Source organism: Aegilops tauschii, chromosome 5 (assembly GCF_002575655.3).
Source record: "Aegilops tauschii subsp. strangulata cultivar AL8/78 chromosome 5, Aet v6.0, whole genome shotgun sequence".
In the NCBI taxonomy this organism is placed as follows: Eukaryota; Viridiplantae; Streptophyta; class Magnoliopsida; order Poales; family Poaceae; genus Aegilops; species Aegilops tauschii.
Genome location: NC_053039.3, coordinates 264,207,594 through 264,279,465, shown reverse-complemented (window position 1 = coordinate 264,279,465; position 71,872 = coordinate 264,207,594). Strand labels below are relative to the sequence as shown.

The following is a 71,872-nucleotide window of genomic DNA, read 5'->3' as shown; positions in this document are numbered from 1 at the left end:
ATAAGTTTTGAGCTTGCGTCTCGTCACATTCCAAATTACTACTACCACACTATATTTAATTGCAAACCTGTTCACACCGATCACAACCTAAACGGTTTCCCACTTACTACCTCCATCCTGGTTTATTGGTCCCCATTATATATTGTGTCAAATTTTGGCTATATATTGAACTAACAAAACGTTCATGCATGTTACCAAAAATTATATCATTGGAAACTATGTTGAAATACGAATCCAACGATATAATTTTTGTTGACATGCATTAACATTTTGTTAGCTAAATATTTGGTCAAAAATTGGCACGAACTACAAAGGTGACCTATAAACTAGGACGGAGGTAGTAGGAGTGTATTAGTACTCGGTTATAAATACTACTATGCCAAGATGACTGCACATTCCTCCTCAACTCCTCATCCACAAAAACAAACAAGTCATTCAGCATCCTTCCCTTGCGTCTGCCATGGCCAGCGTGAGTTCTGGGTCGAGAGATTACCACCAGGGAGAGGCGAGCATGGAAGCGGAAGCACGAGAGATGTCCCGCCTCGCCGCGAAAGCAGCCGACATGTCCCACCGCGCAAAAGTAGCAGCACAGAGGTCCTGCCATGCCGCCGAAGCAGCAAGGAGGTCCCGTCGCGCCGTTGATGCAGCAGACTAGTCCGGCCACGCCGCGGAAGCAGCAGAGATGTCCCGCCGCACCGCAGATGCAGCAGAGATGTCCCACCGCACCGCGGTGGCCTGGGAAAATGTCTCGCGGGTAGGCGACGACTCTTACAGGCGCATGCATGCGATCGTCCATAGCCAGATGGATCAGATCTCCGGTTGGGCGAGGTTGCAGGACGACATGAAAGCCTCGTTTGAATAGGCTACCGGCGTCATCTAGCAACTAAGGGAGGGCAATGAAAGGCTCCGGGCCGAGCGTGACCTACTGAGGGCAAAGTTCATTCGAAGTGCAGAGCAGCAGGAGGAGACCAGTGCCTTGTTGAAGAGGACCGGCGTCATCGTCAAGAAACTTATGGACGAGAATGACATGCTCCGCATCAAGCGCCAAAGGCTGGTGGAGGAATCTATGGATGCTCTCAAGCAGCGTCTTGAGGACACGACAAAGCTCATCGCCGCTCGCCGCGGAGACTAGTTCCCGCGGCCTGTAGCAATGCATCAAGAAAGTAGAGATCAGCGAGCCAGATCGTTGTCTTCCTTCTTCTTTTGCCCTTGTGTATTTCGGGCTTAGCCGCATGTGGCTTTTTAAATTATCTTCCTAATTATGTAAGACAATTATTATCCACTGTCGTCCTTATATATTCATCAGTCTTGCTATAAGTCGCAGTAGATGCTATATAGGTCCGTCAGATCTTATATCAAGATCCGTGCAAAATTTTCTTTTTAGATTTTCTTTTTTCTCTCTTAAATCTCAGTCGAGTGAGACATAGCCACGCCATTAAACAGAGGCTCGGGCACCATTAATGGAGACCTTGGGAGAGAGGTGGACGACAGATGGAGGTCAAAGGGCTCTCCTCCCGATAAGCACGTGCAGGGGTCTGATCGCACGCCTCCCATACTCAAATAGCTACCCTGCACGGCACCTCCTAGCTAATAAAAAAGGGGACACATGGCGGCACGTGTAAATAGAACGCCCACGATTTCAATAACACTTGTGTTTCCGATTGTAACGTGGCAGCCCTTGTTCCAAAATGACTTTGTTGACTGTTAATGTGTGCGCCTTCGCAAATCGGACAGCAAAATTACCACAACATGTTGGTGCCATGTCATGACGCCAAGCCAAGTTTCATGGTTTTCATGCGTGTTTTGGATTTACAAGAATTAAAAAACCAAGTTTCTCAATGTTTCCAGCCGAGCACGACGCCCATATGTTTGAATGTCATTCCCATTTCTAGCATGGGACCTAGAAATTTACCCGAGGACACACATGTGATTTTTCAACCAACTTTGGTGCACTGGAGCATGTGCTTGTATTCCAAATTTGAATTATGCACACAAAGGTGACACGTTCCCTCTCAGAACCACAAGCCTTCTTTAGAGAAGCTCTGGTTTGCAAGAAGCTTATACCAAAACTTGTTCCTATTCGGCCAATTTTTTTACCACAACATGGTGGTACCATGACATGACACCATGCCAAGTCTCATGATTTTCAGGCGTGTTTTGGATTTACAAGAATTTTAAAACCAAGTTTCTCAATGTTCTCGGATGATCCACGATGCCCAGATGTTTGAATTTCATTCCCATTTCTTGCATGGGACCTAGAAATTCACCCGAGGACACACATGTGATTTTTCAATCAACTTTGGTGCACAGGAGCATGTGCTTGTAGTTCAATTTGAATTGTGCACACTAAATGATCAGAAACTCAATTAATGTATAAAAAGGCCAAACAAACCCGGAATAATTCCACAATTTAACAGGGCACTCATGTAGTTCTATGTTGCCTCTGTAAAGAAACTCAAGGGGGGCAGCGTATATCGTTTCGCACTCAAAGGTGACATGTTCCCTCTCAGAACCACGAGCCTTCTTGAGAGAAGCTCCGGTTTGCAAGAAGCTTATACCAAAACTTGTTCCAAATCGGCCCAATTTTTTTACCACAGCATGTTAGTGCCATGACATGACACCATGCCAAGTTTCATGATTTCCAGGCGAGTTTTGGATTTACATGAATTTAAAAACCACGTTTCTCGATGTTCTCGGCCGAGTCACGACGCCCAGATGTTTGAATTTCATTCACATTTCTTGCATGGGACCTAGAAATTCACCCAAGGACACACATGCGATTTTTCAACCAACTTTGGTGCACCGGAGCATGTGCTTGCAGTTCAAATTTGGATTATGCACATTAAATATCCAAAAGCTCAATTAATGTATAAAAAAGGCCAAACGAACCCGGAATAATTCCAAAATTTAACAGGGCACTCATATAGTTCTATGTTGCCTCTATAAAGAAAATCAGAGGGGAGGCAGCGTATATCGTTTCACACACAAAGGTGACACGTTCCCTCTCGGAACCACCACGCTTGTTGAGAGAATCTCCGGTTTTGCAAGAAGCTTATACCAAAAACTTGTCCCAATTCAGCCAAAAATTATACATATGAAAACAGGGTTTAGATTATCCTGAACATCTCGCTACCTTGACCAATGTACTCTGATTTGAATTCAACATAAAATGGATACAGATATTTGAATTGGAGATCGTATGGTACATGTAGTTCATAGTGACATATGACTACTGCTATATGCATGTTTTTTGCTATCAAGATAATATTTAAATGATTGTATAACTTGACAACAATCATATTCAAATAAGGAAAATTGATTCAAATTTAGTCCATATGGTAGACGACAATATATATGTTCATAGGGTGGAGTAAAATGTTCATGTATGATGGAAGATCAAAATGTAGGACTACATCCATTATAAACTGCAAGGTCACCTATATTCGAATTCAACATAACGTGGATTCAAAAATTGAAATTCGAGATCCTGGCATTTGTAATCATATAAAAAGGGACATGACTCTTTCTTTTGGTGGGAATTGATTTTTTTTGTTGTTGTTGAGGGAAGTGCGAATCGATTTGGTACTATACAGGGTAATCTTATTCTCCCGATTTTTTTACATTTTTCTTGTAGTTTTTTCAATGACATTTATAGCAATATAGTAAAAGGGGACATGACTCTCTTGTGTCTTGTATGATTTATTTTTTTACACGTTAAGTTTGTTCTGCCGAACAAGGAATCCGCGCCTTCTTATCCCGAAATTTTCAAGGTCGAGTATCTTTTGTCTCATATGCTTTGAAACTCCCGCCTCTTCAACCCGCGACGTGCCTTGTTATCCCGAAATTTCGACGCGCGCGAAAACTCCCTCCTCATATGAAATCGGTCCCGCAGCCCAGACACGCAAAATCCCCCTTCTACCCCTCAGCTGGAAATGCCGACTCGACGTCACGGTGTCAAAACCGGTGGGGGTATGCTGGTAACTTACCCTACATTTCGGACAAGCGCATCCCTAAGCCATGGCTCCCCCTACCTTCCCCTTCGTCCCCCCATTCGTACACCGAGGCCGCCAAAACCTGCGAAACCCCATGCTCCTCCGTCGGCCTTCCGACCGCCGCCCAGCCGGAGACTCTTCCCCGACGACATCGTCTACCGCAACAGCTCGCCGTCCCTCATCCACCACACCGGATGAGGATCCGTCATCGATCTCATCGTCCCGCTGGAACAGCCGCCCCATTGTCCACGTCCAGGGAGCTTCCCCGACGTTCGCCTCGTCTATCGCGCCACCTCCATCCCCACAACGCTATCTTGACCTGCCCCACCAGAACCGCAGCACCCTCACCAATTCCACCGATGAAGCCGAGGCCAACTCGGCGCCACCAAGGAGGTTCCGCACTCACCGCTGCATTTTGTCTTTTACTCAATCTCACGGGGCTGCCGGTGCTCGATACCGAGCAGCCATGGCGGGTCTCCATCGATGGCGCCGTCGCCGGCCACTGAAGGAAATATGCCCTAGAGGCAATAATAAAGTTGTTATTTATATTTCCTTATATCATGATAAATGTTTATTATTCATGCTAGAATTGTATTAACCGGAAACTTAGTACATGTGTGAATACATAGACAAACAGAGTGTCACAAGTATGCCTCTACTTGACTAGCTCGTTGAATCAAAGATGGTTAAGTTTCCTAGCCATAGACATGAGTTTTCATTTGATTAACGGGATCACATCATTAGAGAATAATGTGATTGACTTGACCCATTCCGTTAGCTCAGCATTTGATCGTTTAGTATATTGCTATTGCTTTCTTCATGACTTATACATGTTCCTATGACTATGAGATTATGCAACTCCCGAATACCGGAGGAACACTTTGTGTGCTACCAAACGTTAGAACGTAACTGGGTGATTATAAAGGTGATCTATAGGTGTCTCCGATGGTACTTGTTGAGTTGGCATAGATCAAGATTAGGATTTGTCACTCCGATTGTCGGAGAGGTATCTCTGGGCCCTCTCGGTAATGCACATCACTATAAGCCTTGCAAGCAAAGTGACTAATGAGTTAGTTGCGGGATGATGTATTACGGAACGAGTAAAGAGACTTGCCGGTAACGAGATTGAACTAGGTATTGAGATACTGACGATCGAATGTCGGGCAAGTAACATACCGATGACAAAGGGAACAACGTATGTTGTTATGCAATTTGACCGATAAAGATCTTCGTAGAATATGTGGGAGCCAATATGAGCATCCAGGTTCTGCTATTGGTTATTGACCGGAGACGTGTCTCGGTCATGTCTACATAGTTCTCGAACCCGTAGGGTCCGCATGCTTAACGTTAGGTGACGATCGGTATTATGAGTTTAAGTGTTTTGATGTACCGAAGGTAGTTCGGAGTCCCGGATATGATCACGGACATGACGAGGAGTCTCGAAATGGTCGAGACGTAAAGATCGATATATGACGACTATGTTTGGACATTGGAAGGGTTTCGAGTGAGTTCGGGCATATACCAGAGTACCGGGGGGTTACCGAAACCCCCCGGGGAGTTTAATGGGCCTTATGGGCCTTAGTGGAGAGAGAGAGAGAGGGGCTGCCATGGCAGGCCGCGCGCCCCCTCCCCCTCTGGTCCGAATTTGACTAGGAAGGGGCCCGGCGCCCCTTTTTCCTTCTCCCTCTCTCCTCCTTCCTTCCCTCCTACTCCTACTACATGGAAGGGGGGAATCCTACTCCCAGTGGGAGTAGGACTCCCCAAGTGGCGCGCCATAGGAGGGCCGGCCCTCCCCCTCCTCCACTCCTTTATATACGGGGGAGGGGGCACCCCATAGACACACAAGTTGATCCTTGATCTCTTAGCCGTGTGCGGTGCCCCCCTCCACCATAATCCACCTCGGTCATATCGTCGTAGTGCTTAGGCGAAGCCCTGCGCCGGTAGCTTCATCATCGCCGCCCTCACGCGGTCGTGCTGACGAAGCTCTTCCCTGACACTCTACTAGATCGTGAGTTCGTGGGACGTCACCGAGCCGAACGTGTGCAGATCGCGGAGGTGTCGTACGTTCGTTCTAGGATCGGTCGATCGTGAAGACGTACGACTACATCAACCGCGTTGTCATAACGCTTCCACTTACAGTCTACGAGGGTACGTAGACAACACTCTCCCCTCTTGTTGCTATGAATCACCATGATCTTGCGTGTGCGTAGGATTTTTTTGAAATTACTACGTTCCCCAACAGCCACTTCATACACGGCGTCACTCCCCCATGTCGTTGCTTCCTCGGCAGCGACTTCCACCCTGGCACTAGCTGCAGCTGCTCCGGCTCTCACTCGCACTGCTGCTGCTGATCCGTCTCTCGCTCGTGCCGCGGCTCTGTTCTTGCTATCGGTCGCGCTGCTGCACTGCTCTTACTTTCGTTCGGGCTGTTGCTCTGCTCTGCTATTGCTGTCGGTCGCGCTGCTGCTCCGCTCTTACTCTCGTTCGTGCTGCTGCTCTGCTCTTGCTCTCGCTCGCGCTGCTGCTGCTACTTCACGACCTCCAGCAGCTACAGGAGTGGCTGCTTTAGCACTCGCTCGCGGTGCTGCTGCATGACTTGCTCTCTGCTAGTGCGTTCCCTGCTCGAGCGTCTGCAAATTTAGATCACTGCTTCTCTGCTACTAGTGCTCGAACGCCCTAAACATCTATTGTAATGCTCTGCTACTAGTTCAATCAGTTTCGACAGTAAAATTCAGTTTCGACTGTAAAGTTCAGTTTCTTCAGTTAAGTTCAGAGTGAACATTATTTACAGCATCTGTCGGAGCGACCGTGGAGCGGCTGATGCGTTTTACATCTAGGACTTTTTGGTGATGTATTTTACATCATCTATTACAGATGATATTAGAGTCCCACTTCAGATTAACGTTGTATGTCTTGTCCTGCTTCAGCCTCACTGCCATACACCTCACTGGAGCTGCTCCAACGACGGAACCGTCCATCACAGCCTAGCAGTACCCTCGGCGCCGTTTCCAAATGCCTCAGATCTTCTTCCCCGCCTCCGACAGTCATACCAGCATCACCATCCTCCACGTCCAACCCAATGATGCTGAGGTCGACAAGGCTATGCAAAAGAGGTTGTACACTCGTTGCATCACTTTGTTACTCTGCATTCATGTCAATCCCTCAGCGATCCTTTGCTATGGAACTACTATGGTACTACTATTCGTGCATTTGGTTAGAAGGAGTGGAGCAAAGCAAAACTGGAGGATTTTTTCCTTTGGTGTCTCTTCCAAAGAAAAAACCTAGGAATTTTAATATCCACTTGGACGTCCTTTTCAAATTAATATGCATGAAGAACAGGACTATTTGCATTACTGGCATAATAAGATTCTTATTTTTTTGTTTTCACGTGGTTTGACTTTAATTTGACCATGTTTCTCCATTCCTGTGTTCTTCCAATTCATGTGAACCAAACATCCAGGTTGACAGAAATCCTATGTTTCCAAATGCTCTGTTTTGCACGTGCATTCCTATCCTATTCATGTGTTTTTCCTGTCCCTGCATTTATAGAATCCTCCAATTCTGAGGAGCCCTTACAGATTTACTTCATTTTCAGATAGGCGTCAAAGAAAACTCGGTGTGTTATGTCCTGCTCCTGCCGTGCCGTCATCCACCCCACCTGAGGTGCACCATCGACAGAAGCGTTCACTGCAGCAGAGATTCCCCCTGTAGACTTTCTTTCGTCATTTCAGATATCTTCCCCGTAGCCGGTACCCACGCCAACTGCATTACCATCATCGACTGAGCAGATGAACCTCAGGACTACACAGTTCCGGAAGAGAGGTCGCAGTCTTTCGTGTTTGCTTATGTTATACATCGGTTATTATCACCTGCTACTTTATCATTCAAACTTGAGTTTTAAAATGCCCGTGGGTCTCATATCGAGGCAGCAACAAATAGTATCTGTCTACTATCTGGTTCATCTGGGGTCTTCTGTGTGGTTCATGTTGGGTGGGCAACAAATAGTAGATGATCCATTGTCTATGTTTTTAAACTGAACCTATAATCTACCTGCTATCATTAGTTTTGGATCTATCTACTCATTTGCTACCATCAATCTTGATTTCTGCATGCACCCCTTAGGCCTTACAAAATCTAACTAATTTTTTATTATGCATGTCAGTTATTATACACAATCGTACTGAACATGTAGAGAAAAAGAGAAGACCGTTGCGTGGGAATATAATGTCATGCAGACGCCGCTCCATGGTGGGTGAAGTGGGGCCCCTCCCGCCATTCCAGATTGTATTCCAGAGGAAGATAATTGTTCAGATGGGGATTCAGAGGGAGCCGACCACTCCTATTTACCACCTGAGGTGTTTGCTCTAACCTGGCATGCTGATGTTGGTCATATCATGCATATGGCGCCTCGCATTGCTTACATTATACATCTTATATGTCATCAGATTAGTTTAGATTTGCTTTGTGTGATTGCCACCTGTTTGGTTTCCATATCATACTCCCACCGTTCCTAAATATTTGTCTTTTTAGAGATTTCAACTAGTGACTACATACGGAGCAAAGAGTGAATCTACACTCTAAAATATGTCTATATACATCCGTATGTGGTAGTCCATTTGAAATCTCTAAAAAGACACATATTTAGGAACGGAGGGAGTATATGGGAATTATGCAATGCCATCTTCTTTAGCCAGGCATCATATACGTGAATCATGCAATGCCATCCTGTTTAGCTAGTCATCGTATATGTGAATTGTATCGTGCCATATTTTTTTCATAATGTATTCCATTTGTCAACAATGTTTATACATTCATCTACTCTTCCTGTGCATCAGCCATTTGAGTCGGTCATAGGAAAATCTGGAGTGAAAACAAGGTCTTCTGAGCAGTCAGTGCTAGCTGTCGATGCAGATTTCTTGCTGGTTACAGATAGCTCCTCAGAGGAGGATTCAGAGACAGATGACCAGTCGTATTCCTCGCCCCCGAGGTGCATGCTCTAACTTGGCAGGGTTATATTGCTCATATCATGCATATGGTGTCTTGCATTGCCATGCCTTCTGCTTAGGTTAGACATGCTTTGTGTGAATGCCTCATGTTTGCTTTCTATATCAGATATGTGAATTATGCAATGCCATGTTTTTCAGCCAGTTATCATATATGTGAATTATGCACCGCCATGTAGCCAGGCATCATATATGTGAATTATCTCATGCCATCTTTTTTTCATTACGTATTCCATTTGTCAACAATCTGTGTATATTGAACTACTCTTCATGTGTATCAGCCATTTGAGCCGGTTATGGAAAAATCAGGAGTGAAAACAAGGTCTTCACAGCAGGCAATGGTACCTGTTGAAGCATATATCTCGATGGTTACAGGGAGCTCCTCAGAGGAGGATTCAGAGACAGATGACCAGTCCTATATCCCACCTGAGGTTATGCTCTAAGTTGCAATGTTTATATTTCTCATATCATGCATATGGTGTCTTGCATTGCTTAGTTTAGACATCATATGCACAATATTGAATTCCATCTGCTTAGTTTAGAGATCATACATGCGAGTGCCAGCTGCTTAGTATATGAATCAATTATGTCAATTATATCATGCCATCCTGTATACTTAGACAACATGTAGGTGAATTATTTCATCCCAACCTATTTTAGAAAGACATCATATAGTTTTGTCATGTCATCCTGTTTAGATACTCATCATATGTTGAATTATGCCACTATATCCTGTTAAGTTATCCATCATATATCTGAAATTGTGTCATGCTATCCTGTTTAGTTAGGCATCATATATGTGAAATTGTGTCATGTTGTCCTATTTGGTTAGACAACATATATGTGAATTACCACATTCGTCTATCATACAATGTCTGTACGTTCAATTTCTTTTCTTGTTTATCAGCCATTTGAATTGGAGGGGGTGATGGCAGTATCTAAGGGAGCAAAAACCCGTTCTCCACAAAAGACAGTGCTACCCGTCGATGCAGATAGAACCATGGTTGTACTGGCCCACAAACTAGCCCCACCACACATAATCGAGACTCTTCCAGATTGCACACTTACACCGTTGGGCAGAGAACCAGCTACAACCCATCTAACCCCAACCCCAGCAGATAGTAACCCACTTCTAGTTGACAAAGCACCATGTCCACCACAGAGTACCCCACACGAGCAGTTTGTAAAGCAACTGCAGTGCCCAAAGCACGAAGACCACCACAGCGAAACCAAACTCCATGTTTAAAGCAAAAGAGCAACTATTCTCAGGTTAGATTCCGTAGCTATGGTCCATACTCCTTTGTTGTTGCATCACTGTATTTACTCATACCCACTACTTTCGAATTTGAAGGATCCAATTGAAACTCCAATGACGCAACAGGTATGTTTTAAACCTATTTCTTTAACTGGATTGTTGTTCTAACTTCTTGCTCTATGTTGATTTCAGTTTCAGTTGTATAAACAGTTATGTTCTCATGTGATGCACATTACAAGTGTTGCCAATGTTGTGTAGTTTCTCACACTTATATTATGTCTATGCTACCGTGTCTTAAAAATATATGAGTTGAACTGTGTCTCTATCTTGATTTGGCAACATAAACTAGAATGATATGGACAATACAGTGACCATAGTACATAGATATATGTATATGGACAATACAGTGACCATAGTACATAGATATATGTTTGTTTCATGTTGTTATCATGTCCACCTTACTACTGAACTGGTTTACCAAAATGAGTTTCGTATACTACATGCTAAACCTGTGATGTGTCTGCTTGTTTCTCTTGTAGTATGCGAACAGAATATTGGAGAAGAGCACCCCACTATGAAATGGTAGAGAAAGTAATGCAGATAAGGTTCAAGATAGTGAGACAGCCCTGTTGGTCTCCAAGAAAGTGATAAAAACGATCTTGTAGACAGTGAGAAAACCCCACAGTCCTGCATTGATGTAGTGTTCGAATTACTGGCCAGTACTGCTGGCACAAGCTCTTCGAACTCGCTGCCTGAATCAGTTCGGCTTCTTTAGTCTCAGCTATAGGCTGAAAGGCATCAGTCAGCTGTGTTGTGGTAAGAAGCTGAAGGACTGAGGAAGTCCCTGCAGAATTCAGATGCATACTTTCTTGTGCAACAGCAAGTGCTGGAGGATTTAAGCGCCAAACAAGAGAAAGTTAATAACCTTGCTAAGCATCTCGCCAGCATTATGGGTACCCAGGATATTGTTTCTTGAGCTCTTCTGAAGTGGTTTCAGTTCTGGACTTGTTTTGCTGCGGCGTTTATTTGCACTGGTCGACAACTTTGACAACCAGTGTATATGATATGCGGCTTTGTTCCCTATATTTGCACTGGTGGCGAACTTTGATGCCCAGTGGATGTAATATGTGTAATAGCCGTGATAGCCTAGCGTAAGTTGCTTGCTTATTTATTTCCTTGTTGTCTTGTTTATTTGTTTGCTTGTAGTCAGTGCAGTTCTTTTTCCGCTGTTTGCTAGTGGCCGCAATAACCTATTTTTTAAAACTAGGCCACAATAACCATGGGCTACATATTTACTGTAGTTACCATGGGCCTCCTACGGGCCGTAGAAACAATGGCCCTTCTACGGGTCGTAGCATCAATGGGCCTTCTACATGCCGTATGATCGATCGACCAAACATGGGCCAACAACGGACCGCATTATGGGCCTTAAACGGGCCAGAGTTGGAATTGTCCGTTCATGGGCCGACCATAATGGGCCGTCGCTTAATCGGTCGTATTTGATGACGCTATGAAAATGGCATAACGGATTAACGGGCCACAAACGGGCCGACTGTAACCACGGGCTGAAGCCCACAATCAGAAAAGGCTAGTAACAGGTCGTAAGTAACCGAATGCTAGAAATGAGCCCAAGAATAAATGGGCCCTGAGAAGGCCGAAATATAACATGGGCTTGAAAGGGCCCAATGGAATAATGGGCCGTTAATAGGTATAAAGAGATATACTGTTCATTACGGGCCAGTTTCACCACGGGCCGTTAATGGACCAAGAGTTACAAAGTGCCTCATATGGGCCGAAAGACGTCATGGGCCAGACATGGGATGGAAGTTACAATGGGCTGGAATCATATTGGACGGCCCAGATGATGCTATTGGGCCTAATTCTGATAGGCTGTAACGGGCCCTGGGTTAGCGGGCTGTAAATGGGCTATGTGCTGAAGGAAATATGCCCTAGAGGCAATAATAAAGTTGTTATTTATATTTCCTTACATCATGATAAATGTTTATTATTCATGCTAGAATTGTATTAACCGGAAACTTAGTACATGTGTGAATACATTAACAAAAAGAGTGTCACTAGTATGCCTCTACTTGACTAGCTCGTTAAATCAAAGATGGTTAAGTTTCCTAGCCATAGACATGAGTTGTCATTTGATTAATGGGATCACATCATTAGAGAATGATGTGATTGACTTGACCCATTCTGTTAGCTTAGCATTCGATCGTTTAGTATATTGCTATTGCTTCCTTCATGACTTATACATGTTCCTATGACTATGAGATTATGCAACTCCCGAATACCGGAGGAACACTTTGTGTGCTACCAAACATCACAACGTAACTAGGTGATTATAAAGGTGCTCTACAGGTGTCTCCGATGGTACTTGTTGAGTTGGCATAGATCAAGATTAGGATTTGTCACTCCGATTGTCGGAGAGGTATCTCTGGGCCCTCTCGATAATGCACATCACTATAAGCCTCGCAAGCAATGCGACTAATGAGTTAGTTGCGGGATGATGTATTACGGAACGACTAAAGAGACTTGCCGGTAACGAGATTGAACTAGGTATTGAGATACCGACGATCGAATCTCGGGCAAGTAACATACCGATGACAAAGGGAACAACGCATGTTGTTATGCGGTTTGACCGATAAAGACCTTCGTAGAATATGTGGGAGCCAATATGAGCATCCAGGTTCCGCTATTGGTTATTGACCGGAGACGTGTCTCGGTCATGTCTACATAGTTCTCGAACCCGTAGGGTCCGCACGCTTAACGTTCGGTGACGATCGGTAATATGAGTTTATGTGTTTTGATGTACCGAAGGTAGCTCGGAGTCCCGGATATGATCACGGACATGACGAGGAGTCTCGAAATGGTTGAGACATAAAGGTCGATATATTGGATGACTATGTTTGGACTTCAGAAGGGTTCCGGGCAAGTTTGGACAAATACCGGAGTATCGGGGAGTTACCGGAACCCCCCGGGGAGTGTAATAACTGGGCCTTAGTGGAGAAGAGGAGGGGTGGCCAGGGCAGGCCGCGCGCCCCCTCCCCCTCTAGTCCGAATTGGACAAGGAGGGGGCGGCGCCCCCCTTTCCTTCCCCCTCTCTCCTCCTTCCCTCTCTCCTACTCCTACTCTTGGAAGGGTTGGAGTCCTACTCCCGGTGGCAGTAGGACTCCCCTTGGGGCGCGCCTAGGAGGCCCGGCCCCTCCCCCTCCTCCACTCCTTTATATATGGGGGAGGGGGCACCCCATAGACACACAAGTTGATCAGTTGATCTTTTAGCCGTGCGCGGTGCCCCCCTCCACCATAATCTACCTCAGTCATATCGTAGCGGTGCTTAGGCGAAGCCCTGTGTCGGTAGTATCATCATCACCGTCATCACGTCGCCGTGCTGACGGAACTCTCCCGCGAAGCTCTGCTGGATCGTGAGTTCGTGGGACGTCACCGAGCTGAACGTGTGCTGAACTCGGAGGTGCCGTGCGTTCGGTACTTGGATCGGTCGGATCGTGAAGATGTACGACTACATCAACCGCGTTGTCATAATGCTTCCGCTTACGGTCTACGAGGGTACGTGGACGACACTCTCCCCTCTCGTTGCTATGCATCACCATGATCTTGCGTGTGCGTAGGAATTTTTTTGAAATTACTACGTTCCCCATCAGTGGCATCCGAGCCAGGTTTATGCGTAGATATTATATGCACGAGTAGAACACAAGTGAGTTGTGGGAGATACAAGTCATACTGCTTACCAACATGTCATACTTTGATTCGGCGGTATGGTTGGATGAAGCGGCCCGGACCGACATTACGCGTACGCTTACGCGAGACTGGTTCTACCGACGTGCTTAGCACACAGGTGGATGGCGGGTGTCAGTTTCTCCAACTTTAGTTGAATCGAGTGTGGCTATGCCCGGTCCTTGTGAAGGTTAAAACAGCACATACTTGACGAAATATCGTTCTGGTTTTGATGCGTAGGTAAGAACGGTTCTTGCTCAGCCCATAGCAGCCACGTAAAACTTGCAACAACAAAGTAGAGGACATCTAACTTGTTTTTGCAAGGCATGTTGTGATGTGATATGGTCAAGACATGATGCTAAATTTTATTGTATGACATGATCATGTTTTGTAACCGAGTTATCGGCAACTGGCAGGATCCATATGGTTGTCGCTTTATTGTATGAAATGCAATCGCCATGTAATTGCTTTACTTTATCACTAAGCGGTAGCGATAGTCGTAGAAGCAATAGATGGCGAGACGACAACGATGCTATGATGGAGATCAAGGTGTCGCGCTGGTGACGATGGTGATCATGACGGTGCTTTGGAGATGGAGATCAAAGGCACAAGATGATGATGGCCATATCATATCACTTATATTGATTACATGTGATGTTTATCTTTTATGCATCTTATTTTGCTTAGATCGACGGTAGCATTATAAGATGACCTCTCACTAAATTTCAAGGTATAAGTGTTCTCCCTGAGTATGCACCGTTGCGAAAGTTCGTTGTGCCGAGACACCACGTGATGATCGGGTGTGATAAGCTCTACTTTCACATACAACCGGTGCAAGCCAGTTTTGCACACGCAGAATACTCGGGTTGAACTTGACGAGCCTAGCATATGCAGATATGGCCTCGGAACACTGAGACCGAAAGGTCGAGCGTGAATCATATAGTAGATATGATCAACATAGTGATGTTCACCATTGAAAACTACTCCATCTCACGTGATGATCGGACATGGTTTAGTTGATATGGATCACGTGATCACTTAGATGATTAGAGGGATGTCTATCTAAGTGGGAGTTCTTAAGTAATTTGATTAATTGAACTTTAATTTATCATGAACTTAGTACCTGATAGTATTTTGCATGTCTATGTTGTTGTAGATAGATGGCCCGTGCTGTTGTTCCGTTGAATTTTAATGCGTTCCTTGAGAAAGCAAAGTTGAAAGATGATGGTAGCAATTACACGGACTGGGTCCGTAACTTGAGGATTATCCTCATTGCTGCACAGAAGAATTACGTCCTGGAAGCACCGCTAGGTGCCAAACCCGCTGCAGGAGCAACGCCAGATGTTATGAACGTCTGGCAGAGCAAAGCTGATGACTACTCGATAGTTCAGTGTGCCATGCTTTACGGCTTAGAACTGGGACTTCAACGACGTTTTGAACATCATGGTGCATATGAGATGTTCCAGGAGTTGAAGTTAATATTTCAAGCAAATGCCCGGATTGAGAGATATGAAGTCTCCAATAAGTTCTACAGCTGCAAGATGGAGGAGAATAGTTCTGTCAGTGAGCATATACTCAAAATGTCTGGGTATAACAATCACTTGATTCAACTGGGAGTTAATCTTCCGGATGATAGTGTCATTGACAGAATTCTTCAATCACTGCCACCAAGCTACAAGAGCTTCGTGATGAACTATAACATGCAAGGGATGGATAAGACAATTCCCGAGCTCTTCGCAGTGCTAAAGGCTATGGAGGTAGAAATCAAGAAGGAGCATCAAGTGTTGATGGTCAAAAAGACCACCAGTTTCAAGAAAAAGGGTAAAGGGAAGAAGGGGAACTTCAAGAAGAACGGCAAGCAAGTTGCTGCTCAAGTGAAGAAGCCCAAGTCTGGACCTAAGCCTGAGACTGAGTGCTTCTACTGCAAAGGGACTGGTCACTGGAAGCGAAACTGCCCCAAGTATTTGGCGGATAAGAAGGATGGCAAGGTGAACAAAGGTATATGTGATATACATGTTATTGATGTGTACCTTACTAATGCTCGTAGTAGCACCTGGGTATTTGATACTGGTTCTGTTGCTAATATTTGCAACTCGAAACAGGGACTACGGATTAAGCGAAGATTGGCTAAGGACGAGGTGACGATGCGCGTGGGAAATGGTTCCAAAGTCGATGTGATCGCGGTCGGCACGCTACCTCTACATCTACCTTCGGGATTAGTTTTAGACCTGAATAATTGTTATTTGGTGCCAGCGTTGAGCATGAACATTATATCTGGATCTTGTTTGATGCGAGATGGTTATTCATTTAAATCAAAGAATAATGGTTGTTCTATTTATATGAGTAATATCTTTTATGGTCATGCACCCTTGAAGAGTGGTCTATTTATATTGAATCTCGATAGTAGTGATACATATATTCATAATATTGAAGCCAAAAGATGCAGAGTTGATAATGATAGTGCAACTTATTTGTGGCACTGTCGTTTAGGTCATATTGATGTAAAGCGCATGAAGAAACTCCATACTGATGGACTTTTGGAATCACTTGATTATGAATCACTTGGTACTTGCGAACCATGCCTCATGGGCAAGATGACTAAAACGCCGTTCTCCGGAACAATGGAGCGAGCAACAGATTTGTTGGAAATCATACATACTGATGTATGTGGTCCGATGAATGTTGAGGCTCGCGGCGGGTATCGTTATTTTCTCACCTTCATAGATGACTTGAGCAGATATGGGTATATCTACTTGATGAAACATAAGTCTGAAACATTTGAAAAGTTCAAAGAATTTCAGAGTGAAGTGGAAAATCATCGTAACAAGAAAATAAAGTTTCTGCGATCTGATCGTGGAGGAGAATATTTGAGTTACGAGTTTGGTCTTCATTTGAAACAATGCGGAATAGTTTCGCAACTCACGCCACCCGGAACACCACAATGTAATGGTGTGTCCGAACATCGTAATCGTACTTTACTAGAAATGGTGCGATCTATGATGTCTCTTACTGATTTACCGCTATCGTTTTGGGGTTATGCTTTAGAGACGGCTGCATTCACGTTAAATAGGGCACCATCTAAATCCGTTGAAATGACGCCTTATGAACTGTGGTTTGGCAAGAAACCAAAGTTGTCATTTCTTAAAGTTTGGGGCTGCGATGCTTATGTGAAAAAGCTTCAACCTGATAAGCTCGAACCCAAATCAGAGAAATGTGTCTTCATAGAATACCCAAAGGAGACTGTTGGGTACACCTTCTATCACAGATCCGAAGGCAAGACATTCGTTGCTAAGAATGGATCCTTTCTAGAAAAGGAGTTTCTCTCGAAAGAAGTGAGTGGGAGGAAAGTAGAACTTGATGAGGTAACTGTACCTGCTCCCTTATTGGAAAGTAGTTCATCACAGAAAACTGTTCCTGTGATTCCTACACCGATTAGTGAGGAAGCTAATGATGATGATCATGTAACTTCAAATCAAGTTACTACCGAACCTCGTAGGTCAACCAGAGTAAGATCCACACCAGAGTGGTACGGTAATCCTGTTCTGGAGGTCATGTTACTTGAGTATGACGAACCTACGAACTATGAGGAAGTAATGATGAGCCCAGATTCCGCAAAATGGCTTGAGGCCATGAAATCTGAGATGGGATCCATGTATGAGAACAAAGTGTGGACTTTTGGTTGACTTGCCCGATGATCGGCAAGCCATTGAGAATAAATGGATCTTCAAGAAGAAGACTGACGCTGACGGTAATGTTACTGTCTACAAAGCTCGACTTGTTGCAAAAGGTTTTTGACAAGTTCAAGGAGTTGACTACGATGAGACCTTCTCACCTGCAGCGATGCTTAAGTCCGTCTGAATCATGTTAGCAATTGCCGCATTTTATGATTATGAAATTTGGCAAATGGATGTAAAGACTGCATTCCTGAATGGATTTCTCGAAGAAGAGTAGTATATGATGCAACCTGAAGGTTTTATCGATCCAAAGGGTGCTAACAAAGTGTGCAAGCTCCAGCGATCCATTTATGGACTGGTGCAAGCATCTCGGAGTTGGAATAAACGTTTTGATAGTGTGATCAAAGCATATGGTTTTATACAGACTTTTGGAGAAGCCTGTATTTACAAGAAAGTGAGTGGGAGCTCTGTAGCATTTCTAATATTATATGTGGATGACATATTGTTGATTGGAAATGATATAGAATTTCTGGATAGCATAAAAGGATACTTGAATAAGAGTTTTTCAATGAAAGACCTCGGTGAAGCTGCTTATATATTAGGCATCAAGATCTATAGAGATAGATCAAGACGCTTAATTGGGCTTTCACAAAGCACATACCTTGATAAAGTTTTGAAGAAGTTCAAAATGGATCAAGCAAAGAAAGGGTTCTTGCCTATGTTACAAGGTGTGAAGTTGAGTCAGACTCAATGCCCGACCACTGCAGAAGATAGAGAGAAGATGAAAGATATTCCCTATGCTTCAGCCATAGGTTCTATCATGTATGCAATGCTATGTACCAGACTTGATGTGTGCCTTGCTATTAGTTTAGCAGGGAGGTACCAAAATAATCCAGGAGTGGATCACTAGACAGCGGTCAAGAACATCCTGAAATACCTGAAAAGGACTAAGGATATGTTTCTCGTTTATGGAGGTGACAAAGAGCTTGTCGTAAATGGTTACGTCGATGCAAGCTTTGACACTGGTCCGGATGACTCTAAGTCACAAACCGGATACGTATTTATATTGAACGGTGGAGCTGTCAGTTGGTGCAGTTCTAAGCAAAGCGTCGTGGCGGGATCTACGTGTGAAGCGGAGTACATAGCTCCTTCGGAAGCAGCAAATGAAGGAGTCCGGATGAAGGAGTTCATATCCGATCTAGGTGTCATGCCTAGTGCATCGGGTCCAATGAAAATCTTTTGTGACAATACTGGTGCAATTGCCTTGGCAAAGGAATCCAGATTTCACAAGAGAACCAAGCACATCAAGAGACGCTTCAATTCCATCCGCGACCAAGTCAAGGAGGGAGACATAGAGATTTGCAAGATACATATGGATTTGAATGTTGCAGACCCGTTGACTAAGCCTCTCTCACGAGCAAAACATGATCAGCACCAAGACTCCATGGGTGTTAGAATCATTACTGTGTAATCTAGATTATTGACTCTAGTGCAAGTGGGAGACTGAAGGAAATATGCCCTAGAGGCAATAATAAAGATGTTATTTATATTTCCTTACATCATGATAAATGTTTATTATTCATGCTAGAATTGTATTAACCGGAAACTTAGTACATGTGTGAATACATAAACAAAAAGAGTGTCACTAGTATGCCTCTACTTGACTAGCTCGTTATATCAAAGATGGTTAAGTTTCCTAGCCATAGACATGAGTTGTCATTTGATTAACGGGATCACATCATTAGAGAATGGTGTGATTGACTTGACCCATTTCGTTAGCTTAGCATTTGATCGTTTAGTATATTGCTATTGCTTCCTTCATGACTTATACATGTTCCTATGACTATGAGATTATGCAACTCCCAACACCGGAGGAACACTTTGTGTGCTACCAAACGTCACAACGTAACTGGGTGATTATAAAGGTGCTCTATAGGTGTCTCCGATGGTACTTGTTGAGTTGGCATAGATCAAGATTAGGATTTGTCACTCCGATTGTCGGAGAGGTATCTCTGGGCCCTCTCGGTAATGCACATCACTATAAGCCTTGCAAGAAATGCGACTAATGAGTTAGTTGCGGGATGATGTATTACGGAACGAGTAAAGAGACTTGCCGGTAACGAGATTGAACTAGGTATTGAGATACCGACGATCAAATCTCGGGCAAGTAACATACCGATGACAAAGGGAACAACGTATGTTGTTATGCGGTTTGACCGATAAAGACCTTCGTAGAATATGTGGGAGCCAATATGAGCATCCAGGTTCCGCTATTGGTTATTGACCGGAGACGTGTCTCAGTCATGTCTACATAGTTCTCGAACCCGTAGGGTCCGCACGCTTAACGTTCGGTGACGATCGGTAATATGAGTTTATGTGTTTTGATGTACCGAAGGTAGTTCGGAGTCCCGGATATGATCACGGACATGACAAGGAGTCTCAAAATGGTCGAGACATAAAGATCGATATATTTGATGACTATGTTTGGACTTCGGAAGGGTTCCGGGCAAGTTCGGACAAATACCGGAGTACCGAGGGGTTATCGGAACCCCCTGGGAGTGTAATGGGCCTATTGGGCCTTAGTGGAGAAGAGGAGGGGCGGCCAGGGCAGGCCGCGCGCCCCCTCCCCCTCTAGTCCGAATTGGACAAGGAGGGGGGCGGCGCCCCCCTTTCCTTCCTCCTCTCTCCTCCTTCCCTCTCTCCTACTCCTACTCTTGGAAGGGTTGGAGTCCTACTCCCGGTGGCAGTAGGACTCCCCTTGGGGCGCGCCTAGGAGGGCCGGCCCCTCCCCCTCCTCCACTCCTTTATATACAGGGGAGGGGGCACCCCATAGACACACAAGTTGATCAGTTGATATTTTAGCCGTGTGCGGTGCCCCCTCCACCATAATCCACCTCGGTCATATCGTAGCGGTGCTTAGGCGAAGCCCTGCGCCGGTAGTATCATCATCACCTTCATCACGCCGTCGTGCTGACGGAACTCTCCCGCGAAGCTCTGCTGGATTGTGAGTTCGTGGGACGTCACCGAGCTGAACGTGTGCTGAACTCGGAGGTGCCGTGCGTTCGGTACTTGGATCGGTCGGATCGTGAAGACGTACGACTACATCAACCGCGTTGTCATAATGCTTCCGCTTACGGTCTACGAGGGTACGTGGACGACACTCTCCCCTCTCGTTGCTAAGCATCACCATGATCTTGCGTGTGCGTAGGATTTTTTTTTTGAAATTACTACGTTCCCCATCATGTGCGAACATGTCGTTAACAGGCTTTCCATGGGCCGGCCCACTACCTTTTGACCAAGTCAAATGGGCCGGCCTTTTCACAGGAATGGGCCTCTGTTGGGCCGTGCCACGTGTCGACGTATCATAGGCGCCTTCGGTCCAATGAGTGAATGACATCTGTCCCAACAGCAAGTCGACACGTGTTTCCTCCAGCCAATGATGATTTTACACGTGGAAAATCCCCATTGGTCGGGGCTGTTAACGGGTTACCGGATCCAAACCGGAACCCGATAGCTTAACGGTGACCCGTTACGGTGGATGCCACGTGTCGGTCACGCTTGACAAAAGCACTTCTGTGACGCGCGATTTATCGTCATGGAAGTGGACACTTCCGTGATGATAATTTTGGTAATGTCATGGAACACTTCTACGACAGCACAGGTATGACTATCTTGATTCTGTCATAAAATCATCATGGATGTACCTGCATGACAAAAAACATGACCTACTGTAACAAACATGTATCATCACGGAAGTTTATTTTTTGTAGTGTCTAGTCTAGGTATATAACTCTCTCACCCCCTTGGAATCAAGTTATCAATGGAATATGAGTGTATCATCACTTGGGGGTAGAGTGTCACTTGGATAATGTTATTATTGATCATTGAGATACATGCCTTCAAGTAGTACACAGAGCCTAACACAAGTTCCATCCTCTAATCATCGGTCAAGTTGTCCTTGTGCATCGTGTCCAAAACATCAGTTGTTATGTGAATTGCCTCTATATAGATATCAAGCAAGTTCTCATGTGTCGAGGGAACGCTAGAAGTTCTTCCCATCTATTCACCATGGAGTGGTACTTGGCACGATTTGACACGTTATCTTCCCGTCGAGTATGGTGTCGTAGAATTGTAATATGAGATGCTCGCACAATCTCGTTGCACCTTGTCGACCAACTTGTCCAAGGCACATGAAATGAAGCTATCGGGAACTGTGTCAAAACTCAAAGGGGTGTTGTTGGCATATTCCCAATTGATCCTTTTCATCTTAACAACATGGGGATCCTTCTTGAAAAGGATATTCTCGTAGTAATCTGTTGTTCCAAAGTCCGGAAGCAATCGTCAGTAGTTGTCTTTCTCCCTTGATAGTGACCAGTGGCTCTCTAGGGCATTATGCCTTTATGCTTTTGCTTCTCCATGCCCTCGGCTTATAAGGGATTTACACTTCTATCTGGCAACTTTGGACATAATTCCTAAGCCTTTTAGGCTCTAGGGCTTTCTCTTCTTGTCGGACTTCTTATGAGTGGAAGTAGCCTTGCTCTTAGCTCTTGTGCCTAGATGTGTCACTTGCAATAGCATCACTCTCAAGCTCGGTTGCATTCTTAGCTCGTGCGACAATGGTTTCTTGAAGTTCTTCTTGCTTTCGTTGCTCAACAATTCTGAGCTTCCTTGATCTAGGAGCTCTCTTATTGTCAGCAGCTTTTGTTCTTCCTTTATATATTAAAGGCCACAAAATAACAAACATGCTAAGGGGCAAGAGAGAAAAAGGTGATGAATTGATTCATCTTGATCACAAAAGCAACAATTTTACCGACATTCTTGTTTCGCTTGGACGAATTGCCTTTTGCAGCAATCGCCTCTCGAGAAAATACCAAATAAATATCATAATTTTTAAAGGAACCTTTAATTTCCAAATAAATTTCCTAAGGAAGATATGACTGGGATCATTCACCATATCCGAGTACACTGATTAGAACTCATGACAAATGAAAAATCCAACAAAACACATTCAATTAATGTGTGAGGTTGATGTGCATGAGGTGTTGGACAAGGTGCAACCAGGCTGACATTTATCCCCAGTGAGTGCCCACCGGAAGCTAACATTCAACAATGTCACAGATACAACCTCTGCAACTAGGGCATTCTCCTCTGATAGTGTTGTACATTATCGGGTATAGTTCGCCAAGTGTCCTGTCTTCTAACCATGAGTCCTCCTAGAAGCGAATACAATTTTTTAGGGTAAAAGCGAATATAATCATCGTCACCTACAACCAAGACACCTCTTCTAAGATTTCTCATTCACCCTCAATAGACCTTTCAAAGAATCAAAGGGTTCATAACCGAATGTCAAAAGTGATTTCAAATGAAGATAATGTTACATGGCAACTCTTGTCACACCCCATCTTCATTGAGTTTAAACAACCATTTGTTCAACAATATTTTTTTCCCCAAGGTCTTCAACCAAAAGATCACCTTGGTCTTTTCGGTCTATCAATTATACTTCACTTAGCTAACCTATATTGCTACAAGAATCTGGATCTGTAAGAAGTCCATCCTCTTCCGCACCCCTTTAGGTACTTGGAGGAAGCATTGCATAAACATAGGTAAAGTAGGAAGGACCGAATTAATTAGGAAAAAACATCCTCCGTGTGAGAACAACTTGCCTTTTTAATTTGATGATTGTTTTCATTTTGCTTGTGATTTTTCTATTTCTAGGTTTGAGCATTGAAAAGCAAATAAAGTTGCTCACGAACTTTCTAGATTGGCTAGATTTTCTTTAATTTCTGATTGGTTTGAGAAGCCTTTAAATGAAATTGTACCAATCCTCATAAACGATGTAATGATTATTACAAATGAATAAAGCTTGAGTTTTTTCAAAAAAAAACTTGCCATTTCAATTGCTTGAAAAATTGTCTTCAATATCTTTCCATTCTTTATTCAGAAGCTTAATTAATAATAGGAATTCCGAGGTACTACTACTTGAATAGAAGTATAGTAGACTCACACCCAAACAATTGTTTGCACGACTCTACGGACTATTTTTCCCAAAACAAATGGTCTGATTTTTGTGAAAGTTGATTTTGGATCCAGAAAGTTCCTCAAACAGACACAAGACAAGATTCATATTAATGGCTTTGTCCATGAAAAACACATCATATTCCACAGAGGCGAGGTATCACCCGCATACTATAAGATGGATATCCCACCCTCTACTAGAGGTAGAACAAGATCTCCAAATTGGCCATCCTCTTTATCCCGTGCTATGAGTGGCTAACATATCCGCGGCAATATTAAAAACAATCAGCGACATGGGTCTCCTTGTCGCCTTTGTTTTGGCCCAGAGATAATGACATATGTCATCATTGACCTTCACGCCAACACTCAGACCCTAAAAAAAACTAGCAAGAGGTGCGAAACCTTTCATGCAAAAGGATTGCACCTTGCTTATTCATTTCTATAGGACAATTGAAGTTTCTCAGCTTGACATTCAAAGTTAGTGCACCTTGCCTGTTCATTTCTAGGACAACTAAAATTGAGAAACACTCCCTGTGTAAACAAATATAAGACGTTTTAAATCACTAAAGTAGTGATCTAAAAGGTCTTATATGTATTTAAAGAGGGGGTACATGGCATTTACCTCAATAAAGTGAGACAAATAGGGCTCCCTTTATATCTAACAAGCAGAGGCGCAACAAATCTCACGCATCTCATCCAAAATACAACGTTCAGTCACAATGTTTTACATGAGAAGTAGAACGGGCAGCAGCATGGCGATTAGCCAAGTCAACCAGAAAGATTGAGATTGTGAAGCAGAACTATCTTGGCTCACAGGTCCAGAAGCCATACCACTGCCATTGGCACCGGTGCTGCAGATAGAACCAAACCTCATTGTTAGTATAGAACAACGATAGAAGTTTGAACTTACAAGAACACCAAAGTATGACTCACCTTCCTGCGAATTTACATGAACCATGGCCTGCAAGTTTAAATTCAGGGGAAACTTTGTTTAGGCACATGTCACACACCAAAGCGGTAATTGCAATATTGTAACAGCAAACACTTGAATAACAAGACAGAACCGTATATCAGAATGTGAGTAACTACAAGATGACTGTCACGGTTTTCTAACCAACTAATGGTATATGGTTTCTATATATTAGCATGACCAGATCAGATGATTGGCTTTGGACTCCTACGCATGGTTTATAATGCCTCATTCGATATACATAACAAACATGTACATTCAGTACTACAACCATAGATCTGTTTTCCTTGTATTGGTTTCCAATAGTGTCTGAACCGCGTGGAGAATAAACAATAGCGTCTGAATCTTGCTGGTTGGTTTCCAGTAGTGTCTAAGCCGTATGGAGAATAAACAAGCCAAGTCATCAGGAATGGTCAAACCAATACTTCCACAATTGAGCTACTTTCAGTTCTGTTTGGACCAAAGCAACCTTCTGCGAATATATGCCGTATGCCAAGAAGGCATGTAAAAAACCATGTCGATTCTAACATGTGAGAGGGCAGGTAAAGTTTGCCACTTCTTACTGACACGTCTGACCATTCCTGGTGACTAAAAACAGGAAGATTTGCGAATTAGGCATCATTCGCATACGAGTTTCTGTGCAGGCGTGCATTGGCAGAATCTTAGAGACAAAGCAGCAATAGAGCTTCTTAGCTCAACCTACCAGACTAATTAGCATAAAGTCTTCAAGAAAAACTTACGCTAAGATACAATAAATTTTTGACGGCAGATTAAGGACTCAGATAACAGAATAGAGCAAATACCAGATCAGAGGAGCTATGATGGCTAATGATTAGGTGAAACTTGTAAAAGTCTGCACCGCAGTTTCCACAGGATACAAAAAATTTTCTGTTTCACCCCTAGTACTAGAGGATGAACGAAGAATAAAGATTGCTAAAGGTTGCACAAAGTGTTACACGCAAGTAGTAAATCAGCCAATCAGGTCATATGAAATCTCCTTTTTAGTGTTGAGATAGTGAGACCAATGGAAATAATTTTATATGAAATGCCAACCATAAGGGAATACTCAAACCTGCATCTACTGATTGATTTTGTAGTTAGTTCTACTATGGCAGTACCTACTAGCTAATACATGAATACTTAGGAGGAAATTTAGCTTACTTGGATCTGTAGATGATATCGTTGCTGTGCTATTAAAGTTGCATGTTCCTCCACTTGCTTGCGTTCTATGATAATAATCATTGAAAGCATACGAAGCAACAGCTACAATGTCATCTGGTTTGTAGCACGGCTGCCCAGGTTGAATTGCGCTGCAGTTTGCGGAACCAGGGCCACATGCCCAATCCAAACTTTGCTTCAATGCACTATGGGGTGCACTTGAATTTGCCACACAAAACATCCCGTGCAAAGCCGGTGAATCAGTACTAGCTGTAGCTACATCTTCAAATGTCAGGGAGTACACTGCACTAGCATTGCTAAACATAATCCCCCAACTTTCCCCCGAAACAGATCCTGACCGAAGATCCTCACTGAACAACTCAAACAGGTATGTGCTTACTTGATTATTTCGCTGGCTAGGGGTACCAGAGTTATTTAGTACATGGCGTATGAGATTTGTATTGTAGGCCAGAGCATTATCAACATCCGCAGCCGGTTCTTTGCGTGCACCATGCCATGGCCAACCAGAAGCTGTGACCATAACAGGAATATCGGTGAAATTCATTGCTTTCATTGAGTTGTATGTGGCATCAACCATAGCATCAAACATATTGGTATAGAACAAATTGGTGTTCGGATCTGCAATCTGACTGTTGGGATTGAGTGATCGAAACAGGGCATACTCTAAAGGGAATACACCTTGCCCTTTCACATAGCCATAGTACGGTTGGGCATTCAGCATGAAGGAAGATCCTGTCTTCTTCAGAAATCCAAGATACTGTAACATTATTGAGCTCCATGTCGAGTTGAAAGTGGCAGTAGAGGGAGGAAATGCCTTAGAGATCATATCCATTGAATGAGGACTTGATAGTTTCACCTGGGTATTGAGGTTTGCAGCCAACAGTGCTGATTGGAGGAATTGCAATGCAGGTACTAGAACAAGAGCTGCATTTGGGACAGTAGTAAGAATCTCATCACCCACGGCAATATACGTGATGTTTGTTGCTGGAATGTAGGCAGCAACATTCTTGTTAATCCAATCAGCAGCTGTCGGACGAGATTGCCCCACACGGAGCAGCTCATTATTTGGCACACCAACCATCACTTCAATTCCAGTATTCGCAAGGGCGACTAGCATCTCATGGTTTGAATCAACCAAGCGAACATGTTGAATCTTCTTGGCTTTAAGGATGGAGACTATGTCTGATGCTGATGGCAGGTCTGACACGTTAGTGCCAATGTTGATACCAACAAATGCTCCTACATAGAACAGAAAACAGTAACAAATTTATGTGAAGGAAAATATGATACAAAAAAGGATGTATGATTGTATGCATTATCTTCTATTTTCTTCAGTTCAGAACAAAAAATATGTTTTCCTCAAACTAGGCACTGGCACACTGGGAAATCAGATTGCATTAACACAATGAAGTATACTAACCATGTTCAAAGCACTCATGTAATTTAAAATAACATCCATGTGTTAAGAGTACCTGAAGCATTGTAAACCATGAGCATCAACAGCATCAGCACGACCTCTAGTCTGTTGGGCGACATATTGTTGCGCCCAAGCATCTGATCAGTTATAATCCAGGAGCTTCTTACAAACTCCTGATCAAACCTGAAATATCAACACCTCATGCATTATTTCAGTCACTCAACAAGAACATAAACAGCTAATGTTACCAACAAAAATAACTCCTGAAATGCGAATGTATATTGGGGAAGCATTAATGATGTGAAATGGTAGCAATGCTTTCACATCTGTATAAACTGGATTGGTTAGGATGTGATAAGCTGCTCTCGCACCTTAGCTGGAAAAAGGAACTGAATCGATCCATCGCTGGATGGATTGGACTAGTGGGCGCAAGGAAGCAAACAAATCGGTGCGAAAGAGTGACGTTTTGGCTTCAATTGCTCGCTCCCTGCGGCAAAGAAAGAATCCCAGAGGCGAGCTAAAGGGAGAAGAGGGGGAATTTTGGGGGTGAATCAGGAGAAGACGAACAGACTAGAGGAGGAACAAGCAACAAAGGAGCAGAAAAGAACACAGAGCTCCGAGAAACGCAACAAGTGGCGGCATCACAACCGCAAGAACAGGACGGCAACAAAGGGGAGGCAACAAACCACCTTCTGTCCCCGGCCTTGGAGCTGGGCGTATTCTGCTGTGAGCTGCGAAAAACAGGGTTCGAGTGGGAGCTGCATGTGCCGCAGATCCAACTTCGGCTCAAGCTTACCGGAGGCGAGGCACGGAGGCACTGCTCAGCGGGGCGAGGAGGAGGAGGAGGGGGGTTAACCTGGTCGACGGAGGTGGAAGACGACCGCCGGGCCGTCGCCGACGGCGGAGGGGGCGGGAGCTTCAGGCGGGGTGGAGCTCGGACCAAGGAGAAGGACAGCCGAGCCGTCGGCCGTCGCCGGAGGGCAGAGGGACTTGGAGGCACAGCGCTCGGGGGAGCTTCACCGGAGGGAGGCGGAGGCGCCGCTGTCGGTCGCTAGGCGGCGGAGGAGATCGGGAGGCGTCGCGCCGTCGAGGCCCCGGTAACAATCTCGCTCCCTCTACCACCCTGCCATTTTCCGCCCCCGCGTGACACTTGTTCTCGAGATAGAAGCTCTGCAAATCATTACTCCCAGCCCATGCCCGTCCGTCGCACCATATGCAAGTTCGTCCTCACCGCAGAGAGACTAGGCCGACTTACGGCCGTGTTTACACTGTTTTTTTTTTTTGAGACAACCGTGTTTACACTAGTGTGTGCACTGGCATCCAGCTTTTGCTTTTGGGTAATAGAGAAAGGACTCATGCGTGCCCTGCACGTGTCACTTTGCCAGGTGGATCTATGGGTGGCCAACGGGCTGGCCCGGGCACGACACGCGCCTAAGCGGGCCTGACCCGCATGATCCGTGGCGGCCCGTGTTGTGCCGGCACGTTGGCTTCACCTCGGCAAACGAGGACGGACACATGGTAAATGGGCCAGCTCGCGTAATTTTCGGTCTTTTGGGCTGTTTTGGGCCATTCATGCTCTTTTGTCCCAATAACTTGATAAAAAATCTCAAAAAATGATCATGCTGGCCTGTGGGCCTCACCTCGGTGGATGAGCACGACACATGGCGTGCCACGGGCCATGACAATAATCACTTCTCAGTTATGGAAGTATGGTCTTTCATAACAGAAAATGCGTGAATCATGAAAGTGCTTCGTCAAGGGTATCCAACATGTGGCAGTCACCGCAACGAGTCACCGTTAAGTTAACCGTAGGGTTTTGGATCTGATACCATTAACTACGTGGCAAACTGACGATCCTCCACGTGTCGGCCTCCTATTAGACGATGGAGCTACTCATTGGTTGTTCATTGGAAGAAGTGTCGCACGAACAATGGGCAACGTGAGCCTATGAAGTAAGGACTGGTTGCACGACGCAATACAAGCTCATTAGTTAACAAAAAGCCAACCTAGTCAAAGGCCCATGGGCCTTGGTCCAAACTTCGCAAATATGGCCCATGCTAGGCCCCTTGATGGCATACTGGGTAAATGCTTCCATGTTTCTCATCCGATCTACTCTGACTAGCGTAACCTATTGAGGGATCTGCCAAAAAATACTCCCACGCGGGGCTAGGCTAGTCGATAGACACATTTCTCAACTCTTTTGTATACCTATGATCATTACAATTCCTTGTACTATGTGTATCCCATACAATCAATACAAAAAGAGCGGGAGTAGGATTTAACCTCTATCACGAGGGCCCTAAAACTAGGTAAATTGACTCTTTGTTTTCCCTTTGGACTTTCCGACTCATTCTGGCATCCTGTGGAGGGTTTGCCGGAATCTACACTAACATAGAGCCTCCGTCGACTATCAATGTGAAAACACTGACAAATAGGGGGATATGAGTTTCTCAAAAGAACGAAAAAAGAAGATAAAAATATTGTTAAAAACGATATTTCCTATAGCTTAGAAAGCTAGCGATTAACAAAGCTTTTGAACCAATGTATGAAGTGTAAGACAATATAAACTGGTCAACTAAAGATGAACGACTAAATAACTAAAGAAAATTGAACATTGAGAATCTACAAATGAAGGTCTGAATGGGTAATAATTAATGATTTGAGTGATAAGAAAGACATGCATATTACAAACCTATACCTTTGACGAAGATTGTGCGCAAGCCCATACACATTGTTTCCTTTGAGATGTGTAGATTACATAAAAAGCACTCTCACGGAACACTTGCAGTAAAATAAAATTTGGGAGGTCATAAAAATATATTATAAATGACATTTGGTTAGACCAAAACAAAAGCAAATACAAAGACGCTCATGAGGATGGAGGAACGCGCAGTCCAGGATCTAAAACATCTAAGGTGTGAATGACAAGCACGGCACCAACAACTAAGTAGCAATGAAATCCAAGAAAATCAATCAATTACTACCAACCACACACAATAGAGTGAAAACTAATGCCAAAATTAGAAGATACGTATCTCTTTGAGCAAAGCATGAATACTAACGCTAATAAACATATGGATTTAATCTATATTTAATTGTTTGGCAGTGACCCGGCGAACAAAATAAAAAGTGGAGTCCATGAACCCTAGGGAAATCTAGGAAAACAATTCACTCGTATACCAAAATCCCCCCCCCCCCTCATCCAAACTAGACAAAACACTCATACATCCACTTGTATGTGTTGGGGAACGTAGTAATTTCAAAAAAATTCCTACGCACACGCAAGATCATGGTGATGCATAGCAACGAGAGGGGAGAGTGTGTCCATGTACCCTCGTAGAACGAAAGCGGAAGCGTTAGCACAACGCGGTTGATGTAGTCGTATGTCTTCACGATCCGACCGATCAAGTACCGAACGCACGGCACCTCCGAGTTCTGCACACGTTCAGCCCGATGACGTCCCTCGAACTCCGATCCAGGCGAGTGTTGAGGGAGAGTTTCGTCAGCACGACGCCGTGGTGACGATGATGATATTCTACCGACGCAGGGCTTCGCCTAAGCACCGCTACAGTATTATCAAGGTGGACTATAGTGGAGGGGGGCACCGCACACGACTAAAAGATCAATGATCAATTGTTGTATCTTTGGGGTGCCCCTGCCCCCGTATATAAAGGAGCAAGGGGGGAGAGGCGGCCAGCCAGGAGAGGGGCGCGCCAGGAGGAGTCCTACTCCCACCGGGAGTAGGACTCCCTCCCTTCCTTGTTGGATTAGGAGAAGGGGGAAAGAGGATGAGGAGAAGAAGGAAAGGCCCCCCCTCCTTGTCCAATTCAGACTAGAGGGGGAGGGGGGCGCGGCCTGCCCTGGCCGCCCCTTCTCTTCTCCACTAAGGCCCATGTAGGCCCATTAATCCCCCGGGAGGGTTCCGGTAACCCCCGGTACTCCAGTATATATCCGATAACCCCCGGAACCATTCCGGTGTCCGAATATAGTCGTCCAATATATCAATCTTCATGTCTCGACCATTTCGAGAATCCTCGTCATGTCCGTGATCACATCTGGGACTCCGAACAACCTTCGGTACATCAAAACATCTAAACTCATAATATAACTGTTATCGAAACTTTAAGCGTGCGGACCCTATGGGTTCGAGAACTATGTAGACATGACCGAGACACGTCTCCGGTCAATAACCAATAGCGGAACCTGGATGCTCATATTGGCTCCTACATATTCTACGAAGATCTTTATCGGTCAAACCGCATAACAACATATGTTATTCCCTTTGTCATCGGTATGTTACTTGCCCGAGATTCGATCGTCGGTATCTCAATACTAGTTCAGTCTCGTTACCGGCAAGTCTCTTTACTCGTTCTGTAATACATCATCCCGCAACTAACTCATTAGTTACAATGCTTGCAAGGCTTATAGTGATGTGTATTACCGAGTGGGCCCATAGATACCTCTCCGACAATCGGAGTGACAAATCCTAATCTCGAAATACGCCAACCCAACAAGTACCTTCGGAGACACCTGTAGAGCACCTTTATAATCACCCAGTTACGTTGTGACGTTTGGTAGCACACAAAGTGTTCCTCCGGCAAACGGGAGTTGCATAATCTCATAGTCATAGGAACATGTATAAGTCATGACGAAAGCAATAACAACATGCTAAACGATCAAGTGCTAAGCTAACGGAATGGGTCAAGTCAATCACATCATTCTCCTAATGATGTGATCCTGTTAATCAAATGACAACTCATGTCCATGGCTAGGAAACTCAACCATCTTTGATTAACGAGCTAGTCAAGTAGAGGCATACTAGTGACACTATGTTTGTCTATGTATTCACACATGTACTAAGTTTCCGGTTAATACAATTCTATCATGAATAATAAACATTTATCATGATATAAGGAAATAAATAATAACTTTATTATTGCCTCTAGGGCATATTTCCTTCAGTATGCAGCCTATGATTTGTTGGCCTTGCAAGGTGTGGGTTTCGGGAGGGAGAGGAGAGATGGCTCGGGTGGGGTTAGGGTTTAGGGGAGCGGCGCGCGTCGAGGGTTAGGGTTTTGGGTGGTGCGGCGCGCGGGTAGGGCTCGGGTGGGAGGGCGTGGCTGCGTGGTGGAGGAGGGAGGAGGCGCGGCGGGGAGGGAGGGGGCGTGGCGGCAGGGGTGCAGCGGCGCGAGGTAGGGCTTGCGGCGGCGGCCAGGAGAGGCGATGGCGGCGCGGCTAGGAGAGGATCGAGGGTTTAGGCTGATACCATGTAGAGGAATAGGATGCAAACCTCAATGTATTGATTGGGCGCATATGCACATATATATATATATAGTACATAGGGCAGTCATATCCTCAACTATACACAAGGAGGAAGACTTGGAATACAAGAATACACGTGCTAGATACATATACTCAACATCGATGAAGACATCAACGAGTCATTGGCCGGCACACACCGAAAATGAAGAAAAACACAAGGAAAACAACGTAGAGGGGGCTTACGTTTTCTGCGGGCGATGAGCTTTCTGCCACCACCCCTCCCCCTTCGAACCCACCACTCTCTTCATATGTGTCCCATGGGGGATCCTATATGTCCTCTCTTACCAGGCGCCACTCTTATTGCCATCTCATCTCTATGTCATCGCTCGGGAGTGAAGAAACAGCAGAAACATACACCACTTGGACCGAGAAAAGAGAAACGTAAGAGTATCTACAACCGGACCTCTCAAACCTGTCTCATACGCCTGGGCGGGCCGCCCGGTCACGATTTTTTGATCCAGACAGGCATCTCAAACGGCCCTCAAACACTCGGCCGGACCAGCACCCCCATATCCAGCCCAAATATGGAGCGGGTATGGAGGCGCCCGGGCACACCCGCCATGTCGGTCTGACGGCGTGGCCCCACACAATAACGCTCGGATACCCGGGGAGCAACCGGGGGAAGAGGAGGAGGAGGAGATTGCTCCGATGGAGGTGGAGGAGGCGGAGGAGCCGGCCCAGCGGGTGTCGGCCTTCAACATGGAACAGGCGGAGGCGAAGATCGCCGTCGCCCAGTCCGGCGAGATGGCTGAGCATCAGGCCATCCTGGAGTTCATCCAGGATGAGGCCTATGTGGAGGTTGACCGGGCGTTCCTCCGGCGGGAGCAGGCGGAGTCCGACGCGCTCTTCGCCGAGCTCGACGCGGAGATAGAGACGGAGGAGGCTGGAGCGGAGCAGCCGGAGGTGCAGCTGCTGCCTATGCTACCGGAGCCTGGCACGGAGATCGTCGTGATCTCCGATGAGGAGTAGATAAGATCGACATAGTACGTAGATTCTATTTCTTTTTGCATGCCTTTATATGAATATAAGAATCGAGTATGAGATATCCGGATGCAACAAATGAAATTTAAGGTGTATCCAACCACTATCCGCGGATATGCCCGGGCGCGTTCGCGGGCGTTCGAGGGGCTGGATTTGCCGGCTGTTATGTTCTCCCAGACGTCGAACACCTAATAAAAGCCGAACAACGAGCAGCCATCACGATGTGTGGTATGTTTTTCGGTCGGGCGTCTATAAATTCGATCGATTGCCGGTTGAAAATCAGTGGACTGAAATTTAGCAAAAACGAAAGAAAATCGTCTCGAACACTTCTCAGCGAACCCCTAAACCCTCGCTTTCTCCCCCGGCAACTGACCAGGGTTCCGACCGACCATGGCCGGCGACGATGACCTGGCGGCCCTCCACGAGCAGGCAGCCCTGGCCTCCTCCGCCGCCGTCTCCGCCTCTGACCTCGACTTCGCCTTCCAACTCCAGGTCGCCGAGGCGATCCAAGCATCTCTTCGCGCCAACAGTGACCCCTCCTCTTCCAGCTCTGCCGCCGCAGCGGCCGCCGCCTCCTCCCCATTTCAGTCCGCCCCTGTGCTCGAGTCATCGGACGTCGCATACGCCCTAGCGGTCCACGCCGCGGACCTCGCTCGCGCCGAGGAGGACCGCCTCGACGCCCAGCGCCTCCGCGAGGCCCACGCCCAAGCGGCCGCCACCGTCCGCATCGCGGCCCACGACGCCGCGTTCGCGCGCGAGCTCGCCTCCATTCCAGAGGACCAATGGGCTCGTGACGGCGACAACATCGAGCGCCCCCTCGACCCGACCAAGCCCCTCTTCCGCGTCTTCTTCAAGGGCTTGTCGAGCAAGGGGGTGGTGGGGCCGCGGGACCGGGACCCGGGCGTCGCGGTGCTCGCCGTGGCCGTGTGCGACCACCAGGGAAATGTGGTGCTCAGGATACAGAAGCCGGTGGAAGCATCTGTGGGTGGGCACATGACGCTCGAGGTGATGGCGCTCACCGAAGGCCTCGAGGCGGCTCTTGGGTTGGGGATCCAAAGTATCAAGATTGTCACCGATTACAGGGTGCTGTACAACCATGTATGTCATGATACAACTTCTAAATCTTTGCGTAACTAGTCGTGTATTGTTTTTCTAATGCTTAGTTACTAAATAAGTAGATGCTGAATTGGAGGGCTGAGAGATGCATGAGCAGGTCAATAGAGAATCTTCTTAAGTTGACATTGTTAGTGTATTTGGAGGGCCGGGAGTTGCATGAGCAGATCAGTAGAGAATCTTCTTAAATTGACATTGTTAGTGTATTTGGAGGTCTGGGAGTTATATGTATTTGGCATTGTTGTTTTCTCATGCCTAGGATGTTTGACATTGTTAGTTTCAGTTTAATTGCGGTATATTTATTATCATGTAAGAGGAGGGGAATAGATGATTGTGGATGGTGATATTTTGGAGTTTAGATACAGTGTTCAGCAAACGCTGGACTTCTAGATGTATTATGTACTGATGATTTTATTGCCACATAATCCCATCTCTAGCTAAATGTACCATTTCAATGCTCCTTGTTACTTATTGTACTAATCTGCTATGTGCTGTACTGGCTTACTGTATTGCGAGGAAAAGCAGAAGTACAATCAAATAATCCATCATTTTTCCCTGTAATGCTCCAGATTGCTAGTGGAGATTTTCTGCATCAATGGTCCTCTTTCAGTATTTGATAGTGGCTACTGTAGGGTTCATGTTCAATGCAGAAGTATTTTCTTTAACTCTTCGAGCAAAGTTTACACTTCTGGTTGAGCTCATTATATTTTACTAACCCAGTAAGATGCCGGTGTAGAATGTAGTATCCCAATAGTGTTCAGTCAAGTTAAAATGGAACATCTGTAGCAAAGTGAATTTATTTCAGTATAGTGGCATGTCTCCTTCAGTGTTAGCCTTTTCTCGAGTTCAATGTAGACATATTTGCATTTTCACAATTTGCATACATGTGGAGTTACTTATTGTACGGCAGTAAGTCTAAATTCAATGGTTAAGTGATTGAATTCTTTAGCATTGGTCTTATGTTATGATGGTATACATGCTATTCACAGCTGGGAACTAGACCTATGTTTATTTTCTTATCATTGGGATTGCAGTTGCTTGGAATTTGGCGGCCAACACAGAAGAAGCTTGCAGCTATGATAGATCAGGTCCTGTCAGTGCGAAAGAAATTTAAGCAATGTGAAGTATTATTTGTTGAAAGAAGGCAACTTGAATATGTGATGAAACTAGCCAGAGAATCTGTAGAGTCTCAGCTTGCCAAAGCTATTACTGTGCATACTGGCATGGAGATGAGGGAGAACTGTGCCATCTGCCTTGAAGACACTGATGTTTCTAAAATTCATGCAGTCGAAGGTCGTGCACATCGCTTTTGCTTCTCCTGCATGAAGGAGCATGTGAAAGTTAAGCTACTCCACGGAATGCTCCCAGCTTGCCCCCAAGATGGTTGCACTAAACAGCTGACTGTCGAGGGTTCAAAGGTATTCCTGTCACCGCGACTCTTAGGGATCATGGTGCAACGTATCAGGGAAGCACAAATCCCTCCAACTCAAAAGATTTATTGTCCATACCCCAAGTGTTCAGCCTTGATGTCGTTGAGTGAAGTGATACAGCCAATGCAAGAATCCTGCTCAAAGTACACTGTTGCTGATTCTGCCACATTGAGAAAGTGTGTTAAATGCAGAGGCTCGTTCTGCATCAGCTGTAGAGTTCCATGGCATGACAGGATGACTTGCCAAGACTATAAGATGATGCACCCCCATGCTCATTCAGGAGATGCCAAGTTAGAGAACCTTGCAGAGCGCCGGCTATGGCGCAAGTGTGTGAAATGTCAGCACATGATTGAACTCGCAGAGGGTTGCTACCATATGACTTGTGTGTAAGTACTTGCCTCATATTATTTTGTTACTAATGTTAGTGTCAACTGTCAAGACTATGCTTAGTAAAAAAATATGCTAGTCTGTACATCCTTCATGCTCTGCTAATGCTCTGTGCCTTGGACTTGTTTTGTGTCTGACGTTTCATGCATCTTATCATTGGTTGCTTGCAGGTGCGGCTATGAATTCTGTTACACCTGTGGGAAAGAATGGAAGGACAAGAAACCGACCTGCTCCTGCCCGCTGTGGGATGAACGCAACATAATCCGTAATGATATTAGGGCCAATGTTGTCCGTGAAAACATTCAGGAAGATGAAGATGAGTACGATGATGACGAGGACCATTACTATGTTCAAGAAGGTGTTCACTATAACCAGGGGTTTCGGTGATAGATGGGCCTTCACCATGACCTGTTCTACCATTAACATCAACTAGTCCACGGTCCAGAATCCCAGTATCAAGTTATTTTGCAGCTATGCATATGTAATTACCTTGTCAGCTGTATGTAGATGAGCAGGGTCTCCTTTGCTGTTAGTATGTAACCGACAGCTATCGTATGGGCGTTTTGTTTTGTTTAGTGGCACACATGAATGCATCCACTTAGCAGAACTTGATGAATATTATGCTCGGTTTAAGGCCTAATTTATGTCTTAGCTTGTGAATACTGTCCCAGTTAGCTTGATGAATATATTTCTTTGTCAGAAACTGTATAAAGGAGACCCTGGCAGTAAGTCACCTCTACGACAGGTAGCATTGTTTGATCATATTTTTCCATATGGCACCAGATCGCCGCAAATGACCAATGGTGGCGGGGCTCAGCTCGTTTAAATTTTTTTTCCATAGCACAAAAAAAAGAAAAATTGAAAAAAATTGTATATACAGAAATCGAAAAATGTATTTGGCAACCCTGTGACAGATTGCAAAAACGCCACACGAGCTGGGAGACGTCAGATCACCATCACGCCATCGAACCGGTACGCAGAAAAAAAACGCCCGAACAGATCGAACCCCACCCTCATGAGAAAACCAATAGTGCTACCCTCTCTCCCCCGACCTCGCCTCGATCCCCATTCCAGCCGTCGGCGAGCTCGCACGCCGCCATGGTCGCTCCCCCACCAGCACGCCACTGCCAACGGAAGCTCCTACCTCCGCATCCCCGCGCCGCCAACACTCCCCCTCCACCTCCCCACATCAGGCCGATTTGCGCCGCCCCCTCTACCTCCTGCGCGCCGCCGCGACCCAACCACGCGCCGGCGACTAGCCAGCCGACGAGGACTCTGTCCGGTGTCCATCGTGGATTGGCCCGTGGATAGAATGGACGCTGGTGGCGGTCACCGTGCCGGCAAGGCTCTGCCAAACCAATTCAGTGGATGGTCAGTCGGTCCCCTCGGCCATCTGAAAACTCTGTTTCATCTAACGTCCCTCCACACTGCTCATCTAGTTCTGTATGGATTCTGTTTACTTGTGGCAGTTGCCAACATTGTGAACATTCAGTAATTCACTCGTGTTTCTTTAACTACTTAACCAAGCAGTATTGATTTGTTAGATCTGAAACTTATTAAGTTAGCTAATATGTATAGTTGCTTGCCTATCCTACTACCATGTTTGGCCAGAATGACGATGAAGGCGTAATCCTGGTCCTGTATTTCAAGATATCCGATAGCTTCGACAAGGAGATTTCTCCTCAGCTCAGGGACAACATCAAGGTGAGCAAAATTTATTGCATTTCATAAGGTAAACATTTTCAGTACCTCAGACACGTTTCTGATGAGTAATTGGTTATGCAGAGTGTTATGAATGAGGAAATGATGAAGGTCAAGGGGGTTCCCGGTGGACAGAAACGTGCCCTACACAGAGAGGCTGAAAATTCAGGCCGACATTGTGAACCCCAAGACCTGCAGCTTAGTGCAGTCGAGGGGAGGCTTGTGCAGTCCTACAACCAAAAGCCAGTGTTGTCTAGACCTCAGCACAAATTCTACAAGCTATACTAACCATTCATGCTTCCTCACGTCTCCATCAACGTGCTCAAATTCAGATATTCTTGATGCGCCCCAGATTGAAACATGTGCATATGTCTACTTATTATGATGTAGGGCTCAAACTACTTTGAGATCGATGTCGACGTGCACTGGTTCAGCTGCATATCATGAAAGGGCCTCGAGACCTTCCGAGAGCGGCACAAAGATGGCGTCATCGATCTTGGGCTGACCATTCAGGTACTTACGTTTCCTTGTGTTCTTAGCCTTGGGACTAGTTGGCATGAGGAGTATTTTGTTCAGAGGAAGGCTAAAGTATGAACCTTATGCATCTGGGGCCTTATAACTTACACTATGTCATCTTGGTCACTTCTAGCGTGTCATCATGATAACACTCACTTTGCAAACCTGTTTAAATCATTTTATTTTTCAGCATAATAACTTCAATTATTTCTACCTGATAATTCATATTGATTTAGCTTGATAAATTATATCATGCCAGCATTCTAACTCGAACCGCTTTGAATACTTATTTTTCTTACTTTAACCACATAACTTATGCAACTTGAGCCTGATAACTTGTGATGTATCAAAATGTTTAGCTCTAACAGGTTTGAACACTCATGTTTTACTTCAACTTGATGACTTATGCAGCTTGAACCTGATAATTTATAGTATGTCGTCCTGAATAAATTTTAGTGTGTCAACATGATAAAAACCACTTTGTTAGCCTATTTAACTCATTATATTTTTTCAACATGGTAACTAGAACACTTCTAACTGATAATTCATATTGCTTTAGCCTAACAAATTATACCGTGTCAGCATTTTTAATTTGTTCTGCTTTCAATATTTTTTTTTACTTTCAACCTGATAATTTATGCAATTTGAGCCTGATAACTTAATATGCCAGCTTGATAACTGAAGTGTCACCACGTTTAACTCACACTTTGTTAGCATGTTTAACTCTTTCTATTTCTTGTCATGGTAACTTCATTTTAGCATGATAATTTATGATGTGTCAGCACAATAACTTGTATTTGTTTCGATCGATTACTTGTATTGTTTTGACCTGATAAACCACATTTCTCTTTATCTTATCAAACGGCGGGGAGCCGCATGAACAGGGGCTTCTCAAGCCACCGGACGACCATCCCCCAACGTTCCTTCATCCTCGTCGTAGTCACCCGCTCTGTGTCTCTCAACCTCAGGGTGGCCATCGGCATCACCAAGCTCGCTAGCACGGTCGTCTTGCTCGACGGTGCCATGGTGCTTAGTTCTACATAGGTGTGTCCTTCAGCTTCCTCTAGGCCACCGTCATCGGCCTCAGCGTGCAGTACAACCTCACCGTCTGGACCATCTCCAGCAAGTTCCAGATCCTCACTTTCCTCTACTCCGTAGGAAACCAATCAACCATCGTGCTTCTGAATTGCTTTCTACAGTATGCAAAATATGGCTTGCCGCTGGTCGTCTTTGATTCATTTTACCTGAATTCAGGGTGTGGTCGCGTCCGGCATGTCCTTCGTGATGCTAACATGGTGCATTGACCCAGGACCTAGCCTGGTCAATGGGAAATTCTGACCGCACTAACCAGGTCAGCTACATCATGCTTGTGCTAAGATTCATCAATCCATGTAGTTGTATATTCGTGGAACTAGTGAATAAAAAAGCATCCTGCAAGACCCAACACTTATGGAATCGACCCGTAGATAACTCATTCCACCCTAGTTATTGTTCAATATATGAACACTAAAAAAGTTATTATTGCAAGAAGTTTTCTTACATGATGGCCCGAGGGGCTGCTAAGTTACCCGGGCCTAGTAACTTTTGACCGGGAGATAAAATTTGTTGGAACACACCTCGGTAATTCCCGCGAAAATAGCATGGTAATTTATGCACCGCATGGTTGGTAAGTTAGATACCCTGTGTCCTATTAACTTCAACTCGGGGAAAAATATACCGATAACTCCGGTAACTCCTGCCTAAATAGCATGGTAATTTAACACACCATAGACATGATAACTTCAGTGTCTAGTGCATGGAGAGAAGACGGTAACTTTGACACGTCATGGAGCAATGTTGGAAAAACATACCTCTATAACTTATGTGTAAATAGCATGGTAACGCATCGTAGGCATGATAACTTAAGTTCAGAACACTGCGGTGACTTTTGACCGAGGATTTTTGTTGTTGAAACATACAAGAATATCTTTTTTTTTTGAAAAACATACCCTAGATAAATTATATAAAAATAGCATGGTAATATACGAACCACATACTTGATAACTTACGCACCGTGGTAACTCTATCCAAGGAGAGGAACAAGTTGTTGAAAAACATACTCCCGTTAACATATGGGAAAATAATACGGTAATGTATGAACTGCATACCCGTTAACATACATATAAACACCACGATAACTTTGAACAGTGGGAAAGAAGTTATTGAAAATATACCCTAGATAGTTTTTTTGAAAATAACATGATAATATACTAACCACATACCTGATAACTTAGGTACAGATACGTAAATTTGGAAAAGTTCTTGAAAAACATACCCCTAATAACCTATGTGAAAAAAAACACCGTAATGTATGAACGGCATACCCCATAATGTACGTATAAACACTGTGGTAACTTCGACCAAGGGGGGAAAGGTTATTGAAAATCGAAATATACCCCCGGTAATTTATGTGAAAATAACACGGTAATAAATGAATCGCATACCCGATAACTTACTTACGAACACCATGGTAACTTTGACCAAAGGGAAAAATATTATAAAAACATACTCTCGATAACTTATGTGAAAATAGCACGGTAATATACGAACACATACCTGATAACTTATGTACGATACCGCCTTAAATTGACCAAGGGAGAAAAAAGTTGTTAAGAAAATACCCCTCGCTAATTTCTATGTAAACAACATGGTAATATACGACCCACATAGTTGATAACTTACGCGAAAACACTGTGGTAATTTGCACCTGAAAGGAGGGAATGGGACGATCAGTTTTGTGAACCATATGAACCGGTGTTGGACGTGCAGAAAAATGATGGAACTGGGGCGCATAATCCTAAAAACCGGACAAGTGAGGCTACCGTTTTCGATTTTTCAGTTAATGATCGTTGTCTTTTTTTTTGTGCAATCTCGTCTCAAGAAGATTCAACTAGTATGTAAGTTTTGTGGAATCAACAAAAGGAGCCAGCCTAGCTGGTTGATGTGGTTACATTTAGTATGGGAGGGTGTGGGTTCGATCCCCTTGTTGATAGGCCTATTTTTTGCCTATTTTTAAACTGCTGATTGTGCGTGTGCAGCAGCCAAGAAAATCGGGGCGAGCCCGCAACCACGTGTGTGCAGAGGAAAAATAAATCGGGAGGAGGCAGAAAAATCAGGAAAAGATCGGATCGTAGGAGGGGGTTCGTTCGAGAGGTGGTGGGATCGAAGGGAAGAGGTGGTGTGGTACTTTTTGCAATCTGCCACACGGTTGCCAGGTATCACAGTCCAAAATCCCTACAGAAATATATGTTTAACATGTCCGAGAAAAGGTTCATAACACTATACTTTCACACGTGGCATACAAGAAAAGACTAATATGTATTTTCAAAATGGGCCAACTTTTCTATTTGTTGGGCCAGAATGTGTCTTTTTTGTACAGCATACAAATCACAATATTTTCAAATGATTTTTTACATGTTCGTGCGGTAAACACATAAGTTTCCATGAAAAAAAATGATTTTTTTTTACTTTCAAATCTTTTTTTTTTACTTTCAAATCTTTTTTTTTTTTGAGAAAACAGGCTCCATGGAGCTTGGCCTCCGAAAATTCACACTCACCAGATCGCCGCCTACTGCTAACGATGGTGTTGTAGACATTTAATAGGAACAAAATATCAAGAAGGCAGTGTATAATTTTTGTTCTAATACAAGAAATAAAATATTAAGGACATTATAATGTTGTGACAAATGTTCAAACAAGTGATGCAGCACTGATGACTTCTCAAGTAGGACTGCACCAAGGGTCAGCTTTGAGCCCTTATCTTTTTGCTTTGGTGATGGATGAGGTCACAAGGGATATACAAGAAGATATCCCATGGTGTATGCTATTTGCGGATGATGTGATGCTAGTGGATGATAGTCGCACAGTGACAATTAGAGCTACACAGACAAACCTTGGAATTGAAAGGTTTTTAGGCTTAGCAGAACTAAAACCGAGAAGGTGCGATTTCAGTACTACTAGGCATGGGGAGGAGGTTAGCCTTGATGTGCAGGTGGTACCTCGGAAGAACACCTTTCGATATTTAGGGTCAATGCTGTAGAAGGATGGTGATATCGACGAAGATGTGAGCCATCAAATCAAAGTCGTATGGATGGAGTGTCGCTAAGCTTTTATCTTTCTGGCACAAAAACTAAAAGGCAACTTCTATATGATGGCGATTCGACCCGTAATCTTGTATGGTGTTGTTGTTGGCCGACTAAAAGGTGATATATTCACCAGTTAGGTGTAGCGGAGATACACATGTTGAGATGGATGTGTGTCCATACAATTAAGGATCGGGTCCGGAATAATGATACGTAATAGAGTTTGGGTAGCACCGATTGAAGATAAACTTGCCCAACATCGTCTGAGATGCTTTGTGAATATTCAACGCAGCCCTCTAGAAACTCCAGTGCATAGTGGACGACTAAAGTGTGCTGATAATGTCACGAAAGGCTGGGGTGGATTAAACTTGATATGGAAGGAGTCCATAAAGAGAGATATGAAGGACTGGAATATCACAAAGGAACTAGCCATGGACAGTGATGTGTGGAAGCTAGCTATCCATGTGCCCGAACCATGAAATGGGTGCGAGATCTAATGGGTTTCACCCCTAGCCTACCCCCAACTTGTTTGGGACTAAAGGCTTTTGCTGTACACACATGAAATAGAAAACTTGTGTGGCTTTGTCTCATCTTTTTTTGTCAACTCCATTTAACCACTACTTTAGTGAAAGTGCAATTTTAACATAATCAACAAACATTGCATAGATCAACCAAATTACCTCTAGTCCGAAGCCGGAGGTGGCGTCGGGGGCATCGACACAACACCAACCCTGGTGGTGGGTGTCGGTGTCAAAACCGGCGGATCTCGGGTAGGGGGTCCCGAACTGTGCGTCTAAGGGTCGATGGTAACAGGAGACAGGGGACACGATGTTTACCCAGGTCCGGGCCCTCTCTATGGAGGTAATACCCTACTTCCTGCTTGATTGATCTTGATGAATATGAGTATTACAAGAGTTGATCTACCACGAGATCGTAATGGCTAAAACCCTAGAAGTCTAGCCTGTATGATTATCATTGCCTCTACGGACTAAACCCTCCGGTTTATATAGACACCGGAGGGGACTAGGGTTACACAAAGTCGGTTACAGAGAAAGGAATCTTCATATCCGATCGCCAAGCTTGCCATCCACGCCGGAGAGTCCCATCCGGACACGGGAGAGAGTCTTATGTCTTGTATCTTCACGGCCCATCAGTCCGACCCACGTTACATAGTCCAGACGCCCATGGACCCCTTAATCCAGGACTCCCTCAGTAGCCCCTGAACCAGGCTTCAATGACGAGGTGTCCGACGCGCAGATTGTCTTCGACATTGCAAGGCGGGTTCCTTCTCCAAATACTCCAAAACAGCCTTCGAACACAAAGAACGTGTCTGGCTCTGCAAAACAAGTTTCACACACAACCGTAGAGAGTATAATATTTCACGAGTCCAATCCACTGACAACTTTTGTAGCATGACACCACGTCACCACTCGGTCATTATTTTGAACCGTTTTTTAGCCTGCCGGTCCATGTTTTAAGACGCGGTTTCATTGGTACGTCTTGTCAAAGTAGAGATCGTGTCCCCTTATTGCGGGATTTTCATTAATACGGGCGTGGGAAATCCAACCGTTTCGTTGATATGATTCCTTGGGAATAGGCAAGTTTTAAGGCCCATGAGGAGGCGTTTGATATTCACCTCCTTTATAAAGGGGCACAGACCCGTCTTTCTCCTCTACACCTGCCTCTTCCTCAACCTTTCCAACCTCGAGTTCCAGCACCAAGGTTTCAACTTAATTGCTCCGAGCCTCCCAGTCATGTTAGGACCCAGCCCTCAAGGCCGGTGGGTGGCCTCTTCTGTTACAGAGGAGGATATTGCGAAGCTCCGGGCGGCAAGATACCTGACCGCGGAAATCCTCCACAGGCTCCCTGCGAAAGGGTAGGTTATTCCTACTCCCAGATCCGGCGAGAGGGTCGTATTCATCTCCCACTTCCTCCGGGGGCTAGGGTTCGCTCTCCATCCCTTCGTCCGCGGACTCATGTTCTATTACGGGCTAGATTTTCACGATCTAGCCCCGGACTCTTTTCTTCACATCTCGGCATTCATCGTCATGTGCGAGGCCTTTCTCCGCATTCCCCCACACTTCGGCATATGGCTCAAGACCTTTAATGTGAAGCCGAGGGTAATCGAGGGGAAGCAAGCGGAGTGTGGTGGTGCCAGGGTGAGCAAGCTTACCAATACTCTTTGGCCAAAAGGCTTTTTCACGGAATCTTCCAACTTATGGCAGCGGGAGTGGTTTTACATCACTGAACCCTGTGGCACCAAGTGGGCAGCTACACCCGCGTTCCGATCTGGCCCTCCAGTACAACTTGCATCGTGGATCAATAAGGGGTTGGACCGGGGATCAATTGACAAAGTGCAGACTCTACAAAGCCGCACCCGGAGTCTCCTTGAGAAGGACACCGGTCTCATCAACGTGATCTAGGTAATGCTAGTCCGCCGGGTCCTGCCGTGCCAGCGACGGCCCCTCCGCATGTGGGAGTTCAATCCAGAAGGACCACGAACCCTTCAGCACTTCTTCGGTACGACGCACAGAGGAATGTGGAAGTTATTTTTCGGGACACAAAAACAGTGGCCGGATACCACCGAGGACATCGGCCTCGACTGCAACCATCCGGATACCTCGGTAAGCACTCGACTCCCGAACACAGCTTAGTTAGATATCCCGTAATAAGATACTGAGAAAACCATCTTCGACCAGGGCTGGATAAAGAAGGCGGAACGAATTAGGTGTTCGGCCCCTCTTCCCGAAGACTCAACTGATCCTGTGTTAACAAGGATGCTGGCTCCGGCACCGTATCAAGTGCCGGCGAAGGAGGACAAGGAGGAGAGCAAGAAGGCCAAAGGTGGCCTCCATTCTGAAGGTACACCAAACACTATGTCCGGGGAGATTGGGACTCCCTCTTCTGAAGACAAAAGAGAAGGAGAAGCTGAGATCCCTCCCCATGGTAAGAAAAGGAGCACCTCCAAAGATTTGGAGGTAAAGGCTCCCAAGCGAGGGAAGATGTCCCTTTCAGGCGGTTCGGGTTCGGGAGACGACGTTGACGTGCAGTTCCACCGTAAGGACAAGCCCTTAGCCGAATCGTAAGTGAACAAGGGTGTCTTAAACATATCCCGTTCTTTTCCGGTTACAAGGATAACATTTAGAACATATGTTTGCAGTCCGGCACGCAGTCTTCCTCAACAGTCCTCTTCCTCGAGGGATCTTCTTCCGGAGATGATGGAAAGCGAGACGCCTCCTCTGACCTCCTCGCCCACTAGGGCGGACGACTTTGAGGTGTCGTCCCGGAGGATCTTTCCCGATCAACAAGTGGTGCGAGGGACAGTGAAGACCACGCCCGAAGGTGATACTTCGGTCATCCCGGGTCCAGGGCGTGCGGCCCCTACAGGGACCAATAGTAAAGATCCCAGACTATCCAGTTTACAGCCGGAGACGACTCTAGGGTCGAGTAAACATGTCCCTTTAAAGGGAGTCCGCACTCCTGCAGCCGCTTCCAGGAATCCGGAGGCGCCGGATACATTGATGGACATGTTGCAACATGTGTCCGTCTCAGAGGAACATCGTACCTTAATGGGTACGGTAGTTGAGAGGATTCTATCCGCGAGAAGCGGATTAAACGAAGCCTTCACGGGCCTGCTACGAGGCTTTGAGGTATGCAATGAAATATCTTCAATTGCACTCTACGTGCAAAATGCGCCTGTGTATAGATAGTAGCCCCTGAGACTCTGGTTGGCGTCCAAAGGGAGGCAATCAGAGGATCGGAAAATATATGCCCGAGAAATAATCTAATTAATTGGAACACAGGCAATTTCATCCATGGCGACTGCCCACGCTACAGAGGTTGCAGGTCTGAAGCAGAAACTTGATGTGGCGGATGATGACAGCATGCTTATTAACAGGCGGCTCGACGAGGCGCAAGGTATGCTTTGGGGTGGTCAGTATATGTATGTATAATAACATGAGCACGAAGCTGAGAATTATATACTAAGACATGCATAACTGCAGATGGTGCTGCTGCGGTTGAGACCCTTCGGGCTGAGCTTGCCCGAGCCAAGGAGCAAGCCAGGATGAGTAATGTGGCTGCCAAGAAGGCAGCTTATGAGTTAAAGGCCGAACAGGCAGCTCGGCGCCAGTGCGAGGAGAGAATATCTTCCATAGAGCGAGATCTAAAGGATGCCGCTGGCAAATGCCAAACACTCGAGGAGGAGAACAAGGCCAAAGTAGCCGAACTCGACAAGGCCTTACAAGAGGCGAGAGAAGCACGTTCCGAGTCTAGAGCGGCTCGGGAGGAGATCCGACAAGTTGGGGAGATAGCGGCCGGTAAGCCCTTTCTATTACAGACTAAATTCGGCGATCCGAAGTATGCCCCACTTAATCAAATGTGGAGTTCTCCAGACGCATTCTTGGACTTGCCGAAGAGTGTCTCCGATGCGGTGCAGTTTTTCCAAGCGCAAGAAGGGCATGCAACGGAGAAGCTTTTCTGGTCGCAATTCAGCATGCCAAAGCGTCCGCTGTTGCTGAACGAACAGATGGCCCAGTGGGCCGAGCTCCACAAGATATCCGGATCTGCCATGAAGGACGTCGTGGTCCGGCTGTGGCCGACTGAGTCAATTCCGAATAGTTATTTCGGCTTGGTGCAACGACTTGTTGATGCGGTGCCGCGTATCGACGCCGTTAAGCGGTCAACGTGCATTGAAGGTGCACGGATGGCCTTTGCCCGCGTCAAGACGTACTGGGCGAAGATGAAGGCCACCGACATTGCATCAAGGAGTCCACCCGGGGGCAAGGACCATCACACGACGGAGAATTATTTTGAGGATGTCCTAGAGGGCGCCCGCTTGATAGAGGGTCAGTGCTCGAAGGATATGATATTTGAGTGAATGTACCAAAATTGTGAAAACAATATTATGATATATTAAGGCTATGTTTTTTATACTTTTGCCTGAAAGTTTTGGTTCCTCCTGTGCGGCCGTTTTTTGTATAATCTGAAAGTTTGCCAGTCATCGGCTTTAGCCCCCTCGCATATAATGCGGGGGTGTTCGGAATAGCAACTGACTACACTTGACCCAACGTCTTGGTCCGTGAAGGAGGTGTCAGTGCGGCGAACTAGGCAATCGGACTATAGGGTTTTAACACCTTCACTTAGCCATAGGAGTTTGACGGTGGGGCTACGATATAGCCCCTTGTATGTACACGTTTATCCGGATACGGTGCGTTATTTGGGTGACCAGAAGAACGGTCCTTCGTGTAGTACGGAAGAAATCACGAAAGATTCTGATAAGTCCTCGAGTGGTTGACCAGCTCTCGCCGCATCATGACAGTCAGTTTTCGGCTTTCTCTACTGAGGTGCTCATCCGGATAAACCAGGACACAATCGCAGTAGTTCTCCCTTTACTACCCTAGCCGATAGAGCGGAACGTAAGGTAGTAAGCACAGGAGCCGGGCAACCCAACTATTGACCAAAGACATGATTCGGAGCTGATGCATATAAGGCCAAACTCGTGACGCCGAAGTATGCTATAAAGCTGTTCGGACTTTTTGGCAACGCATATGTTGCCGTGTCGAGCCCCTGGCGATTTGAGCCGAGGTGCGTGTGTGAAACAACCGAAGAAGCAAAATTCAGTTCTGAAAAAAGCAAATACTGAATACGGATTATGTTCACTGGAATCTGATGGATACGTCAAACGTAATTTTACAGATTACACCACCACTACCCAGGCTATTTGACATGCCAGGGGTCGAAGGCTGGGGAAAAAGGCACTTTACAGGTTTGAAATAAAGTGTGCGGTCATTTGGACCTCCTGTCGCACGTCTGCGCTGCCTTTGCCTCGGCGAAAAGATTCCTTAACAGGATAGCCGTTGGTTATTCATACAAAGCCGAACTCAGAAAGAGTCCTTGTAAGTTCGTAGGATGAACAGGTTTTGATTCACCTGTAGTAAAAGAAAAATAGTTAGAAAAAAGAAAATGGCTATAGGAGTGCGAACCATATTGTAAGCCTGTCCGTATTGTGCCTCCGCCGACGACCAAGGTATTTTAAGCGCAGAGTGATGCATGCGCGATACAAACTTCGTGAGTATATGAGACGAACAACGGAGGCCGAACTGCTAATCCAGCTCTGAAATTGACCAGTCCTGTGTAGTAGAGGTCGGCGGCTTAATGGCCGATGAGATAAGTGGCTTAATGGGGCCGCTTTGCACTTCGACTGCAATAGCCGCAGTATGCTCCTCTGTATGGAGGGAGCGTTCCGTATTTACGTCTATCGTGATGACGCCTCATGGGTCGGGCATCTTAAGCTTTAGATAGGCGTAGTGCGGAACCGCATTAAAACGAGCAAAAGTGGTCCATCCGAGCAGTGCATGGTAGCCACTGCGGAATGGGACAATATCGAAGATCAAGTCTTCGCTTCGAAAGTTGTTCGGTGAACCGAAGACGACTTCCAATGTAATTGAGCCCGTGCAATGGGCTTCTACACCAGGTATTACTCCCTTGAAGGTAGTTATGGTGGGCTTGATTCTCGAAGGTTCAATGCCCATCTTGCGGACAGTGTCTTGGTAAAGTAGATTAAGGCTACTGCCGCCGTCCATAAGGACTTTCGTGAGATGGAATCCATTGATAATTGGGTGGGTGATCAGAGCTGCCGAACCTTCGTGACGAATACTGGCTGGGTGGTCCTTGCGATCAAAAGTGATCGGGCAGGCCGCCCATTGGCTAAATTTTGGGGTGACCGGCTCTATGGCGTATGCATCCCGTAGTGCGCGCCTGCGCTCCCCTGTAGGGGTGTGCGTCATGTATACCATGTTTACGGTTTTCACTTCGGGGGGAAATTGCTTCTGATCCCCGGTGTTCGGCTGGCGAGTCTCTTCGTCATCATTGTCACCGGGTGGCCCCTTCCCCTTGTGTTCGGCATTAAGCTTGCCGGCTTGTTTGAAGACCCAACAGCTTCTGTTGGTATGAGTAGCTGGTTTATCGGGGGTGCCATGAATCTGGCAGGGCCGATCCAGTATCTTGTCCAAATTGGATGGTCCGTCTCTGTTTGCCTTGAATGGCTTTTTTCGTTGACCGGGTTTGGGGCCGCTAAATCCGGCGTTGACCACCGTGTCTTGTGTTCCTTCATTGTTATTTCGACACTTGTGTTTGTTGCATCGTGGCTTGCCGTTGCCGTCTCGAACTTCGGAAGTGCCTGGATCACTGGTGCTGTTGCTTCTACGAGCGAGCCAGCTGTCTTCTCCCGTGCAAAAGCGGGTCATCAGAGCGGTAAGGGCTGCCATGGATTTTGGTTTTTCTTGACCGAGGTGGCGAGCTAGCCACTCATCCCGGACGCTATGTTTGAAGGCCGCGAGGGCTTCGTCGTCCGAACAATCGACAATTTGGTTCTTTTTAATTAAGAATCTAGTCCAGAGCTTCCTGGCTGACTCTCCGGGCTGCTGGATGATGTGACTTAGGTCATCGGCGTCTGGTGGCCGGACATATGTACCTTGGAAGTTATCGCGGAAGGTGTCTTCCAAGTCTTCCCAGCTGCCAATGGAATTTTCTGGAAGGCTGTTTAGCTAGTGCCGCGCTGGTCCCTTTAGTTTTAGTGGGAGGTATTTGATGGCGTGGAGATCATCACCACGAGCCGTGTGGATATGATGGAGAAGAAAATCTTCAATCCATACTGCGGGATCTGTTGTTCCATCGTATGAGTCGATATTCATGGGTTTAAACCCTTCCGGGAATTCATGCTCCATTACCTCATCGGTGAAGCATAAGGGGTGAGCGGCGCCTCTATATCGGGCCAAGTCGTGACGTAGCTCGGATGGAGACCGTCTGCGGTTTTCGGCTCGGGCGTGGTTATGTTTGTCACGTTCGGCTAAATGGCCATTGTTGCGCGTCAGCGTACGCCCCCGCGATCCGTAGATCGATCTGGTCTGACCTGCTCTACTGTCTAGGTCCTACCGTAGGTCATATGTATAACCCCGAGCAGTTATGTCTCTGTCTTTACGGCGAGGTAGTATGGGCTGGTGTTCGGCTTGAGTTGCCGCTTTGTCCCGGCCACGTGGTGGTCGGTCAGCCGCATTACGCGCTGATGGCACGGGCTCCAGCGCCTCTTCATCAAATCGGGGTAACAATTTGCGCTTCGGGTAACTTTTGGTCGGGCGTTCGAGGCCGTATTCCTCTGCTGCCAGGATGTTGGTCCATCTGTCATTGAGCAGATCTTGATCAGCTTGAAGCTACTGCTGCTTCTTTTCAGGCTCCTTGCAGTGGCAATTAGCCGACGCTTAAAGTGCTCCTGCTCGAGAGGTTCCTCAGGCATGATAAAGTCTTCGTCACCGAGGCTCACCTCATCCTCGGAGAGTGGGAGGTAATTACTGTCCTCCGAGTCTTCGTTTGCGGCCTATTCCTCAGGGCTGACCTGCCCATCTTCTCGATCGTCCTGTTCGGCAGTTGGCTCGTCGGGGTCTTCTTTGTCTTCGGCACCATCCGGAGTGTTATTGTCTCCTGTGCCAGTATTGATGTCTTTTCTACGGCGTGATTTAGAGCGGCGCCGCTGACGCCGGTGCTTTGGCTGTATCTCAGGAGGTTTATCCTCAATTGGGTCTTCTTTGTCATCGTCGTTATCCTTTTTGGGTGTATCCACCATGTACACATCATACGAAGAGGTGGCCGTCCAACGTCCAGTAAACGGCGGGTTTTGGGCCTGCTCATCTCCGGCATCGTCGTCCATACCGTCGATGTCTTTGGAGCCGTAATCGAGCATGTCAGTTAAGTCCTCGACAGTGGCTATGAAGTGGGTGGTGGGTGGGAGGCAAAATTCCCAGCTCTCAGCCCCTAGTCTGGGCTGGGCATAGTTTGGACGTTGCTCCTCTGTGATAACAAGGGATCGCATTAAGTCCAGAGCCTCGCTTAAAGGCGAGGTTTTGCCAGGGAGGAGAGCGCTGTGGAGTACGGCATGAGGGAGGTTCCCTGGCCGGACTCGCATGATGCTGGCCCTGAGAATTTGGAGCCAGTGTCCGGAGAAGAGTCCGGCTTCACGATGGTTGCCAGTGACACTACTTCCTCCGACTCTCCCGTACTGGGTTTGGTAGCTGCCGACAGTCCGGCGGACTCAGGAAGTCCGCCTTCGGGCATGGCGACGCGCTCCGGATCTAAGGCCAGCGCGGAAGTTGGGGTCGCGAATCCTTGGAAGATCAAGTCTCCCCGGACGTCAGCGACATAATCCAGGTTTCCAAAACTAATCTGGTGACCTGGGGCGTAGCTATCGATCTACTCTAGATGGCCAAGTGAGTTGGCCCGTAGTGCGAAGCCGCCGAACACGAAGATCTGGCCGGGAAGGAAAACTTCCCCCAGGACGGCGTTGTTGTAGATGATTAATGGAGCCATCGAACCTCTTGACGACGACGCAGCGGAACTCTCAATGAAAGCACCAATGTCGGTGTCAAAACCGGCGGATCTCGGGTAGGGGGTCCCGAACTGTGCGTCTAAGGTCGATGGTAGCAGGACATAGGGGACTGATACGTCTCCAACGTATCTATAATTTTTGATTGTTCCATGCTATATTATATTCTGTTTTGGACATTAATGGGCTTTATTATACACTTTTATATTATTTTTGGGACTAACCTATTAACCGGAGGCCCAACCCAGAATTGCTGTTTTTTTTGCCTATTTCAGAGTTTCGCAGAAAAAGAATATCAAACGGAGTCCAAACGGAATGAAACCTTCGGGAACGTGATTTTCGGAACGAACGTGATCCAGAGGACTTGGACCCTACGTCAAGACATCAACCAGAAAGGCACGAGGTAGGGGGCGCGCCTACCCCCTGGGCGCGCCCTCCACCCTTGTGGGCCCCACGTTGCTCCACCGACGTACTTCTTCCTCCTATATATACCTACGTACCCCCAAACTACCAGATACGGAGCCAAAAACCTAATTCCACCGCCGCAACCTTCTGTACCCGTGAGATTCCATCTTGGGGCCTTTTCCGGAGCTTCGCCGGAGGGGGCATCGATCACGGAGGGCTTCTACATCAACACCATAGCCTCTCCGATGATGTGTGAGTAGTTTACCTCAGACCTTCGGGTCCATAGTTATTAGCTAGATGGCTTCTTCTCTCTTTTTGGATCTCAATACAATGTTCTCCCCCTCTCTCGTGAAGATCTATTCGATGTAATCTTCTTTTGCGGTGTGTTTGTTGAGACCGATGAATTGTGGGTTTATGATCAAGTTTATCTATGAACAATATTTGAATCTTCTCTGAATTCTTTTATGTATGATTGGTTATCTTTGCAAGTCTCTTCGAATTATCATTTTGGTTTGGCCTACTAGATTGATCTTTCTTGCAATAGGAGAAGTGCTTAGCTTTGGGTTCAATCTTGCGGTGTCCTTTCCCAGTGACAGTAGGGGCAGCAAGGCACGCATTGTATTGTTGCCATCGAGGATAACAAGATGGGGTTTATATCATATTGCATGAGTTTATCCCTCTACATCATGTCATCTTACTTAAAGCGTTACTCTGTTCTTTTGAACTTAATACTCTAGATGCATGCTGGATAGCGGTCGATGTGTGGAGTAATAGTAGTAGATGCAGGCAGGAGTCGGTCTACTTGTCTCGGACATGATGCCTATATACATGATCATACCTAGATATTCTCATAACTATGCTCAATTCTATCAATTGCTCAACAGTAATTTGTTCACCCACCATAATACTTATGCTCATGAGAGAAGCCACTAGTGAAACCTATGGCCCCGGGTCTATTTTCCATCATATTAATCTTTCAGCACTTAGCTATTTCTGGCGTCGTTTTTATTTTGTTTTCTTTACTTTGCATCTTTATCATAAAAATATCAAAAATCTTATCTTATCATATCTATCAGATCTCACTCTCGTAGTGACCGTGAAGGGATTGACAACCCCTTGATTGCGTTGGTTGCGAGGATTTATTTGTTTGTGTAGGTGCGAGGGACTCGTGCGTGGCCTCCTACTGGATTGATACCTTGGTTCTCAAAAACTGAGGGAAATACTTACGCTACTTTGCTGCATCACCCTTTCCTCTTCAAGGGAAAACCAACGCAGTGCTCAAGAGGTAGCAGGGACACTATGTTTACCCAGGTTCGGGCCCTCTCTATGGGGGTAATACCCTACTTCCCGCTTGATTGATCTTGATGAATATGCGTATTACAAGAGTTGATCTACCACGAGATCGTAATGGCTAAAACCCTAGAAGTCTAGCCTATATGATTGTCATTGCCTCTACGGACTAAACCCTCCGGTTTATATAGACACCGGAGGGGACTAGGGTTACACAAAGTCGGTTACGGAGAAAGGAATCTTCATATCCGATCGCCAAGCTTGCCATCCACGCCAAGGAGAGTCCCATCCGGACACGGGAGAGAGTCTTCTGTCTTGTATCTTCACGACCCATCAGTCCGGCCCACGTTACATAGTCCAGACGCCCGAGGACCCCTTAATCCAGGACTCCCTCAGTGGGGCACTTCAAAGGTCTGGTCTCTTTTGTTGTTCCATTTCACTAAGCGAAGCAACACTTTTTCAACACCCACCCCCGCTTGTCACTATATAGCGTGTCAAGTTTCTCTCTTTTTAGTCGGGATTTATTAGGTGTGAAGTGAAGTTCACCATAAGCACTAGCTATATGCCTAACACAACTCTATGAATCAAGGGGGTGCTGTGAGGAAGACTTATTTTCTTTGTATATTGATATGAGGATCATGGTCAAACATTTCTTACTTTTGTTGAGTATCACTTGAATGAGGAGTCGTCTCAATCCGTTGATTGTCTCGTATGAGTGTAGGAAATAAAGATCTGAAAAGGAGCTGGAGGTTTTGCCTCAACACATTCCATGAACGTTATTTCATTCAATGCCATTTTTCTTCTCCTCTGTTTGCCCACTAACTCGACTGAACCTAAGATTTTTATGGAACTGATGTAGCAAACAAAAAGGAAGATTTATTTGACCGAAGACATAGTGTTTTCAAATGTGTAGTTCCTCAATCACCACTCCAATCAATTTACCCAACACTCCACCTACGGACTACGGTCGCAAGACCTAAACTCAAAAGAAATAACATGGCCCGCACAAGCGGTTGAGCATGTGGTTTAAGTCGATACAACGTGCAAAATGTTACTTGCCCACTGTATAATCGGTTAGTTTCTGAAAATTTAAATCCCGATTATGTAGGAAAATCACTTCTTTCTTTTGTTTTTTATGAATATTTGTTATAAGCAAAAGAGAGTCAAGAACCATCTTTTGATGGGCTGATGGAGTCGAGGAAGATTCAGATACTCACATTTATACATAGTTACATACATACTAGTTTTTCTAGGATACGCACAGGCGTGTGTATCATACTCATACATTATAGAAGGAAGGGACACACACATCAATATTATGTATGGATCTATCTCTAGCCTTCGTCATTCTAGCATGTGAATATGATAAAAAGACGTGAGGCTAGAAGGTATATCATGCTCCTGCTAAAAATATAAGGTGTATTTAGAGAATTTTTTTGTTGTGTTTGACTAATTTTCCCCCTAAATTCTTAATAGTGCAACTGCACTATTTTGCAGAAACGAGCGCACCCTTGCGCTGTCATCCAGCACTGTACATGTTACTGTGACATGTGTCTATGGTGGACCCGCGTGGTACTAGTAGTGGTAGTGCGCAGGGTATGGTGTAAGGATTGGCTGCATGCATGTGATGATGTCATCTCACTTTATTCTGTTACAATTTTTTCAAAAAGCTACAACTTTTTAACCAAGCATCAGAACGAAGATCCGGTTACACTGTTAGGTTTCTCGCGACGAGCTCTTCAAAACTAGATCTCATATTGATATGTTTTCGATGTTTTTTTTTCAAAAACAACTTTGGCTCTAGATGAGGCAACTTTTGTGCTAAACGAAAGCAACTTCCTTGCATCATGTATATTACTGAATTTACCTAGTACTCCCTCCGGTCCTTTTTAGTTCGTATATAAGATTTGTCTGAAGTTAAGACTTGTAAAGTTTGACCAACTTTATAGAATAAAATACCAACATTCACAATGTAAAATCAATACCAGTAAATGTGTCATGACTTAATGTTTCATATTGTATAATTTTAGCATGGTAGATGTTGATATTTTTTCATATAAATATGGTCAAATGTTGTGAAGTTTGACTTCAGACAATTCTTATATGCAGAGTAAAAAGGACCAGAGGGAGTAAGTATATAGTAGACGCCATAGAAATCATGCCAACACTTTCGTCAAAAGTGAAAGGACTACTGACCGAAGTCATGGGAGAAAGCAACACTACATGGAGACAACTTTCAGCACTAAATGAGGCAACTCCTGTTATGAAGGTGCATATAACATATATTATGCATACATATTCCTGTTTTATAAAAAGCAGATTTCTCCTGGTTGTCTACCATGACTATGAAGTTGCTTATAGCATCACCAGTAGGCAACTTCATCATGTTTGTAGGAAACTTAGAAAAACAATGATAAGTAACTCCACAATATTATAGGCAACTAATTTGCAAAATAGGCAACTGAGCAGGAATGGCAGGCAACTGGGCATCAATGGTAGGCAATTTCATTGTATTTGTAGGAAACTTAGCATCAACCGTAGGTAACTGACCCTCTATGATAGACAACTGAACAACCACGATAAGCAAGTTGGGATATTGTTAGCAAAATTCACAGGTACACATAATGTAGTGAAGTTGATTGTATACGACACTAAAGGCGCCTTATGTTTTGTATGTTTTTCTCGATTTTATACAAACCAACCTAATAGACAGTCCTACTAGGCCAAAAAAAAGAAGTTGCTTCTATATACCACTAAAATTGCATCCATTGCACCCAAAGTTGCGCATGATTTTTTACATGAAACCTACCCATATGGGATCTAGTTTGAAGAACTCGTCATGAGAAACCCAACGGTGAAAACAGATCTGAATTCTGATACTTCGATCAAAAGTTATGACTTTTTCAATTTTTTGAAATGACAATTAAATACACATGGGACATAGGTCTTGGTTCATTATATGGTAGCGTACGTAGGCACAGAGAAGATGGTGGGAGGGGGACCAGGTGGCTTCCTATTCTGGTGCTATATTTGGGACGAGGTGGTCTCTTTCCTGAAAAGGAGGGTCTCTCGATCAAAAGAATGAGCGCGCATGCGCTCCCTGGCCACATCCAGTTTTTTTTTGCAAGAAAACTTTTGACCTATTAATCAACTGTCAAGGTAGTATAAAGAACATAAAAATAAATTATGTCTAGGTTCATAGACCACCTAACATGACTATAAGCACTGAAGCGAGTTGAAGGCGCGCCGCTGTCATCGCTCCTCCCTTACCGGAGCCGGGCAAACCTTGTTATAGTAGACAATCGGGAAGTCGTCGTGCTAATGCCTCATAGGACTAGCGCAATAGAACAAAAACCGTCGCCGATAAAGAAAAGCGTAGATCGGAAGGATCCAACTTTGTAGGATCGAAAGTATGTCTAGAGGGGGGGGGGGTTATTAGACTACTTGACCAAATAAAAATCTATCATTTTCCCAATTTTAGTTGTTGGCAGATTTTAGCAATTATGACAAGACAAGCAATCAACCTACACATGCAATTCTAAGAGTATAGCAGTGGAAAGTAAAATATTGCATATGAAGGTAAAGGGAAGGGTTTGGAGAAGGCAAATGCAATGGAGGCACGAAGATTTTTGGCGTGGTTACGATAGGTGGTGCTATTGTACGTCCACGTTGATGGAGAGTTCAACCCACAAAGGGTAACGGCTGCGTGAGTCCACGAAGGGCTCCACCCATGAAGGGTCCAGGAAGAAGCAACCTTATCTATCGCACCATGGCCATCGCCCACGAAGGACTTGTCTTACTCGGGTAGATCTTCACTAAGTAGGCAATCTCCTTGCCCTTATAAACTTCTTGGTTCAACTCCACAACATGCCGAAGGCTCCCAAGCGACACCTAACCAATCTAGGAGACACCACTCTCCAAAAGGTAATAGAAAGTGTGTTGATGATGAACTCCTTGCTCTTGTGCTTCAAATGATAGTCTCCCCAACACTCAACTCTCTTACACAGATTTGGCTATGGTGGAAGAAGGATTTGAGTGGAAAGCAACTTGGGGAAACCTAGAAATCAAGGTTCAAATGGTTGGAATGGAATCTCTTGATCTCAACACATGAGTAGGTGGTTCTCTCTCAGAAAATGGATGGTGGAAGTGTAGGCACGTTCTGATCGCTCTCTCTTTTTATGAAGAGGGGGCGGAGGGATATATATAGCCTCCACACAAAATCCAACCGTTACACACTTTTGCCTCATCTCGGTGGCACCAATCTGTACAAGAATGTGAACATTAGGAATCTCAGTGGGACCGACTAGAACAACTTGGTGGGACCGATGTGCTAGGGCTTAGGGAAAACTTCATCTCGATGGCGCGATTGCATCAACTCGGTGGGACCAAAGTGAAGCAATAAGCAACAGAGAATCTGTCAAGCCAACTCGGTGAGACCGATTGCATAAACTCGGTGGGACCGAAGCGAATGCAACAAGTCATTGCTGGCAAGGCCATCTCGGTGGGACCGAGATCCATATCGGTGTGACCGAACTGTTAGGGTTTCTGGCAGTGGCTATGTCAAAATGAACTCGGTGGCTCCGGGTAGAAAGAATCGGTAGGGCCGAGTTTGGATTTTAGGTTTGGACATATTTGGAAGGAGAAAGTGGCTGGGGGCTTTGGAGCAATATCACTGAGCACTTTGAGCAAGTAGACCATTAAGCAACACCTCATCCCCTTTAAATAGTATTGGCTTTCCTATGGACTCAATGTGATCTTGGATCACTAAAATAGAAATGAAGAGTGTGGAGCTTTTGCCAATCTTTGTCCTTATCATTTTGAGGGGTCCACATCTCTAGTCCATGCCATGCCAATCATCGAACATCCTGAAATATTTATCTTGAATGGATATTAGTTCAATGAACTATATGTTGTTATGAATTACCAAAACCACCCGTGGATTAGTTGCACTTTCAAACTTGTAGACACAAGAACATAGACAAACGAAAAACGGATCCAAACACATCCGCCAAAGACAAACATCGACCGAATCACGCGAGATCCATCGGAGACAAACCTCCACATGCCCTCCAACGAAGTAGGAGCACCATCGGGACGGGGGCTAGGCGGGGAGAACCTTATTCCATCTTAAAAAGTTGCTACCGCTTCAACTTTCTGAGCACAACACAAACCCTAACAAAAGAAAAAAAATGAAAACGGAGTCCTCCCACCAGCAAGACCACAATATGAAATAAAAATATATTTTATGATAGATTTTTTTAGAACAGATTTTGTTTTTTTACGAAGATGATAGATTTAATGATTCCAATTTGGTATTGAACTGGTTTCTTTTTGTTGCCAGAAAATCATTTGTATACATCTTGGAATGAAGTGTGAACCTGCATGTTGACAGAAAATCATTGGTATACATATTGGAATGAAGTGTGAACCTGCAAATATAGCCAGGCTCGTCTTGGTCTCATTCAAAACTGAATGCTTACACAACAGAAAATATGCGGTGCTCACATCCATTGGTTGATACGATGCTACTAGATTGTATGGTGCGTTGAATCTATAGGGAAATGACTTGATCAATTCACTCAGCTATTCATGTCTGCCCCTTGTAAGAGCAACTCTAGCAGACCCCGCAAAACGCCCCGGCCCGCAAAATAACCGCCAAATTGCGGGTCGGGGCCAGAAAATCTGCACGATCAGACCCCGCATCCCGCCCCGGCCCACAATTTTTTTTGCGGGGTGCGGCAAATCTTCTCCCCCAACCTCTATCTTCACGGGCTGGGAGGCCGACCCGAGCTGAACCCCTATCCGGCGTGAGATTTGGCGGGAGAGACATTTCCACGCGCCCTTTCCTGCTCCCCGCACCCTCCGCCACCATTGCCCCCCCCTCCACAAGCTCCGGCTGCTCCTCCCCGGCCGTCCCTCGCCGCCATGGACGACCCCATGCTGTCCCCCGTCACCGTGCAAGAATGTGAACGTTAGGAATCTTGGTGGGACCGACTGGAACAACTCGGTGGACCAATGTGCTAGGGCTTAGGGCAAACTTCATCTCGGTGGCGCCGATTGCATCAACTCGGTGGGACCGAAGTGAAGCAATAAGCAACAGAGAAACTATCAAGCCAACTCGGTGAGACCGATTGCATAAACTCGGCGAGACCGAAGCGAATGCAACAAGTCACAGAGTGCTGGCAAGGCCATCTCGGTGGGACCGAGATCCGTATCGGTGTGACCGAACTGTTAGGGTTTCTGGCAGTGGCTATGTGAAAATGAACTCGGTGGCTCCAGGTAGAAAGAATCGGTAGGGCCGAGTTTGGATTTTAGGTTTGGACATATTTGGAAGGAGAAAGTGGCTGAGGGTTTTGGAGCAATATCACTAAGCACTTTGAGCAAGTATACCATCAAGCAACACCTCATCCCCTTTTAATAGTATTGGCTTTCCTATGCATTCAATGTGATCTTGGATCACTAAAATAGAAGTGAAGAGTCTTGAGCCTTTGCCAATCTTTGTCCTTATCATTTTGAGGGGTCCACATCTCTAGTCCATGCCATGCCAATCATTGAACATCCTGAAATATTTATCTTGAATGGATATTAGTTCAATGAGCTATTTGTTGCTATGAATTACCAAAACCACCGAGGATTAGTTGCACTTTCAATCCCCCCTTTTTGATAATTGATGACAACATATAGATCAAGGCTTTGACAAATGATTAAATGAATGAAATACATCGTCGCTTGGAGAGGTATGTGATAAGCAAGAGCTCCCCCTAAATTTGTGCATTATTTAAAATTTGCGTTCGAATGCAAATGCACAATCGATTAGGATCATGGGTCACCCTTCCATGCATGTCACATACATCTTGGTGGAGCGCGCAAAATGATATGAGTGAAATAACATGCACGCATCACCAAGGACATAAGTGAGTGATCATACATAAATAGTAACGAGAATAGACATTAAGCACAGTATGATCAACCACATGGGAACAAACGTAGTATCACACATGCATCAAACAGACAAGTAGCACAGATCAAACGAACGAAGTAGCAAGAACTCGATAAAAATTGAAGAGAAAAAAGCAAGACACTCTCTCTTAAAGGCCAATGATCTACACAATCTCTCCCCCTTTGGCAACAAGTACCAAAAAGCTTGAAAATGTAGAGAGCTATACGTCTCTCTAGGCACGATCCTCCGGAGCTCCTGAAGGGGTCTTCCGACTTGTGGCTCCAGTGTGCGTAGATGGCATTGAGATGAGTGAGTCTGCAAATGCTTCTGATGATGTCTGCTGAACTGGTGGAGTGGAAACTGGAGCTGGTACTGTGGCTGTAGCGGGAGGTGCAAAATGAGTGGTCCTTGTGTCTACAACTGGTACTGCAGAAGATCTGGCTGCCATGGGTACCATCTCGAACCTCTCAGTAGTGCGTCTCTCATCACCACTATCCTCTGCTGCGGCTCTGGCTAGATCAACATCTGCCTGCAGCTTCTCCACGACAGACTGAACCTCTATGATCTTTACATCGAGATCATGAATCTTTGTCTCAACAATCCGCTCTAGACTCTCCTGGTTCTTGGAGATGTTGGTCAAACTCCTCTCAATCCTTAGGGTGGCCTCTAGCAGATATGTCATCTGATCATTCTTTGACTTGAGGTTTGCGATGGGTGCATTGGGAGCTGCAGCTTCCTTTGCTGCTTTTGCCGCTGCCGCTGCCTGAGCCTTCTCTTGAGCCTCAACTGATGTAGGGTGTGAAGAATCCATCACCGCCACACTGTCCTTGAACTCTGGCTAAAGAGGGAGGTGCTCACGATCAAGTAGATATGTCGTCGTCCCAAATTGGGAGTTGATGAGCATCTGAATGTGTGGGGCATATCCATAAGACCTTTTCTGGTCAGCAGCAGTCCTCTTGACCGTTTCAACAATCAAACTCATAACCTTGAACTTTTGCGGGACATAAAACAAGTGGAGCAAGTTGATGGAATGACCATGTATCATCTTGTCATCTCCGGACTTGGGCAAAAGAGTATGCCTCAAGATCGTGTTGGTCGTGATCAAACCAGCTTGTCAATGATATATGGATCCAAGTTTGTGACCCTCAAGATCCTTGGGAGGGATTTCCTTGTACATATTTGCCATTGAGTTGTGGTCCATCCGGGGCTTCTCATACACATCAACCTCATTCTCTACTTCCTCAGGAGCATTGATGAGAGCAACCCACTCAGAGATCGATGACTGGTAACGGTGTCCCTCAGTCATCCACACAATCTTCCCATCTGGATAGAAGTGTGCTGTGGAATAGAACTGCATAATCATCTTGTCAATCCACTTTGTGAGCTTCTGACCAACAAAATCATCAACTTCGACACTCTTGAAATTTTCATGAACGTGGGGAAAGTAGTCCTCATTTACATCGATGTACTTCTAGTCCACCCACTTCATGTCACTGACAATGGGCTTCTTATCAAGCAAAACTGTCTCATAGAAATCTTGTTGTTCATGGATGTGAAAGCGGTAGTCACATGATGTCCTCCTCCTGACTGAGTATGGATCCACTTTCCTCCATTCTCGAAGTCCCTTGTCCTCTCTGAGCTTCATCTTCTCAGCAACTGGGTGAGCATTGTCATGATCAGGGATCTTGGGCTTCAATTTTCCGAGCACTAGTGGCTCCTCATCAACCTCAACTTCAGGCACTGGGGCCTTGTTCTTCTCAGCAGCTGATATGTTTCTTGTAGACCTCTTGGGTGCAGAAACTTGGGCTTTGGCTTGGGCTTGGAGGGACAAGCTATCTTCATGGCATCTGCCATGAATTTCTATGTCTTAGCTGGAGGTGCAATAGGTTCCTCGTCCTCCTCCTCTTCTTCTTCCCTCATGGAAGGCTTTCCAAGCACTGTAGCAGTGGTTTTCCTAGCCCTCTTCTTCCTCTTACCAGTAGCAGCTTCTTCACCACTTGACTCTTCAAGTGTGAAGGTCATAGTTTCTGTTGGGGCTGAAGCTTTGGCAGACTTAGTCTTGGGCACTTTCCTGACTGTTGTCTTGTCCTTTGCACCTGGCTTAGTGCTAGCTGTAGAGCCATATTGTTTCCTCGGAACTGCTTTCCTCTTGGAAGTGGCCTCATCAACCACAAAGTCCTCATCCTCACTGTCAGAGGTTTTCTTCTTCTTTGTTCTTGTGGCAGCCTTTGGCAAGTTGCTTGGTGTGCTCCTGCTACCTTCATCATAGTTGCCATTGGGGCTTGAACCCTCACTGAGACCAATGTCTTGTTCTGACACATTCTGTCTATCACTGGCACTTGACATCTTGCAAATCTGACCCTGTGAATAGATGGGTATGGGTAGAGTAGATGAGTAATCACAAAAGCAGATAGTTTGCAAAAATTGAGTTCAAACATTAGTGTTAAATTTTCACAGAAAGCATTCGGAGCTACCGATGTGATCATTTCGGTGACACCGAAGCACTCGTAGAGCCTAAACACACAATTTCGGTTGGACCAAGTTGTGGTTCGGTGGCTCCAAGATGCTAGGGTTTCACTGAAACTTTACTTTCAGCCTCACTGATTAGTACGTTTCGGTGGAACCGAGTTGTACTTGTGCAATGGCCAGAGCCAATCGGTGGGACCGAAAATTTCATTTTGGTTGGTCCGAGATGAGTTCGGCGGAAACCTAACCCTAAACTTTTTGCTCGAGTCTATTCTAATGAATCAATCTGGTGGATAGATGAAGGAAATATGCCCTAGAGGCAGTAATAAAGTTATTATTTATTTCCTTATATCATGATAAATGTTTATTATTCATGCTAGAATTGTATTAACCGGAAACATAATACACGTGTGAATACATAGACAAACAGAGTGTCACTAGTATGCCTCTACTTGACTAGCTCGTTGATCAAAGATGGTTATGTTTCCTAGCCATAGACATGAGTTGTCATTTGATTAACGGGATCATATCATTAGGAGAATGATGTGATTGACTTGACCCATTCCGTTAGCTTAGCACACGATCGTTTAGTATTCTGCTATTGCTTTCTTCATGACTTATACATGTTCCTATGACTATGAGATTATGCAACTCCCGTTTACTGGAGGAACACTTTGTGTGCTACCAAACATCCCAACGTAACTGGGTGATTATAAAGGTGCTCTACAGGTGCTTCCAAAGGTACTTGTTGGGTTGGCGTATTTCGAGATTAGGATTTGTCACTCCGATTGTCGGAGAGGTATCTCTGGGCCCTCTCGATAATGCACATCACTTAAGCCTTGCAAGCATTGCAACTAATGAGTTTGTTGCGGGATGATGTATTACGGAACGAGTAAAGAGACTTGCCGGTAACGAGATTGAACTAGGTATTGAGATACCGACGATCGAATCTCGGGCAAGTAACATACCGATGACAAAGGGAACAACGTATGTTGTTATGCGGTCTGACCGATAAAGATCTTCGTAGAATATGTGGGAGCCAATATGAGCATCCAGGTTCCGCTATTGGTTATTGACCGGAGACGTGTCTCGGTCATGTCTACATAGTTCTCGAACCCGTAGGGTCCGCACGCTTAAAGTTCGATGACGGTTATATTATGAGTATATGTGTTTTAATGTACCGACAGTAGTTCGGAGTCCCGGATGAGATCGGGGACATGACGAGGAGTCTCGAAATGGCCGAGACGTAAAGATCGATATATTCGACTATATTCGGACTTCGGAAAGATTCCGAGTGATTCGGGTATTTATCGGAGTACCGGAGAGTTACGGGAATTCGCCGGGGAGAAGTATCGGGCCTTATTGGGCCATACGGGAATAGAGGAGAGAGGCCAAAAGGAAGGAGGCGCGCACCCGCTGGTCCGAATTGGACAAGGGGTGCAGCCCCCTTTTCCTTCTCCCTCTCCCCCTCTTTCCTTCTCTCCTACTCCAACAAGGAAAGGAGGAGTCCTACTCCCGGTGGGAGTAGGACTCCCCCCTTGGCGCGCCCTCCTCCTTGGCCGGCCGCCTCCCCCCTTGCTCCTTTATATACGGGGGCAGGGGGGAACCCCATAGACACAACAATTGATCGTTTGATCTTTTAGCCGTGTGCGGTGCCCCCCTCCACCATAGTCCACCTCGATAATACTGTAGCGGTGCTTAGGCGAAGCCCTGCGTCGGTAGAACATCATCATCGTCACCACGCCGTCGTGCTGAAGAAACTCTCCCTCAACACTCGGCTGGATCGGAGTTCGAGGGACGTCATCGGGCTGAACGTGTGCTGAACTCGGAGGTGCCGTGCGTTCGGTACTTGATCGGTCAGATCATGAAGACGTACGACTACATCAACTGCGTTGTGCTAACGCTTCCGCTTTCGGTCTACGAGGGTACGTAGACAACACTCTCCCCTCTCGTTGCTATGCATCACCATGATCTTGCGTGTGCGTAGGATTTTTTTTGAAATTACTACGTTACCCAACAGTGGCATCCGAGCCTGGTTTTTTGCGTTGATGTAATATGCATGAGTAGAACACAAGTGAGTTGTGGGTGATATAAGTCATACTGCTTACCAGCATGTCACACTTTGGTTCGGCGGTATTGTTGGATGAAGCGGCCCGGACCGACATTACGCGTACGCTTACGCGAGATTGGTTTTACCGCCGTGCTTTGCACACAGGTGACTAGCGGGTGTCAGTTTCTCCAACTTTAGTTGAACCGAGTGTGGCTACACCCGGTCCTTGAGAAGGTTAAAACAACACTAACTTGACGAACTATCGTTGTGGTTTTGATGCGTAGGTAAGAACGGTTCTTGCTCAGCCCGTAGCAGCCACGTAAAACTTGCAACAACAAAGTAGAGGACGTCTAACTTGTTTTTGCAGGGCATGTTGTGATGTGATATGGTCAATACGTGATGAGATATAAGTTGTTGTATGGGATGATCATGTTTTGTTGAAGTTATCGGCAACTGGCAAAAGTTTTATGGCTGTCTCTTTATTGCATAAGATGCAAGCGTCAAATAATTGCTTTACTTTATCGCTATGCGATAGCAATAGTTGCAAGAGCAATAGTTGGCGAGACGACCATGTGACGACACATTGATATAGATCAAGATGATGGAGATCATGGTGTCATGCCGGTGACGATGGAGATCATGACGATGCTTTGGAGATGGAGATCAAAAGCACAAGATGATGATGGCCATATCATGTCACATATTATGATCGCATGTGATGTTTATCTTTTATACATCTTATCTTGCTTTGATTGACGGTAGCATTATAAGATGATCTCTCACTAAATTATCAAGTTATAAGTGTTCTCCTTGAGTATGCACCGTTGCGAAAGTTCTTCGTGCTGAGACACCACGTGATGATCGGGTGTGATAGGCTCTATGTTCAAATACAACGGGTGCAAAAACAGTTGCACACGCGGAATACTCAGGTTAAACTTGACGAGCCTAGCATATAACAGATATGGCCTCGGAACACTGAGACCGAAAGGTCGAGCGTGAATCATATAGTAGATATGATCAACATAGTGATGTTCACCATTGAAACTACTCCATCTCACGTGATGATCGGACATGGTTTAGTTGATATGGATCACGTGGTCACTTAGAGGATTAGAGGGATGTCTATCTAAGTGGGAGTTCTTAAGTAATATGATTAATTGAACTTAAATTTGTCATGAACTTAGTCCTGGTAGTATTAGCATATCTATGTTCTAGATCAATAGCTCGCGTTTAGCTCCCCTATTTTATTTTTGATATGTTCCTAGAGAAAACTAAGTTGAAAGATGTTAGTAGCAATGATGCGGATTGGATCCGTGATCTGAGGTTTATCCTCATTGCTGCACAGAAGAATTATGTCCTTGATGCACCGCTAGGTGACAAACCTATTGCAGGAGCAGATGTAGATGTTATGAACATTTGGCTAGCTCAATATGATGACTACTTGATAGTTTAGTGCACCATGCTTAAACGGCTTAGAATTGGGACTTCAAAGACGTTTTGAAACGTCATGGACCATATGAGATGTTCCAGGAGTTGAAGTTAATATTTCAAGCAAATACCCGAGTTGAGAGATATGAGTGTTGGGGATCGTAGCAGAAATTAAAATTTTCTACGCATCACCAAGATCAATCTATGGAGTTTACTAGCAACGAGAGGGGAGGAGTGCATCTACATACCCTTGTAGATCGTGAGCGGAAGCGTTCAAGAGAACGGAGTTGATGGAGTCGTACTCGCCGTGATCCAAATCACCGATGATCCAAGCGCCGAACGGACGGCACCTCCGCCTTCAACACACGTACGGAGCGGTGACGTCTCCCACGCCTTGATCCAGCAAGGAGGAGGGAGAGGTTGAGGAAGAAGGCTCCAACAGCACGACGGCGTGGTGGTGGTGGAGTGACAGTTCTCCGGCAGGGCTTCGCCAAGCACACGCGGAGGAGGAGAGGTGTTGGGGAGGGGAGGGGCTGCGCCTTGGGAAAGGTGTGGCTGCCTGTAACGCCCACGATGCGGCTATATCTCCCACGTGTCGAGGCACGACTTAGAGGCATAACCGCATAGTGGTTTTGTCGCAAGAAGGGTCATCTTCACACAATCCCATGTAATGAACAAGAATGGGATAAAGAGTTGGCTTACAATCTCCACTTCACACAATACATAAATATAATCCATACATCATCCAAAATACAAACATAGACCGACTACGATCAAGATCCAAATGAAAATAAGACAACCCCAAATGCTAGATCCCCGATCGTCCCAACTGGGCTCCACTACTGATCATCAGGAAAAGACACATAGTAACGACCACGCTCCTCGTCGAACTCCCACTTGAGATCGACCCCATCATCTGCACTGGCATCGTCGGCACCTGCAACTGTTTTGGTAGAATCTGTGAGTCAGGAGGACTCAGCAATCTCACACCCGCGAGATCAAGACTATTTAAGCTTATAGGAAAGGATGGTGTAATGAGGTGGAGCTGCAGCGGCAATAAGCATATATGGTGGCTAACATACGCAAAAGAGAGCGAGAAGAGAAGCAATGGAACGGTTGTCATCTAGCAATGACCAAGAAGTGATCCTGAACTCCTACTTACGTCATACATAACTCAGACCGTGTTCACTTCCCGGACTCCGCCGAGAAGAGACCATCACGGCTACACACGCAGTTGATGTATTTTAATTGGGTCAAGTGACAAGTTCTCTACAACCGGGCATTAACAAATTCCCATCTGCCTCATAACCGCGAGCACGGCTTTCGAAAGATAATACCCTGCAGGGGTGTCCCAACTTAGCCCATCATAAGCTCTCACGGTCAACGAAGGATAAACCTTCTCCCGGAAAGACCCGATCAGTCTCGGAATCCCGGTTTACAAGACATTTCGACAATGGTAAAACAAGACCAGCAAAGCCGCCCGATACGCTGACAAAACCCGATAGGAGCTGCACATATCTCGTTCTCAGGGCACACCGGATGAGACATCCTACGAGTAAAACCAGACCTCGAGTTTCCAGGAGGGGCCCCCGCAGTCTACTCAGTTCGGACCAACACTCGAAGGAGCACTGGCCCGGGGGGGTTAAAATAAGATGACCCTCGGGCTCGCGAAAACCCGGGGGAAAAGGCTTAGGTGGCAAATGGTAAAACCAAGGTTGGGCCTTGCTGGAGGAGTTTTATTCAAGGCGAACTGTCAAGGGGGTCCCATAAATCACCCGACCATGTAAGGAACGCAAACTCAAGGAACATAATACCGGTATATCAGTAACTAGGGCGGCAAGAGTGGAACAAAACACCAGGCATAAGGCCGAGCCTTCCACCCTTTACCAAATATATATAGATGCATTAATTAAATAAGAGATATTGTGATATCCCAACATATCCATGTTCCGACATGGAACAAACTTCAACTTCACCTGCAACTAGCAACGCTATAAGAGGGGCTGAGCAAAAGCGGTAACATAGCCAAACAACGGTTTGCTAGGAAAGGATGGTTAGAGGCTGACATGGAAAAATGGGAGACATGATATAGCAAGTGATAGGTAGCGCAGCATGGCAATAGAGCGAACAACTAGCAAAGCAAAGATAGAAGTGATTTCGAGGGGTGGTCATCTTGCCTGCAAGGTTCTCAGAGTTGTTGAAAGCTTGATCCTCGTAAGCGTACTCAATAGGTTCCTCGTTCACGAACTCATCTCCCGGCTCTACCCAAGACAAGAACACAAACAAACGGAACCACAATCAACCACGAGAAATGCACAAGCAACATGATGCAAAACATGTATGATATGCAAGATATGATATGCGATGCGTATGCGTGCTCCGGAAGGAAAATGATGAACAAGGCAGTAACTTGGCAAACCAAGCATGCCACTGGAAAGATGAGATGATTTCGGTCGAAATCGATATAAAGATCACCGGAAACGGATGCACGGTTTGCAAATGGCGGGCAAAACAAGAATGACACGAATCTGCGATTAACAGCATGATAGCACTTAAAATGCAACAAGTAACACTGCTACAGCACTCCAACATAACTACAAAGCATATGACATTAATCTACAGGAGATGCTTGACAAAAGATGAACACTGAGCTACGGCTAGATCACAACATATCAAGCTCAAACAAGCATGGCAAAAGTGCAAAAGATAACAGGATCACAGACTTGGTGAAAAACTGGACATGGCAGAAAACAGCATCAGGTAGCAATGTTCAGAGCACGAAATCAACATGCTACAGGAACTTAACATAGCAAAACAAGGCATGACAGTGTTCTACTAGATGCATATAACAAAAGTCCCTTAATGACCATAAGCCAAAAAGGACCAGAAGATATGATGGCAAGCATGTAAACATAGCAAGTTGCGTTATCAGGTTTCAGACTTGGCAGAAAAACAGAGCATGGCAGAAATAATAATATGAAGGCCTCTTTGTGAGCTTGATGCACTCACTACAGAGCAATGCATGACAAAACAAGCATACCTACAACAAGATGGAATGTTAATGAAGCTATCTATGGCAAGAGAAAATATATAGCATGTATGGATCAACTACAATAAGCTTGGCAAAATTGCATATCATGTTAAGAATCTGCCAGAAATATTTTATAGCAAAAGTAGAGCAAGATTGAGTCATGCTATGGCACTCCATAATTGAAAACAAGGGCAGGAATGGATCAATTACAACTATATCTACAAAACATCCTTACTGAACATCTCCAAAATATGCATGGATCTCTCTGTAGCATCAAGTTTATATGGCAACAAAATAACAGCAGACAAGGACTTAGAGAAATCACCAAGTCCCTGAAATCAGAAACATTACGGGGCCTAGTTTGCATGCTTGTGCTAGTCACCAGAGATCAAAAAAATACATGGCATACACCCCTGGAAAGATGGCATGGCATACAACAAAACACATGTAGAGCCCATGCTCATAAGATGCACAGATTTAATGATACAAAAATGACAAATCTCCAAGTTCTGATAAGAACCAGCAGATAACAGCAACTAGCCCTCTTGCAACAGAGATTTGGGCATCAAGATGACCCCTAAAGAACATGGTGCAATTGAACAAAATGTAGAGCATCACGAGACAAACAATTTGACATATTACACGCGTGAATCGGAGCTACATGCAAGGAGTTATGCAACGATGAACATGGGAAAATAACATAAAAAAATATATGACAGTGAAAATCGGGGGGGGGGGGGTCTCGGGAAAAGTCAACCTTCTCTGTGCTCAGATCCGATCGGGTAGGGATCGTCGCCGGCGATGGGAGAGGAGGAGGAGACGGCGAGGCACGGCGACGGGGAGAGAGGACGGCGGGGCCGGCGTCGGAGGAGGAGGCCGGAGGGGAAGGCGCGGCTCCGGGCGGCGGAGGTCGCGGCGGCGGATGGCGAGCGGCGAGGCGGCGGCGCGGAGGCGCGGGGCGGCGCGGTGCTCGCGCGCGGCGGCGGCCGGGCCGGCGCGGTACGGGCGGCGACAGAGGAACGGACGTGTCCGGCTCCGCCCGGACGTGTCCGGCGGCGGAGAGGGACGAGGGCTAGGGTTTGTCTGCGTTTCGTTTTCGGGAGGGGATGCTCTTTTATAGCTAGAGGGAGCTAGGAGGCTCCAAATGAGGTGCGGTTTTCGCCCACACGATCGTGATCGAACGACCTAGAGCATGGAAGAGAGTTTGGTGGGTTTTGGGCTGGTTTTTGAGGGGGTTTTTGCTGGACACTCAAATGGACCTTGCGGATCCCGGTTAACCGTTGGAGTACCAAACGACCTCCAAATGGAACGAAACTTGACCGGTGGTCTCCGGGTGGTATACCAAGGCCACTTGACAAGCCTCGGTCCATTCCGAGAATGTTTGACACCCGCTCATGAAAGAAAACAAGAGGGGTGCACCGGAGGAGATAGGAGCGCCGGATTGCAAAACGGACAAGGGGGAAAATGCTCGGATGCATGAGACGAACACGTATGCAAATGCAATGCACATGATGACATGATATGGAATGCATGACATGAAAAAATGCAAAAGAAAGACAAAACCCGACCACGGAGAGAATATCATAACACATAGCCGAAAATGGCAAGAGTCGGAGTTACAAATATGACAAGTTGCATGCGGGGTGTTACACTGCCCTCCCACCCCTCCACTATATATAGGGGCAAGGGAGAGGGGGACCGGCCCCCTCAGATCCCATCTGGTGGGAGGGGCGGCGGCCAGGGGAAGGTGGCTTGCCCCCCAAGCAAGGGGGAGGGGGCGCCCCCCTTTAGGGTTCCCCCAAACCCTAGGCGCATGGGCCCTAGGGGGGGGGGGGTTGGCGCCCAGCCCACTTAGGGTTGGTTCCCTTCCACCTACAGCCCATAAGGCCCTCCGAGGCAAGTGGACCCTCCCGGTGGACCCCCGGAACCCCTCCGGTGGTCCCGGTACAATACCGGCATATCCCCGAATATTTCCGGTGACCGTATGGTGACTTCCTATATATAAATCTTTACCTCCGGACCAATCTGGAACTCCTCGTGACGTCCGGGATCTCATCCGGGACTCCGAA

The 71,872-nt window shown here is 45.7% G+C and overlaps 3 protein-coding genes and 1 long non-coding RNA gene across 8 annotated transcripts; 3 read left to right on the top strand and 1 right to left on the bottom strand.

Annotated features, from left to right (window-relative positions):
• Positions 1 to 24,312: 24,312 nt before the first annotated feature.
• LOC109756982 (glucan endo-1,3-beta-glucosidase 4) lies at positions 24,313 to 28,556 on the bottom strand. 2 transcript variants are annotated; one of them, XM_020315818.4, is made up of 5 exons: positions 28,103 to 28,556; positions 27,302 to 27,429; positions 25,812 to 27,068; positions 24,614 to 24,641; positions 24,313 to 24,531 (listed from the first exon to the last, which is right to left on the bottom strand). In XM_020315818.4, exons 2-5 carry the CDS (start codon positions 27,381 to 27,383, stop codon positions 24,405 to 24,407), a joined length of 1,494 nt encoding a protein of 497 aa, XP_020171407.1. In that variant the 5' UTR covers positions 27,384 to 27,429; positions 28,103 to 28,556; the 3' UTR covers positions 24,313 to 24,404. The 2 variants fall into 2 exon arrangements, with proteins under 2 accessions (XP_020171407.1, XP_020171404.1); XM_020315815.4 differs by having other exon boundaries at positions 27,618 to 28,516.
• A 5,274-nt stretch (positions 28,557 to 33,830) lies between these two features.
• LOC141020490 (E3 ubiquitin-protein ligase RSL1-like) lies at positions 33,831 to 37,182 on the top strand. Its single transcript, XM_073500212.1, has 3 exons — positions 33,831 to 34,647; positions 35,697 to 36,478; positions 36,650 to 37,182. Exons 1-3 carry the CDS (start codon positions 33,940 to 33,942, stop codon positions 36,864 to 36,866), a joined length of 1,707 nt encoding a protein of 568 aa, XP_073356313.1. The 5' UTR covers positions 33,831 to 33,939; the 3' UTR covers positions 36,867 to 37,182.
• A 306-nt stretch (positions 37,183 to 37,488) lies between these two features.
• On the top strand, positions 37,489 to 42,150 carry LOC109756997 (uncharacterized). Of its 4 annotated transcripts, none has more exons than XR_012184612.1 (6): positions 37,489 to 37,850; positions 38,091 to 38,183; positions 38,265 to 38,693; positions 39,581 to 39,850; positions 39,951 to 40,047; positions 41,777 to 42,150. It is a non-coding gene; the product is annotated as an uncharacterized lncRNA (long non-coding RNA). The 4 variants fall into 4 exon arrangements; XR_012184610.1 differs by having other exon boundaries at positions 41,774 to 42,150; XR_012184611.1 differs by having other exon boundaries at positions 39,569 to 39,850.
• A 4,393-nt stretch (positions 42,151 to 46,543) lies between these two features.
• Positions 46,544 to 48,776, top strand: LOC141023384 (uncharacterized). The gene is made up of 2 exons (XM_073500213.1): positions 46,544 to 46,735; positions 46,822 to 48,776. The coding sequence occupies exons 1-2, from the start codon at positions 46,633 to 46,635 to the stop codon at positions 47,694 to 47,696; spliced, it is 978 nt and encodes a 325-aa protein (XP_073356314.1). The 5' UTR covers positions 46,544 to 46,632; the 3' UTR covers positions 47,697 to 48,776.
• Positions 48,777 to 71,872: the final 23,096 nt, after the last annotated feature.

What these genes read in the sequence shown, in the direction of transcription:
- LOC141023384 (XM_073500213.1), top strand. Translation starts at nt 46,633, where the DNA reads ATGGCGACTGCCCACGCTACAGAGGTTGCAGGTCTGAAGCAGAAACTT. An exon ending in GCGGCTCGACGAGGCGCAAG is followed by an intron (nt 46,736 to 46,821) that starts GTATGCTTTGGG and finishes GCATAACTGCAG; the next exon opens with ATGGTGCTGCTGCGGTTGAG.
- LOC141020490 (XM_073500212.1), top strand. Translation starts at nt 33,940, where the DNA reads ATGGCCGGCGACGATGACCTGGCGGCCCTCCACGAGCAGGCAGCCCTG. An exon ending in ACAGGGTGCTGTACAACCAT is followed by an intron (nt 34,648 to 35,696) that starts GTATGTCATGAT and finishes TTGGGATTGCAG; the next exon opens with TTGCTTGGAATTTGGCGGCC. An exon ending in TGCTACCATATGACTTGTGT is followed by an intron (nt 36,479 to 36,649) that starts GTAAGTACTTGC and finishes GGTTGCTTGCAG; the next exon opens with GTGCGGCTATGAATTCTGTT.
- LOC109756982 (XM_020315815.4), bottom strand. Translation starts at nt 27,649, where the DNA reads ATGGATCGATTCAGTTCCTTTTTCCAGCTAAG. An exon ending in CATGGTTTACAATGCTTCAG is followed by an intron (nt 27,069 to 27,301) that starts GTACTCTTAACA and finishes TGTTCTATGTAG; the next exon opens with GAGCATTTGTTGGTATCAAC. An exon ending in TCATGTAAATTCGCAGGAAG is followed by an intron (nt 24,532 to 24,613) that starts GTGAGTCATACT and finishes TTCTATCTGCAG; the next exon opens with CACCGGTGCCAATGGCAGTG.